At 41.5% G+C, this 71,376-nt stretch overlaps 4 protein-coding genes and 1 long non-coding RNA gene across 5 annotated transcripts in view; 4 read left to right on the top strand and 1 right to left on the bottom strand.

Annotated features, from left to right (window-relative positions):
• kif5aa (kinesin family member 5A, a) overlaps positions 1-9,301 on the top strand; it is a gene marked incomplete at its 5' end in the record, with an annotated part of 21,184 nt that extends 11,883 nt beyond the window's left edge. The window contains 17 exons of the mRNA XM_080469988.1: positions 173-241; positions 375-581; positions 1,205-1,351; positions 1,462-1,650; positions 1,957-2,074; positions 2,193-2,254; positions 2,365-2,474; positions 2,629-2,730; positions 2,907-2,967; positions 3,072-3,143; positions 3,630-3,734; positions 4,272-4,488; positions 4,665-4,842; positions 5,412-5,491; positions 5,698-5,737; positions 5,983-6,068; positions 6,720-9,301. Of these exons, the coding sequence (XP_080326114.1) occupies positions 173-241; positions 375-581; positions 1,205-1,351; positions 1,462-1,650; positions 1,957-2,074; positions 2,193-2,254; positions 2,365-2,474; positions 2,629-2,730; positions 2,907-2,967; positions 3,072-3,143; positions 3,630-3,734; positions 4,272-4,488; positions 4,665-4,842; positions 5,412-5,491; positions 5,698-5,737; positions 5,983-6,061 (1,836 nt within the window). The 3' untranslated portion in view covers positions 6,062-6,068; positions 6,720-9,301. The remainder of the gene's footprint in view (positions 1-172; positions 242-374; positions 582-1,204; positions 1,352-1,461; positions 1,651-1,956; positions 2,075-2,192; positions 2,255-2,364; positions 2,475-2,628; positions 2,731-2,906; positions 2,968-3,071; positions 3,144-3,629; positions 3,735-4,271; positions 4,489-4,664; positions 4,843-5,411; positions 5,492-5,697; positions 5,738-5,982; positions 6,069-6,719) is intronic.
• Positions 9,302-25,504: 16,203 nt separating this feature from the next.
• LOC308113631 (pleckstrin homology domain-containing family G member 4B-like) lies at positions 25,505-49,791 on the top strand (the record flags this gene model as incomplete). Its single annotated transcript, XM_080470025.1, has 22 exons — positions 25,505-25,869; positions 36,069-36,266; positions 36,377-38,627; positions 39,367-39,487; positions 39,576-39,669; positions 39,929-40,015; positions 40,460-40,576; positions 40,671-40,769; positions 40,991-41,142; positions 41,291-41,429; positions 42,342-42,464; positions 42,547-42,744; positions 43,763-44,452; positions 45,148-45,285; positions 45,440-45,621; positions 46,821-47,070; positions 47,189-47,278; positions 48,034-48,348; positions 48,436-48,606; positions 48,754-48,931; positions 49,014-49,130; positions 49,511-49,791. The coding sequence occupies exons 1-22, from the start codon at positions 25,867-25,869 to the stop codon at positions 49,789-49,791; spliced, it is 5,994 nt and encodes a 1,997-aa protein (XP_080326151.1). The 5' UTR covers positions 25,505-25,866.
• Positions 49,792-49,952: 161 nt separating this feature from the next.
• Positions 49,953-51,332, top strand: LOC308113745. Its single transcript, XR_013935572.1, has 3 exons — positions 49,953-50,068; positions 50,292-50,350; positions 51,101-51,332. It is a non-coding gene; the product is annotated as an uncharacterized lncRNA (long non-coding RNA).
• Positions 51,333-54,500: 3,168 nt separating this feature from the next.
• Positions 54,501-62,487, top strand: LOC308113852 (protein-glutamine gamma-glutamyltransferase 2-like). The gene is made up of 15 exons (XM_080470373.1): positions 54,501-54,649; positions 54,942-55,127; positions 55,540-55,773; positions 55,895-56,013; positions 56,124-56,252; positions 56,811-56,979; positions 57,537-57,669; positions 57,961-58,064; positions 58,833-58,921; positions 59,035-59,188; positions 59,263-59,351; positions 60,028-60,211; positions 60,484-60,644; positions 60,791-60,927; positions 61,087-62,487. The coding sequence occupies exons 1-15, from the start codon at positions 54,640-54,642 to the stop codon at positions 61,247-61,249; spliced, it is 2,061 nt and encodes a 686-aa protein (XP_080326499.1). The 5' UTR covers positions 54,501-54,639; the 3' UTR covers positions 61,250-62,487.
• Positions 62,488-62,921: 434 nt separating this feature from the next.
• Positions 62,922-70,566, bottom strand: rprd1b (regulation of nuclear pre-mRNA domain containing 1B). Its single transcript, XM_080469257.1, has 7 exons — positions 69,886-70,566; positions 69,060-69,189; positions 68,347-68,480; positions 67,387-67,505; positions 67,094-67,220; positions 66,437-66,612; positions 62,922-65,313 (listed from the first exon to the last, which is right to left on the bottom strand). Exons 1-7 carry the CDS (start codon positions 70,034-70,036, stop codon positions 65,164-65,166), a joined length of 987 nt encoding a protein of 328 aa, XP_080325383.1. The 5' UTR covers positions 70,037-70,566; the 3' UTR covers positions 62,922-65,163.
• Positions 70,567-71,376: the final 810 nt, after the last annotated feature.

Genomic DNA, 71,376 nt, shown 5'->3' with positions numbered 1-71,376 from the left:
TCATCTGTCCTCCTCATCCTACAAATGCATGCTCATTACGAATTTGGCACAATTTCAAAAAGAAAAAAAAAGATTTTCATTAGTATAATATCAATTGCTGAGGCATTGTTACAGTAAAGAAATAAACTAATAGCACCTGCCTCGTGTTGATGAGAGGATTGTGTTGATGCAGGATGATGAGATCAACCTGCAGTGTCAGCTGGTGGAGAAACTGAAGCAGCAGATGCTGGACCAGGATGAGGTGAGAACATGCAAGCTCACGCATTTAAAATACCTACCGGTTTCAATCTTGAAATGGGTTACCCAAAGCTCCTCAAGATGTTTCCATGTACCGACTTAACTCCTTCTCCTTTCACTTTTCTTCCCCACTGCAGCTGCTGGCATCGTCCAGGGGCGATGGCGACAAGGTCCAGGCTGAACTGGGCAGGCTCCAGGTGGAGAGTGACTGTGCCAAGGCCGAGGTCAAAGAGGTGCTGCAGGCTCTGGAGGAGCTGGCCATCAACTATGACCAGAAGAGCCAGGAGGTGGAGGAGAAAGGCCTGCAGAACCAGCTGCTGGCTGATCAGCTGGCTCAGAAAATGGTATCTAGAAGAGACGGACACAAAACACAATGAGAGCTGAGACTGGGGACAGGAGGGGGACTAAAGGGACATACAAACACCTGTTGGGAGCAGCATTTTAAATAAGGGGAAAATATATTTAAATCATAGCACATGACAGTTATGTTTGTTTTTCAAGTTGAAAAAAATAGGATGTACAATAATCTACTGTTAGCAGCACAGTTTAAATGAGTGGAAAATACACATAAATCATAGCAATGACAAAATTAGATCATCTGAAAGTTATCTAATAGCCTGATTTACCATTTTTTGTGTAATTCTCATAAATGAGGCATTTCATACAAAATTGTTTCAAACACTTCATTTGAATGGCCGTCAGAAAGCCAGTGCAGAAAAGAGCCAAATGAAAATGGTCATGACTCAGAGGTTATGCGAACCAGCAGGGTGTGATTTACAGAAAGGGATTGGAGCGACCTGCACTCTCCCTCGTCAGCAAATCCCACTTCTACTGAATTATTTTTAAGAGGGATCAAATCTGTAGAGGGGAAAAGCATCATTTTAGCCCTGATAGTTATCGGCTTTGAATTGGATATATATGTATATATATATAATTCAGTCTCTTACACATGTTCTCCCTCCTCCAGGCCAGTCTGATGGAGCTGGAGGCGGAGTTGTCCCGTATGCAGGAGGTGAGCAGTCAGCAGAGGAAACGCATCGCTGACGTCCTCAACGGGCTCATGAGGGACCTCAGTGAGTTCAGCACCATCGTGGGCAATGGAGAGATAAAGCTGGTGAGGAAGATTGACGGTGGATAACAGAGATGGACGTTCTCACTCTACCGCCTTCATACCGTTGAAAAACAGCAATAAAAGGCAGCTTTAATTTTTCCTCCAATCCTCAGCCTGTGGAGATCAGCGGCGCCATCGAGGAGGAGTTCACCGTGGCGCGCCTCTACATCAGCAAGATCAAGTCGGAGGTGAAGAGCATGGTGAAGAGATGCCGCCAGCTGGAGAACATGCAGGTGGAGTGCCACCGCAAGATGGAGGAGACCGGGAGGGAGCTGTCCTCCTGCCAGCTCCTCATCTCACAGGTAAAGCATGGAGGGAAAGGGAAAAAGGGGATGGAGTGTGTAAACAGCATTTTATTATGTTTGACCCCTTTACCTTTTCACTCTTTTGTACGGGTACACAGTGTTAGACTTGTATTAATCTCCATGTTCATTTTATCGCTGTTGATGTGCATCTGCATAGTTTGGACTGTAAAGGATGAGCAGGTGTTATTGGAAATAACCAATAAAGTGTGAGACAAAAAATAAACTCTGATATAGAAGAAATGTTAGATTATGGAATGATGGCATTGATGTATTCTCTTTGGGTTTAACTTTGTGTTCGTACAGCATGAAGCTAAGATCCGCTCCCTCACTGAGTACATGCAGAGTGTGGAGCAGAAGAAGAGGCTGCTGGAGGAGAGCCACGACTCCCTGAGCGAGGAGCTCGCCAAGCTGCAAGACCAGGGTACCATGCACAACACACATGTGCATACACGGAAGAAAAAACACACTATGATTACAAAATGCAGATATGTAATATGTTTTTTGCTCCTGACCGATTCACCGTGTTCCCCTTCTGCCAGATAACTCCATGATTGAGGAAAAGGAGGCCGAGAAAGGCGAGGCCGAGGATGGAAACGGGAAGGTAAGATGCACTCAAAAAACAAAATCAATGTCATCTTCTCATCTCAGAGTTTTTTTCTGTCTGTCAGCATCTTCTAAGAGAGACTATGCATGTGTTATTTTCACTTCCAGAAATCTCTCCGTCAGCAGGGAGAGTCTCACCGTGGTCTCCATCACAAGCAGCTGGCGCGCCTGCGGGATGAGATCAATGAGAAGCAGAGAGTCATTGACGAACTCACCGAGTACGTCAATCAAAATTTTGCTTCTGCACACAGATATAGACGATATAATTCATAGTTAAATCCTATGAACTTCACTACTGAATATGTTTCACTGTATTTCATTACGTGTTTCTTTTTCTCCCTTGAACTTCTTGCTGTCACTTCACTCCTCCAGCCGTAACTCCAAGATGGAGCTGGAGCTGGCTCAGGTCCGCGCCGACTTTGAGCGTCTGAAGAGCCAGGACAGCACCAAGAGCGAGCGCCTGGAGGAGCTCTCGTGAGTACCAGAGAGGAACAGCATTTCTCAGTAGACCGCCAGTCTTGCGCATGTAAAATTTCATGCAGAAACATCAAGCTCCGTTCTCCAAATGTCCACCAGAGGGCGCTCAGATCATCACACAGATGTGTCAACTGATGTTCTGTGTCAGTGACGTTTCGCCTGTTTCTGTTCAGATTTCTGCAGGAGCGCCACGAGCAGACCAAACAGGACTTGAAGGGTCTGGAGGAGACTGTCGTGAGTATATAAAAAAAAAAAAGAAGAAGAAAAAAACCCTTATATTTTCAGCTTCCTCCACCATTGTCTCACTGACATCCTCTCTGCATCTCTCTGTCCTCCAGGCCCGCGAACTCCAGACCCTCCACAACCTGCGCAAGCTGTTCGTTCAAGACCTCACGTCGCGGGTTAAAAAAGTAAGGCACTGACTCATCGATGCTCAAGGATTTTGGGAGTTTTCTGATCATGTTCAGAGGGCAGTAAACGATCTGTGACCTAGGAAATAAAATCACATCAAACCTCAACAGGAATAAAAATCCTTAATCCCCCTAATCCTCTTGACTTTGTCATATTATGGATGAAGAACTTAACTTTTTGGTTACAAATGGATGAAAACATCCAATGAAATCATAAAATATGCTTTCTCTGGTCATTTTTTTACCACATCACCCTGTGGCGGCTGTAGACTCCTGTGATCAGTGCGACTGAGTCTTGAACCTTTATTGAAAGAAAAATAACTATCAGTTGCTAGTAGCTTTTTGTTTCTTCCATAACTTCTATAATCCCTCACTCTCTGTTAGGTATGACATCAGTTCCCTGCTCCAATGCATTCGATTTTCCTCCTTGATGTCACTTTGAATTCTTCACTTCCTCACTGTTCCACCCTCTCGTTTTCTCTGCAGAGTTCCGAAATGGAACCTGATGATAGCGGGGGGTCTTGCACCCAGAAGCAGAAGATTTCCTTTCTTGAGAATAACTTGGACCAACTTACAAAGGTTCACAAACAGGTGAGATACACTCCTGAAACTTCAGCTGAAAGTACTTTTGGTAGTGTTAAGCCTAGATGTAGTCATTTGGGAAGACACTGTCCTTTGTACCTGCACCAACGACACACCTGTCAGAGTTTTTAATCCCTCAGAAGTCCTTCAAAACCACAGATTGTGACTCAAATAGTTGTTCACCTCCCAGTGTGAGTTTCATTGTGGCTGCAGGGGTTGAAGACAAACCTGTTTTCATTCATTTTCTTCTCTTTATTTACGATGCTTACAGACAAAATGCCACATTCCCCGATACCTGCTTCCATTCATCCTGCGAGTTGACCATGAACATGGTTGTTGATCCGATAAAATCATTTTTCTGTGGATGAGTAGAAATAAGTGAACAAACGTTTTGGTGACCTACTGTGCAGGCACATCTCTTATGATTGACCCCAGTGTGTGAGAAACCTAGTACTCGTGGGTAATGTGGGCATGAATATGTGTCTCCTTCTTTATCTTTGAGTGTGAAGTCTGGTTACAAGCTTTCCTCCGCTCTGCTCCCTCCAGCTGGTTCGTGACAATGCAGATTTGCGTTGTGAGCTTCCAAAGTTGGAGAAACGTCTTCGGTCTACTGCTGAGAGAGTTAAGGCCCTGGAGACTGCACTGAGGGATGCAAAGGAGGGCGCTATGATTGACCGCCGCCGCTACCAGCAGGAGGTCGACCGCATCAAAGATGCCATGAGGGCAAAGAATGCCTTGAGGCGCCCCCATGCAGCACAGATCGGTACGACTCTGAGATGTGTGCTACGTTTAAATATGGGATGGGAGACAAAAAACTGCAATTGCAAAAAACATGGAACATTTGATATTAAAACACCTTTTCTATTTATTTTACCATATTGACCTGCAGTAGCGATGTCAAGTTTTGCCCACCCTGACACCCTTATATCTTCCCAACAGCCAAACCGGTGAGACCGAAGCAGCTGCTGCCTGTTTGCTCTCCCACCAACCCGTTTTACAGCTACATCCGCGCCAGCGAACAGGCCAACACCTACAGCAACGCCCTCTTCCAGGGCAACGTGACACAGCAGACCTCCTCCAGCGCCAACTGCAACCCCAACTCTGTCCAGAGCAACACGTGAGTCCAAATCACTGATTCTCAACATCAGATGGTCTTTCCTGGTCTCTGACACAGAGCAGCATTCGGTATGCAGGGGCTTAGGTTCAAACTGTAAAATTACAGAATCGACATAAGAAATTGATCAGATATACACATATGTTTCCTGAAGATAATGTGGGGAGTGTCTAAAAGCACTCAAGTTCTGTTCTAACCATCTAAAAGATCAGTCTGGTTTGAGAGCCTGAATACATCCATTTTGTATTGTCTTAGTACTATGGTGTGTGACGCACATAATACAAATAATAACAGCCATTGTTCTGTTGTGTGTTTGCACTGAAACACACTGACCTCTAACCTGCTGACAGGAAGGAGCTCAGAGAGGAAGCATTAAAATTTTATTAGGCTGGAAAACCAGAGTTTTATCATTTAGGTCAAATTGAAACCAAAGACAGTGAAAATATTCAAATCTTCACTCAAACAACCTTTAGTTTTAATCACTTTATAAGATCTCATTAGTAATCTTCACCTGTGAGCTCATATACATAGCTGGAGTTCACTGTGTTCATGCTTTCTTTTATATTTCACAGAGTCTCCACAGCACTGGGGTATAGAGCAGGAAGATATAATGGAGACACTCTGGAGTCCTTCCCACTCAACATTGACAATGGTAAACACACATGCTTACACACAAACTTGTACACAAACTAATATTGACATATGAGTTTATGCGTTCGCCTCCACAGATATTTCAACATATATGACATTTTAGTTGCATATCAGTACCATATTTGAAAAAAAACTTACTAATATCTGAGAAGTATCAAAACTAATAGCGAATGCAGCAACATCAACATCTTATTTTATTTCCAACAGGGAACAGCATCAGTGAAACCAGAGACATCAATGACAACAGGTGAGCACTTTTTCACAGGAGAAAGTACACATTTCTGTTTCTTGCTGTTTTACCAACAAGTCTGCATTAAGTATCTAATAGTTATTTTATTCATATTTGAGCCACTATTTGCAAAAAAAACCAAACCTGTCAAGATGTCATTATTTTCATTGTGAGCAGTTATTGTTTGACTTGTTTAATCATTGATTGAGAGTGAGTAAATAAGAAATATATGGTTGACAGTGTTTATATTTGTGCATCAACAGGAGTGAAGTTCACTGTAGCAGCGAGGTTGATGAAACAAACCGGCACTACATCATTCAGCAGGAGACCGCTGCAAGTTAATACCATGGTAACTAAGACAGGAGTCCTCCAAAGACTCGTGCTCCACAGGGCAAGATTAACTAATATAACATAACCTGTGAATCCACTGTAATGTGAGTGGTCCACTTCAATTATTAGGAATTTCACTAACAACCTTAGCATCAGTAAGAACGACTGCAACTCCTAATACGACTACTAATACTACTGCTATTCCTCCTGCTGATAGATGTGCAGTTTTTTTTGTTTTTTTCAAAGAACAAGTCGATTGAAATTGTTTAACAGAGAAGAACATCTGTTAACATGCACTTTATTGCTCTCACCTCATATCCACATTGAATTACTCTGTTTCTGCAACAAATGTTTGAAGGAAATTTATATTTTTTCATATTTTATCAAGGATTTTGTGGTTAGCTCAGGCCCAGAAGATCTAAGGATTGTTTTCATTCTGAAGTTTGGTAATATCTACGTGCGACGGACTTTGTTGGTAGTATTGTTATTATTACGACTAATACTGCTATGATTATCATACTGCTACTACTATATCTAAATTCCTAATTCCAATACTCACCCAAGCTTGAAGGTAAATCTAAAAGTCTGATTTATTCCTGACTGCAGGCTCCTCCAGTCACATCATTTCTGTTTGTCTTAGTTCTGACTTCTTTGCCTGGTCTCTTTGCAGAAGATGACCAAACAGCGTACCGTCCAAGGACCCTCCCCTCCCCAACCCGCTCATTCTGTTTGCATGCAGCCCGTCTCCTCATCCCTCCACTGCATCAGCGATGACGATGAAGAGCCGTAGCCCTGTAGTCTTCAGATTAGATGAAGCTCTTTCCGCTCTTTCGGTGACCACTCTTTGCCCTCTCAGGTTCGGGGTCCAGTCCCGTCCAGTTTGGTCAGTGCTGCAGGTAAATTCAATTAGATTTTCTGTAAGTAAACAAGGTTCATTTAACCGCCTCATTGATTCCAAAGTCGATCGGATTTTGTGATATCACCAGATATCTCCGATGCTGATTACCTCCTGAGGTGGCTGAACTCGACCGGCACTGACCCCATTCCTGACCACTCAATACACACACACACACATTGTAAATAATAGTGCTGTATATTCCAGTAGAGGTTTCTGACCAGCAACTGTTTGTGTGAATGCACAGCCTTCCCCATCCGTCCCCTGCACACATCTTCTTAAGGGCATCATGTGGATGACATACTGGAGGCAGACATGACCTTTTTCTCTGTCGTAAATAGGAGTGCAGTGTGTAACACCATCTTGTAAGAGAAGACCCACACTCTGCGTGCATGTCGCTTAGTGGGTTAGCTTTCAAATCTTTGCATGTGTCATGATTCTAGTCAGGAGCTGGTATGCTGCGAGTGAAGTCTGACTGACTCTGACAGATGTCGGCAGGAGAGAGAGCTGGTTTCCCTTCATCCTGAACCTGGTCCCAGTTCTCTGGATTTTCTGTTTTGGAGAAAACTTTAGTGAGAGGATTTGTTTTTGTGATTTTAAATGCAATGAAAGAAAAACACCAAAAACATCCACTGGGTGTGAGAATGGTATTTGCAAGAATAGAGGGAAACCTAGTGTGTGCTCGCAGTCTGTTTAGAGGAGATCTTTTGTATTTGCTTTGATACTGTGATGTTGCAGCTGTATGATGCCATTGGGCATCGTAGTTAAAGCTGCCTGCATCTGTCTCGTGTGGCTCCTTCCCTGCATAGCACACACACCTTGTGAGTTTTCTTACCAAGCCTTAACAAGAACTGATTCCTCACTATCAAATTAACATGCTCTCTTTTGCATACATTTGTAATTACTACCTCTAGAGCAGCTTATTCTATACACCACCTATTGATAGTATACTGAGAAATGCTGACTAACAGCTCATAGTAGTTCCGACAGAGAGTTGCAGCTTCAGAACAACAACACATATAAGTAGATTGAATTAGTCCTAATAGAGTTGTAGTTATTTTCTCCTGCGAGTTCATGAATACCCATTTTCTTCTGCACATTACAGGGTCAGAGCTCAGCTGAACTGGTGCGTGTAACAATGAAACGGCAACAGTTTGAAACCACAGAGAGTGAATTTATAATCCCAGCCTGGGTCTTGTAATTTCAAGTTACACTGAGTTGCCAAATTGTACCTTTCCTTTTTTGTGATTCAGCGGTTCTGGAGGTTTTTCAGTGTAGTTTCTGCAGGTTTCACCAGCTAAGCAGCCACCAATCTGGGTCACTTTGTTGGAGGCTTGAAAAAGACGCTGTTATCCTTCTGTGACAAATCCTGACCAGCCAATCAGGAGAGAAGAAAGCAGAATGTCTTCGGTGGTTAGTGAATAAAAAGATGGTGAATCGCTGAATTAAAAAAGAGAAAATGTTTGTGGCAACACTAAATATAAAAAACACGTCATTTTAATTCAGATTTTAAAAATGTCTTACCATATATTACTCACCCTATGATAAAACCCTACATTTGTTATCCAAACATGTTTTTAATGTGTTGTAGTGGTAAACCGGACGTCCCCTCTGTGTAAATCAGTCCAATCAAAGCTGAAGTGTGCGACCCTTTTCACTCGTGTGATCCATAACAGCGTCGTTCATTCCAGCACCACTGGGCCTGATGCTCTAAATGGCATTAACAACATCTCAGGGCTTCACATTCACAATCATAGCAACCATGGACCACCGCCATTGTCGTCCTCCAAGACATGAAACTAGGTGATGGCTGATGAACAATCAGGTCGGTGTGTCCTCTTCACGGCTGAGCAAAGGAATGGAATGACAAATCTGACATTACAGAAGAAAAATGTAAATATATACAAAATCATCTGCATTCATGATATTTGAGATTAATTAAAATTTCCTCTGCGCCTGTTCAGACCCGGCTTTACATGTCCAAAGTGGCCCCTTTATCTGACATCCTGTTTTAAGTGTAATAAATCTAAATTAAAGGGGGGAGTTTGTACTATATTGTCACCTGCTGTTACATCGTCTGATTTCCACATATCTAAAGTACATGTGCTATATATTGTTAATCTTGTAAGTAAACTAGCGTGCAATGACATAGTAAGATGCAAAAAGAAAGGTGCACGCTGACTTTATTCAGAGAAATGTTTGTTTTATTTATTTCTGTATGCCTATATTGTAGCGTCAACATGATTATGTGGAGAATCACCGTACAGAACTTCTGTATATATAGACTCATCACTATGCTGTATTATTGTATGTGAACCACTGTGTTGTAGTTTAAAGCTCAATAAACTTGTAGAAAGAAGTTGGTAAGTTGTTTTCTTTCTTTTTTTTCATATAAGTCAATGACGTTTCAGGGAAAGTGAGATAAAAGAAGTGTGATGTGGAGAAGTGAGGTGGCTTCACACTCACAGATTAAATTACCACCATCTAGTGGATGGAAATTGCAGCACAGATACATCTTCCTAATTACATTGTTCAATTCATAAGCAATGACACATTATGGGTTTCATGATTTCATTAAAAATATTCGTCTAGCTATGTCAAATAATATCATCAAACAAATGTGAAAATATGACAATATTAGTATAAAGATAAGTGATGAGTAGCAAAGTTAAGTATGTTTGTTGCACCCATGAAAACTTCCCAGATGTTTTCTGCCAATGCCAAAACACTTTTCATTATTGGTTCTATTACCTTTTTGGACAAAACTCCTTTCCCCAAGATGACATATCTCAACCCCACAGAGCAGAGATCACAGAGATCATCAGAGATTTTTTTCAGAGATCACCTCCAGAATTTGCTGGTGGGGAGGATGAAACCACTTCCCTGCAGTTCTGACCTGGAATTTATTGAATTACCAATATGTTTCTTCAGATAACAATCATGCAAACAACAAACAAGAGTCAACAGCAAAGAAAAAGTGTTTTGCAAAGAAGATTTGTCAAGTTTTTCATGAGTGCAGCCTACATGTTCAGGCCTGCTGCTCATATTTTGACATTTTGTTCCTTATTTATAGTATTATTAGAGTAAAAATATGATGTAATGTTGATCTGTTGACAATCACATGAGGTGAATCATCTCTCTTTTGACTGACCGTCAATCTCCTCCAAGCTTTTTTGCATAAAAGAAACAAAGCTTCTTTCAACAACACAACAATTAAAATGAATTTATTCCACTCGCAGCGCTCATTCTCCCTGTAATGAGCAAACTGCTGTTGGTGAGTTGCATCTATGTTGAGCACTCACTGTTGTTGTTATAACCTCTGACCTAAACAGGAAATGAATTTTCTAACTGTGCTAAGAGGGGAACTTTGCCAATAAGGACAATAAAGAGCCAACAGTGAAGCCGGCGTCTCACAGCCAAACCACCCACACTGAAGATGTCAGAGAGATATAAAGTTAAAAATAAAGTTAAGTCAGAACCAAAAGGCCTTGTAATTGTACCTCCACATGGACTGTTAAATCAACCACACTAACTATTGCACTGTTGCCTGGATGCGCAGTAGTGGAAACTTGAACAGCAGCATGTTTGTCAGTGAGAGAAGCTGGCTCCACAGAGGAACTTCCCCTCAGCTATATAATAATAAGCTGCTCTTCATCGTTCCCACGAGAAAGGAAGCACTGATATAAACAGCAGTGGCATCTCAGGCATCTATGTGGGCTGTGTGTGTATGATGTGTAACAACACGATGGATTCAATAAAATTATCAGGCAGGAACTCAGCGAAACATTAATATCAATAAGAAAGAGAATATTCCTGCAAAAGATGGATGACTTAAAAATCAACAGGAAACAAATGGTGTATTTGTGTATTTACATCTAAATCAGTTTAACCAAACTAGTTCATTTTCTCTTCCTTTCCCGACATTTAAAAGCATCCAGGTTACAGATTACCAGGCAGAGACTTGAAAATGTAAACATGTAATGCATTTTAGAATTGATAGATGCATTTTTTTCTTAATTCAATATTCATTTTAGAGTCATCAATTAACCAAAAAGGCATGCTTTTGAACTGTTGAGCGTAAATAACCCAGAGAGAGAACATGCACACTGTCCACCTGGGATATCATCACTGTGAGGCAGAAACATACGTCTTGACATTTCTGTGAATTCAAAATAAAGCGTTGAGGCACGAGCTTATTTGATTGAACTCACATCTCTGTTAATTTGATGGTACATGTCGGTTTTATTTAAGATGACTGTTCTATTGGAGGTTTAAAAAGTTGTCAGTCCTATGTGGCTACACAATGCACGACATGCCACAGATGATCTGCTCTCCCGTGTTTGGGTCACTCTCTCAAAGTCACTGATTTCCGCTCACTTGATGCGCACCCCCGCTGCGCGCTCCCGCTGCTCGGTGGCTCAGGCGCTGGAGGCTTCGACGCACCGGGAGGACGCGGCGCTGCTGATCTGGACAACCGGAGCGGACAGGAGGACGTCCACACCTCCAGTTGGACTTACAGACAGGGACAGACGGAGACTGAAGCCTCCGGTATTTCTGTCTCTGTCTCTGTGTGTGTGTGAGTGACTGCGCGCCGCGCGCAGTCTGGACGAGAGGAGCCACGCGTCAGGTACAGATCCTCCTTACCTTTGACAGTGATGTGCTCACACCTAACAGTCTAGAAAGCCCACACTCACATCTTTTTGTGTGTTCAATTTAAACTTGAGAAAAGTTGTTTGAGTTTTTAAAATGCGTTGTGTTTGTATTTGTCCCAGTTGCCACTAATGGGGTTGTTGCGCTGAACCAACACTGGTTGCCCTTTGAGTCACACACATACAGAACGAAACCCGGGTTTGATTCCCAGGTCGACCCTGTGGCAGATCCATAACGTCAAGCAGGCTTTTTTAGCAGGGAAAGCTATGCATTACTTTGCACATAAGTTGACATTCAGGTTTATGGGTTGTTGTTTTTTTTTACAATGAGCTCAAGCTTCACACCTGCAGCTGCTCACTTCCCTACATCCAAGGAGTGCAGATCCTGCAACCCTGAATATCAAGCAAAAAGTCCATATCACTGCACGCCAGTCTCAAAATGCTCTCTGCTCTCTTCCAAATTTCAGTGGCACTACGGTTATGTCTTATTTCAAACACCCATCAGCACGTAGAGTTGCGTCTCACTTCTATCAAATCGATATGAAAAGGTTTAGTGAAGGCCTGCAGCTGTTCTTTGAATCAGAAGCCAAGGAAGCAGCGATAATCCTCCCAGATATTTGTTCTGTGGTGGTCAGTTACATAAACTGAAGACTGATGATGTGGTGACACACTCGCACACGCAGGACAGTGTGATTGAGTGTCAGACCAGTATCAAAATAAGGCACATTGAAGACTTGTCTCCTCTTTAAAGGGCTGATATTTGATCGTCACAGCTCATATGATTGTAGGTGGAGAGATTTGTTAACCAAATAAGAGATTTGTGGAAAAGCCATTGATCTTATACATTTATGAAAGCTGTTACTACTTTAAGCAAAGGTTGCATGGACGTATCTGTCATTTGTCCTTTAATTTGACAGACATGAGTCACATGTGCTCATGATTTCGTCTCACATGATCCAGCAAACTCAAAGCAAGATGTACAGATATAAGTCAGCATATTTTTTTCAGAAACAATGAGTTTGTAAATAAAAAGAGTAATTTATGAGGGTGAATCCATCCAGGTTCTATTTCATTCTGTACAACTTATGATCGCAAAGCGATGGATACAATCTGCACTATGAGACGTGTGTGTTGGCTTGGTACTCATGGAGATTTTAAAGAGCGTCTATCTCCTTTTTATAGTAATATTTACAGTTCTAATAGTGATTCCTGTCAAATCAAAGTTTGATTGCAAGTTTTTGATTTATTTAAATGTATTCTTCAAGTTATATCTAAACAATACAAGCAATATTTCAAAGACGATCACAATAAATTAGTAATAGTTTAAAATAACAATTTACTAGAATAAAAACAGATAATGCAATGACGTGAAGCTAAATCATTTCTTGTGACAGTTTATAAATGAGTTTTATTAGTGCAACAATCCGAATCTGTTGTTTTCATCATACATCCACTGAATTGATTAAAGAATACTTCTAAATCAACCTTCTTCTTTTAGGAGATAATAATACATATCAAAACATGTGTATTCATATTTATGGCCATTGGATTTTAAGATATTTATCTTATTCAAACTTTTTGGAAAATTCAGGTAGTCCTTTCTCATTATATTTGACATTATGGGCTCAGTGATGATCAAAAAAAACATCAGCTGCATTCCCGGGCGTCTCTCCCCGTGTTATTCTGATCCTAATGCTCAGCGTTCCTCCTGTGTGACCTGAGCGCTCCTGTAACCAGCTGTTACTGTCTGTCTGTGTGGCTGCATCCTCTCCGTTTGCTGTGTGAGCGAGGTTATAAATAAGAGGCTGGAGGCTTTCTGGCGTGTGTGTGTGTTGTTTGACCAGCTGCCGGTGGAGGTTTGTCTGTCTCCTCTGAGTGCAGGTGTACACTCTGGCCTCTAGATGCTGTTCTCGGGCCTGTTTGAGGGATTTCTAGCACAGCTGCCACTTAGCGCCGCTCTTTCTTCAAGGGTTTGTTGGTTTGTGTTGGGTCAGCGTGGCCTGTCTCCTGCATTTAATCCCTGAGTCTGTGTGCATATGTGAGCCGTGGTGTTTATCCATTAAAAACCTTCTAAATAAAGCCGTCAACAAGCTTTGGAAAAATGAATTATGAACACTGTGTGCTTTGACTTGTGATGCAAGTGATTTGATAACTTGTAGTTTGTCCCTTATTTCACAATATGTTTAGTATTTTGTCCAAATCTGTATTTCGAAGTATTCCTCAATGTCAATGAAAATTTGAGCGACTCTGTAGAGCGGAGAAAAGATTTAGGAACTGGTATTTTGTGGTTAGATGCTATTTTTGATCTTTGAGCCAGTGAGATAAATTATACCCCTCAGACTTGTGTGCACGCTCGTGTGTGACCGAACAGAGAGGAGCATGGGAAAGAGCAGGGCAGACCACCAGCAGTGGCAGTAACATACAGAGATTTAAATAGCGATAGCCTGAGATTAACACTATTTACTCTTTCGTGTTCATGGTTTAGGTTCAGTGGATGGTGACACCACAAATAGTAAGTTTCCTCCAGACAGCAACACAGGTTAAATATTTTTATGACACGCTGTCAGTTCATCAAGGACAAAGGAAAAATGAAGGAGCAAATACACATCAGGCATATATAAAAATCACTTACTTCACAACAACAACAAAAATGTCTCTTTGGTAAAAAAGTAAAGTCAAATTATATTTTTTTCTATTAGAGTGTAAAATTCTTCATTACTCCAATTTAACATAGAGAAAATTGGAGTAATTTTAGCAGCATGGAAAATCTGGGGTTGAAGGCGATGCCTTGCCAAGGATGATCTAAGAAAAAAAAGGAACCAGAAGAAGAAGACACTTTTTAAGATTTCAATAAAACACACTATTTTAGATATGAATGAGTTAAAGTCATCCTCCCACCACACTTTGAAAAGCCCCTGCTGGAATTCAGTGTTTTCCATTGAAGGAGTACTAAGTCATAGTTCTAAACTTAGAATGAACATTTTGGACAGTACTTGTGGTTTCACTTGTTGCCTGGTTGTTGGGCTTTCTGTGTGGAGTTTGCATGTTCTCTTTGTTCATGTGTGGGTTTTTTTCCAGATTGAGAATAATTCTAAAATTGCCCATAAGTGTGAATGTGAGTGTGTGGTGGATGGCTCAGTCTTCACCTATAGTCAGGTGAGAGTGCTTTGGCAGCCTGAGTTCAATGAAGTGGTGAAGAAGGTTAATGAATGGATTGATCTGTGCTGTTTTGCTGACATATTCTAGAATTAAAAACTAAAAGCAGCGACACAACCCGCTTTCTGCATTTTAACATCAAACAATGGGAAAATGCACATCTGCAACTTTGCTGCAGTTTTCTAGTGATTTGATCAGCAGCTTCTCTTCAGGCCTGCACAGACTTGACAGCTGAGGTCAGGCTTGTTTGTGAATCATTTGGGACACAACATCAGATGGAGCCCAAGGAGCTTGTACTGAATGAGTCAAAGACCTTGCCAACATGCCGCAACAGGGTTTGATTGATTTTTCTTACAGTAGCTGGTCAATAGTGTGTATTGATAACTTTGTCATTGGCACGATGGGACAGTGTTCAGTGTTTTACCAAAGCTGTGTATTACTTGTGTTGTTAGTCGTTATGCTCCTCGGTATAGCTTCTTTTTGCTCAATGACAACTCGATGTGTACATGTGGCCACTGTAGGCATCATGTTTCTGTCACACACACACACACACACACACACACACACACACACACACACACACACACACACACACACACACACACACACACACACACACACACACACACGAGAACAATAAGTTCCACAAAACCCAGCCAGCCTTCCAGTTCGTTGCCAGTGACCCAAACAGCTCGCAGTGATTTACGAGCATCGGGGTCGGCTCCAGACGAGGCTGTGAGGGTCGGTCACACAGTCAGTTAAAATAGACGCGTCTCCCCCGTTCTCCCCCGCCGGGTCGATTTGTCTCCCTCATCTCAGAGCTCACGCTGTGAAGCAAGTGTTGAATCACACAGCTTACTCCCCCTGAAGTAAGTGTGTGAGAAAAGTTTTTGTGCAGTTCGACTGTGGTGCAGAGTTATGATATTAGCATCCACCTGAGTGCCCAACAGTTTTGTAAGTCACATGTTTGTCGCGACTGCAGCAATGCGTTTCCTGCCAGGGCTGTCTGCACCTTTATAAAGTGGGTCAGTAGATCTCTCAGCTTTCGTGTCAATGATAGGTCAACGAGACTACAATATCCCATAGCTAGAAATATATTCAGGCTGTTTGGATAGATCTTGATTTTATGGGTGTGAAATTTAAAAAAAAACCTAAAAACTACATTGAGTGTATTTCTGTGTGTTTGTGACCGAGAAGCTCATGTTACAAGTGTGGGACATGCTTGAGAATCTTGTCTGTGATTGTTGTACTGCAGAAGTCCAGGGGGACACTGTAATGACTCGTGTAGGAGCAGGAAGCTCTATTTCTATACTTTCTTCTATCATAAACAGTCCGAAAGTTATGATTATGTGCCTGCTATACAACGTGAAGCTTTCAATCTCTTATTCCAAATACTTTGTAACTTTAATCTCACATGTTTTGACCTAATTCTTAAAATGGAAATTTTATTTTCAATTTTTTGACTTCAACATCAATCATGTATCTAAAACATTATCAGTTCGACATCAGGCTTCACTATTTGTATTTTCATAATTGTGTTTTTAATCTCAAAATCCAAGCTACAAACTATAAATCATCCTCCTTGTAATTACAGATGGTAGATATCTTATCTTGATTGATGCAGACATTTATTGAGCACGTGACCAGGGTTGGGAACTTTCTCTTTTTTCATGCTAACAATGGAAAATTGATGCTCTTCACATAATGCATGGTTAAATCCGTGCACTACACTCTGAAATAGGAGATGCTTTTTCCAAGTCTGTCCACATTATTGATGCATTTCACTTGTAATCATCAGGAATCAGGAAACTTTACTAAATCAAATATGAATGGAGGCGCTGTGCCTATACAGCTCACAATAGTGACAGTATGGTCATTTAAGTCCTATTCACCCAATTCAGAGTCAAATTAAAGATATAAATATATAAATGTATGTGATTTTGTCTATTGATTCTTTACAATAACTATTACACCAAATACACTGAAGAATTTTTTTTTGGGGTGAATAACACGTATGGCAGTGGTACTCGGTAATGTAGAGTCAATCATTAGGGTCAAACTGGAAATAACTAAATATTTGTGGTTGGTTTTATGTCACGTTGCAAAAGAGTGCTTTGTGTGATTGATATGTATCTTAAAGTCCTCAAACATAAAAACATCCTTGATCAACATGTTGTAAATTGTATAAATTGAGGGATCAGCCGTTTGTCGTTGCAGCAGCTCAGTGAGTTGTGCGGCAGAGAAACGGTTGTGTTTCTTCTAGTGTATTTCATCTTCCCGTATTCTTCCTGCACAGAGCTCAGAATGAAGGGATGCAGCAACAGTCAGGAATTAAAAACCCTCTGTTAGTTTATCATCCAGTACTTTTCCTTTTTTGTCTTTCATTCTAACGACTCACTAACTTGCATCAGGCAGTCATCTTGTGTCAAACTATTTCCTCTAATTGCTCATTGGTGTCAAACATGGGGCCCGCAGGCCAACACCGGCCTGCAGAATGAAGTGTAGAAATACTAATGTAGATATAAACTGATGTTCCTAATTTTCCCATTGGGAATCACACTTTCAGAGGTCATAACACAAGACTGAGACTAAACATTGAACAGCAGATGGCAGCAAGACCCAGCTGAGGAATGAGTGACTTCTACCCAGCATCCTTTTTGGTAACGAAATAACATTAGTAGTTGACTCATACTGTGGGTGTGTTTATGAAAACATGTTGAATTTTATATTTACCATAAATAATTTTCACATTATTTCTCATTATTGTTATCAAACAAAACCATGAAGAAACCCTGAAATTCAGATGACATCACACCTTAAGATGGTTTCATTGGTTTGATGAAAGTAATTTACAACTGTAGCAGATTTTTCAAGGTTTAAATAGTTTGAACAGCTTAAAGAAATAGACCATACCTAACGTGTGAAGGGAGCATCAGTTATGCCAGTAATGCTGGTTGATTTAGTAGCTGAGTGAAATCTGTATCCTCGCCTGTCTGTTTAAATAAGGACCTGGAAAATGGGTTTGTGCCACATGCTGCCAGATGAGGAGTTTGTGAAATAAGTGTTGGAAGCATAGAAGAAGGCCAATTGGTCATAAAACTGTCAGTCTTTTCAACCTTCTATGGAGCCCCCCCCCCCCCCCACACACACTCGTGCTGCCTGCAGGAAATGCATCTTCAGTTATGTTAACTGCTTTACAGAATGGTAATGAGGTGCTAGCTCCCTAAACCAGAGCTCCAGACCAGGCATACTTCGAAGTGCTGAGGATACTGGAGGCAAAAATAGAAGGCCAAAGCTTGAGGTGCATTTGTTTCCATCTCGGACCGGGATTAGCAGCTTCTAAACACTCCATTCCATTAAGGCTATTGTAGCAACACACACACACACACACACACACACACACACACACACACACACACACACACACACACACACACACACACACACACACACACACACACACACACACACACAGAGAACCTTTTTAAAAATGCTCTCATACAGTAAAGGTGGAGTTACATTGTTACATTCAGAGCTACATGCTTGTTTTATGTGTCTGTTCTTTTGTGTCTGTAGCTGCCTATTGCACAGACTTTCACAGTGAGGATAAAATAAAAGATGACTACAGATAAACAACCAAATACCACCTTTTTATGTCAGAGGATCGAGCCATCCTCTCTTTACCCTTACATAGCAAAGAGACTGACATATTCACAACTTTGGCCTATTTAGAATCGCCAATTAACCTACAATGAATGTTTTTTGGCTGTGGGAGAAAACGTGCCACGAAGAAACCCATGCACACACCGGTTAAACATGCAAACGCCACACAAGAAATAAGCCTTGAATATCTGAGTGACCCGTGCAAGAGTCACCGTAATGTCATCCAAATGAATGTATGTACAACTGAGTTTCAGGCTTGACCTTTATTTTGATACACGATCAAGGTCACATGTTAAAGTTCTCATTAATGTCAGGTAAATACAGATTATCTGAGATACTCAGTTTAAACTAATTAGGAAATTGTTGATACAGCGAAGGTCTCCTTAAAGCTGCTTGAAGTAAAAGGCTTTAATATGATGTCTGTGACGTTCAAGTGATTTTGAAGGCATAATAAAAAAGTGAGTGAAATGTTCTCTAGTCTTTGTGGTGCTCTCAGGTGATCAGGCCTTCCATGATCCTAGTGTCGCAGTAGAGAAAGCCTGATCCCACATCATGCAAGATTTTCCTCTGGCAGGGTGGACCTGACTCCAGTTGTTGGATCGCAGCAGGCGAGTCGTAGATTGACCTTATAATCAATTCTTGCTGAGACGAGAAGCCAGGAAAGTTAATGAATGATGAGTTTGACGTGTTGGTATTTTTGCACTTTGTGCTCCTGCCATCACTTTTTCTGCATATATTGTAGTTTCTGGCGGCTCTTGCGTAGACTCTTGCGGACTAGTTTTTCTCCGCCGAGTGAAATATGTCGTACAAAAGACAAGAACAACATAAAAAAAAAACATCTACACGTAAAAGATGAAAAGGAAAAATGTGAGGCTTTTGACGGAGGTCGAGGAGCCATGTGGATGAAAATGAACCAGATGACACTGACGATGAAGCACATCAGAGCAGCAACACATTTCCTGTCCGTGGTCCCATTTTAAAGAAGCGTTTGAAGTTTTTAGCTTGAAGAAAACAAGAGAGTGGTGGAAATGTCATCTAAAGGGCAACAGTTCACTCTTTGAATAAATGTCAGAGCCTGTACTGTTTCTTTTGTCTTATTACTGATGGTATTGTGTTAGTTACCGAAAATTTGTATTTGATTTAATTACATCTCTGAAAGTAATGGATTTTATAACTGTTTATGGGAAATCAAGTCTAACCTGATGTGTTATAACATATACATAACATATAGTGTTATTGTAGTGTTGCAGTGGCACGTGAGCAGAGCTGCCTTCACTGTGTGAGTCAGTCAAACACACATATATTATTTTGTTTAAGTTCAACTATCATTATAGAAGTTTGGTATTTTCTACAGCAAGCCCACCATTGCATGCAATGGGATTCATGCATACCTTTGCATGACACCTGTATTTGAAAAAAATCTGATTAGTGAACAAATGACTGTGAGAAGAAGCAGCAAGAAAGAAAATGAGCTCATAAAAAGTTGTTGTAACTGCAATATTAGTTTCATTGCAGCGGTCAGTTGGTGGTGTGGAACAGCCAGCTGTTGTTAAATGAACATTCAAGACATAATGCGATGTACAAAGATGAATCAATACGTAAACAGTGAGTCTGTATTTATACTTCACTGAGGAGTGTGTGTACTTTTACTACAAAGTGTTTCTACCTGTTTATAGGCTGGTTTTTAAAATATTCAAATAACAAGAAGAAATTAACATCATTTGCTGAACTTCATCACAGCACTGTTTTCATCGTTTACACCTCAAAATGAAACACAGTTTATTTGCCATTTACCAAATTTAGTTTTGGTAATTTTCAGGCTGTTCCAGATCTGATAGAAAATTTAATTGAAATAGAAACACAGTGTGGTCACAGAGCAGCTTATCATGAGAGAAGCACATATACACGTATTTCCTTTTGATGCCATCATTATTCCCCTGATTTAAAGATTTAAAAACACGCTCCCTCACCCAGCTGGTACTGCACATCAGTGAGGCGGCTGCTGTCATCAACTGGTGTGACCAGTCACTGAGGACACAGAGATTTTTCTTGTGTGTTTATTCTGTTACTGGACATTTATTTTTAACCTGCAGAGCGGGTGTGTGCAGATTGTGATTCACAGTGACGACCTGACAAAGAAGCACGGGGCAGGGCCAGAGATTTAGGATTAAGTAAAATATCGTGTGTATAATGTGCATGCAGCATGGGCTGAGTAAGAAAGGGATTTTGAGAGAGAGGGAGAGGGAGGGAGGAGGAGAGAGAGGGAGTGGGGGAGAAAAGGACAAGGGCGGCAAGGCCTTGGATTCAACCAGTTGAATCAACAGCTTCTCTCCTCTGGCGAGGACACGCTCGCTCTGCTCAAGCCTAATACCACAGACATGCTGTCACACACGCGCAAACACACAGATTTTTCTCCTTCCTTGCGCCTCCCCTCCTCCTCCTCCTCCTCCTCCTCCTCCTCCTCCTCCTCCTCCTCCTCCTCCTCCTCCTCCTCCTCTTCCTCCATCATCATACTGTTTTCCTCACATTCTCCCCCTCTCTCTCTCTCTCTTTATGTCCCTTTGAGACTTTTGCACATTTGCCTTGTCACCCGGTAGATTCGGTGCATTAGGAGAGCCTGGAGGAGGACCAGAGAGAGGCGGAGAGCGCGAGGCTGCTGGGGAATAACATGAGGACAACAATGATAGCTCCAGCATATGACAACAAAAACAAAACAACAGCAAAATACTCATGGGTTTCCTCGGGCTTGTTCTCAGCTGCTGATGTGGAGAGGCAGAGGGCATAAGCCTCTCACAGACGTTAGAATGAACCAATCCTGTCGCAGGGGAAGATGCAGCTGACGTTTTCTTATCTTCTTTTGGGTGCATTGCATTACTCCTCAAATATGGAGAGTGCACATCCATGCATACTTGCATACATACATAAGTGCATGCACACATAAAGATATATAAGAGGGCTGTTTTCTTAGTTTCCATTAACTTGTGAGGATATGACAGCAGTCTGAGCTTAGACAAGGATTTGCTGTCATTTATTTTGTAAAACTACTGCTTTGTTGCAATTTGGCCTTCCTTCAAGCCTTCAGGCTCTGGGAATTTGTATTTTCCTGTTGTTCGATGCTGTATTACCTTAAAACTTATAAATCCACCAACATGTTGAATTATTAATTATTATTTTTCATTTGAGCTGTAGTGTCAGTTCTGAACACACTGCTATTTATAAACATGTTGATTTAGGAATATTAACATATTACTAATATATTAACAGCTGTTTTCTACAAAGGCCAACTGTTGTATTTACAATATGAAAAAAACATATACAGTGAAGATCTTTAAAAAAAACTGCACTGATAATTCAAATTGCTAAATATAAATATGAAACTCTGTCTCTAAGCTCTAAGCTGCAAACAATATGTTCCTTTTCTCGAGCTGTCGTTCTCTATTGACTCCATATTTTTCTGTTTTCTTTTTTTAAGACCTTCTGATTCAAAATTATGCTCTGCTGTTACTGCATTTTGAATTTTTGCAGCAGAGTTGTTAAAAAGCCGGCCACATGATGTTGGTGAAAATTTTGTTGCAGTGTTTATAATGCATGCCAATTGTAATCAGTTAATCCTCTCAAAATGTTTATTTACCTTTTTCAATGCAGGTTGATACAATTCAAAAATATTCAAAGAGCAAACATGATATTAAGATAAAACCATCAAGGAAAAGAAGAACAAGAAAATACAAGAAAACGATAAAAGAAGCACAAAATTAACAGACTAAACAAACTACATAGGGGAAGGTAAAATAATATATAAAAAAAACAAATGTGCAAAAAAAGATTTTAATGGGGCGAAAGGCTGTTGAGCGAATGATAGAGTCAAGTGCGACACACTGGAAACCAAACTGAATAGATAATCAATGATATATTTTGGGAGAAGAGGTCAAGCTGTGGACAGCAGGCAGGTTGTGGCCTTTGGATGAAGTGAATTGAGCCAAGTGTTGAAAAAGCGTTGGAGGAATGTGCTGGCCGGTCACAGAGCGAGAGTGAGACCTCACTGTCACTCGGTCTCTTTCCGTCACTCTTTGTCTCCACTTTGACACGAGCAGGTCAAACGTATGGGCAGGGGGATATTCCTGCTGCTGTTTGACAGCAGCTGCCGTCTGTATGGCGTTTCACGCGGTCGCGCTGCCTCTTCCAACAGTTTTCCTTCCCCTCTCACGTCTTCACCTTCTTTTCTGTCTCTTCTCTGGTTTCCTCCCGACGCACCGAGATATCCTAAAACGAGGTTCTGGGTCGTCGTCTTTCAGCTGAACAGCTTCTCCTGAAGTTGTATTTGTTTCACACTCAGGTAGTTTCTATGACTATGGCCTGACATTTCGAGGGCATTCATAAATCCTAAAACTTCAATTAGGTTTGCTCACGTCCATGCCTGTCCACCGTCACTGTCACAGTCGGTTGTTTACTTTATCTGTCTTTACCGGAGAGCAGATCCTCCTTCATGTGCTCTCACTGCCTGATCCCCGCTCTGAGTTTGTGACATTGTGATAGTGAGAGCGAGTCCCGTATTGGTTTTGCTGCCATAGTGACAACACTGAAATAGAGTCATTGAAACTGTGCCGACCTGGTGACTTCTGTGAAGCCACCTGATTTTAGAGCTGAGCAGGATGAAGAAATGGCAACAAATACAATCATTTGTAATGTTGGCTTGGAAATATAACCCCATTCCCTAGAAGAAGATTTATAAAATAACTGAGTATATATAATACTCTTCCAGTCTGAAGTTTAAAGTACTGCATTTCAAACTGAAGCATTTTGTAACGACAGAACCTTCAAGATAAAAAAAAAGAAAGAAAGAAAACAAAATCAATTTTTAAGAATGGAAAATATGAAAAACCATCAATCAGACAAAGAAATTATAAAAGTGAGTTTTACCAAAATATTTAAACGACGAAAACGTACATCACCTCTGAGATCCTTGAATCAGGTGGTCTGCAGCCGAGCAGCGTGTACACTGGGGTTTTTGAAACGGTTGAAAGGAGGCTTCAGAGTTTTTGACTTGCAAGAGGACGAGTTCTCCACTGAAGCTTTTTGGAGGCCCCCAGGAAGTCCTGCCCCGAGCTACAGACACTGACTCTTAATATGTGGAAGCTGAGCTGTAATCATTTCTCAATGTACGTGGCGACAGTGTTCTGGTTAGACCGTCGTCTTTGTGTGTGATCGCTGATGACTGAATGAAGAGAATTACATTGCTCTAACCAGAATTATATAAAAGCATGAAAGCCATTTTCAAAGTCAGACGGTGAAGAAAAGAGAGCACAACTTTGGTGATTGCAAAAAAAATGTATGTTATAATATCTATTTGTACCAAAACCTACATTAATTGTGTAATTAAATGTGTTCCTGGCTTTGGATTGACTGAATTTGAGATGTGCCTTGTGACTAATAACTCTGTTGACGAAAGAACAACACTATACAAGACTAGTTTCCTTGTCTAAAAATAGAAAATATTAGAAGTTTTATTGTATTCAGGCTGAACATATTCCATCAAGACTTTATCTTCAACAGAGTTAAATGGAAGCAGATCACTGCCTTGAATATCTGTGTTACCTCCTCAGACTGGGCGAGATCACAGCGTCTCTGGGTAAATGATGTCAGATTGACCCGATCTGTGCGAGCAGCAGCTGCTGTTCTGTGTTGGTTCATATCAAAATGTTTGAGTTGAATGTGGTGGTTCATCGCTGCAGTGGCGGGATCACACGACAGTTATTTTTCTCATACATTATACATGCTACTTTATTTTCATTTTCTAAACGAAAGTACTGCCAAACCTGTTTATTTTGCAATGGGGCATTTCCGCAACCTCCCATCAAGCTGTTTTAAAAAGTAGAGCCTTCGTGAGCACTAACAATGAGTTGTGTGATGACTCTGTAGCACCACCTAGTGGCTGCATGACAGTTAGTCGGTCTAATAGGTAAATACAACAAATTGGTTTAACTTATTCAACGCCACCATAAAGGATGTGTGATTCTGTGAGTTGGTTCTGTGTGAAGTATTCGAGAGCAGTGTGTACCCTAGCCATTGTTCACTGGGAGAAACTCTCCCACCTCATAACGAGATTTTCCCTGGTTGGATTCTGGACTCTGGTTTCTTCCCATCGATCAAAGAAATGCGTCTCTGAACTGCTGATAATTGTATTTTCCCTGTCAGTGACTGGTGACCTGCCCAGGTTGTAACCTGCCTCCCACCCAATGTCAGCAGAGATCCATCAGTCCCCCTACGCCCCTGTGTTAGATACATCAGGTGTAGATGGATGGATGGCTGGAGTAAAATGGAATTAAAAATATAGGTCGATCAATGTGGGCTTTCCAGTGGAAGCCATTGATTCATGAGAGAGAAGTCAGCTTTTCTTGCAGCCCATCATTCAAGATCCAGACGAAAGCAGCACTGCAGTCAGTGAGCTCATCGCTTTGTGAGCTAATCCAATACAGAATGTTTCATGAATCGGCTATTTCAGTTTGTTTGATTGTGTGGTTATTACCCCCACATGTTAGACCTTTTTACAAGACTTTAAATATATTTAATTTACAGAAAGCTGTAGACAAAAACTCATCATAAACATCATGAAGCTTACTTCAACGCTGCTCTTCACCAAAATCAAATAGTAATAAACATCATTTAACCCAAAGATACGGTGCTTTTGACCACATCATCTACTATAAGTTCCTAAATCGTTAGTGATATGAAAAATTCCCCTGGCAGTAAATCAGAGCTCATTTTCCCTGTTGGCAGTCAGACTTAATTATGACTGTAGTGTGTGTGTGTGTGTGTGTGTGTGTGTGTGTGTGTGTGTGTGTGTGTGTGTGTGTGTGTGTGTGTGTGTGTGTGTGTGTGTGTGTGTGTGTGTGTGTGTGTGTGTGTGTGTGTGTGTGTGTGTGCGTGCTTGAGAGTCTGTTTCTGTTGCGTAATAAGATGTCATGGAGGACAATTCAAGAATTTGTGCTCGCAACATGGAATTACTGTGAGGATTGCCCATTCCCGCCTCTCTCTCTCTCTCTCTCTCTCTCTCTCTCTCTCTCTCTCCCCCCCTCTCTCTCTCCCTCCCTCCTCAGACAAACATAGCACTCAGCACTGGAGGTGCTGCGAGAGTCTGAGAGCAAACATACAGAGACGGAGAGAAAGAGCAGAGAGAGTGCTGGGTGGATCGGAGGCAGAGAGAAATCAGGGCAACTGGCAGCAGAGTGGGAGCAGACCAGCTGAAGACTTAATGAATGCTCATCCAGCTGGCTCGAGGTTCTCCTCACTCACTCAGCTGTGAAGGAGCGTGCGCGCAGAATGGATTTCATGTTGGTCCAGCAGCCAGTGACCTGGAGCGGGAGCTGCTGCTCTGTGGACGGTTCCCACTCCGTGTGGATTATTTCACAAAACGCTGCTGTTGTAATGAGAAGTGAAGACATCACCCAGAAAGGAAGATGGTAATGTGGCAGTCTGCTCTGTTTACAGTCTCATATTCATCCGTTTGCTTGTTTAGTTCTGTTTGCGATAGCTTCCAGCCTCCACTCAGATTTTAACATCAGAATGTGATGTAATAAGGTAACACTGAGTCCCAAACAGCATCTTCTGCTCTCTGAATGTGGTTTTTCTATGTGAGTTGTTCACACCAGGTGATTTCATAATGAGACAAGACGTCTGATGTTCTGTAGAGTTTTGGCTTCGTCATGTGATGTTTCCTGCATTAACCTACTTTGACAACAATGACAGATCAGAAGGTCACTTCTCTTTTCAGTCTTTACCCCTTTAAAGCGCTTTGGTGAGGTTGAAGGTTACTTCATTTAGATCTCAAAAGTAAAAGAGGCCAATTATTCACAGTGATACCTGGTAACAGTTCACGAGTTCTACCTTAAATGATATCTTACCAGAGAATATTACAAAAGCGCAGTGGTGCTCTAACTTGAAGGTGAGAAATGATTTGCCAAAGCAAAGGGGCAAAACTTAACAGTACATGTGTGATTACGAAATGTATGAAGCAGAAAATACCTTTTCATACATTTTGATACCACCTGTCTGATAAACTTTTTAGTACTTTAATTCTGTTTCTTAGTTTTTTGTGATTTATTGAGCAAAAACATTAAACGACGCTTGTTCCTCATTCTTAAATTGAACAGTTTGCTGATCTCCTCAGTTTTTGATTCTGTTTGCGATCTCAGTATCTCTGAATACATAAATGTACTCAACTAATTAAAGAAAAATAATTTAAAAAAAATAGTGAGGAATCTTTTGATGTATTATTTACCTTTCCTTCTTTGATATCTGAAATCAAATAACTGCGATTCCTGTCACTGTCGGGAGGCATGACAGTTCCAGTCACTTTTTTAAATAGTACCACAGAGTCATGTATTTATTATGTCCTGACAAGTAACCCTTTATGTCATAACATGCATGTACTCTGTGCGCAGCATAGCTCCCATTGCTCATACTGCCGCTCTGCCGGAGTGTTTTGACTCAAGGTGAAGGTCTCAGGTTTCCCAGCATTGAGGCGGATTTCACAAACCAGCCACTGTATCTTCGTCCTTCCCGGACCCCCCCTGCCTACCGGCATGTATGATGGGAGTCGTGCAGGAACCAGAAGGAAACTTCTTCTTGTGGTCAATATCGGCGAACTCCCAGTTTGCATTGACGCCATTTGGTGTGCGAGTTGTGGACCTTCACATCCTGCAGAGGGAACTTGTGAATGAGTGTATTTTCTTTGAGCTGCTACACAGAGGCGGGTTGCAGAGAAGGTACGCCCTGTTTGCACATAAAGGTGTTTTTGTTTTTGGCTCTGACGTTGTGCGGGGCCCTGAATTTTAAAATGCCCGCCCAGCTCTTCTGTAGGTTTGATTTGGCAGGGGTCAGGATGTATGGACGAGCATGTGTGCGTACCACCCTGATGTTTCCCGCCCTCTTCGCGGCATATTTGCCGTGTCGTTGAAACCAGAGTCTATTAACCCGACTATTCCTGTTTTGGGAGTGACCTCAATGTTTGGGTATTTGTTCCTGTGTCGACCAGGTTACACAGAGCATCTTTTTTCTCTCGGCAGAAAGACATCTTGTCCCGTCCCGCTGATTCAATGGAAAATCCACAACAGGCAGTCCAGCAGCTCTGTTTGCAATACTACAAATCAACTCTCTGCTTCTTACTCGCTCAGCCCTGCCGTGCGCTTTTAGAACGTTTCCTGAGCATATTAAAGGTTTTCAGTTAATTTGAGCACACATGTCGACTGAGCTGCAATGAGTCGAAGGCAGCTGTTCAAAGTGTTTAAGTCTGATGAGTTTGAACAACTGCAAAAGGTTCATTTTTACTTCCACTGATCGTTTTTCTGCCTATTTTTAAGTCGCGGAGCAGCAGCGATTCTCTAAAAGTCTTTTGCAGTCGAGCTTCACCTCACATGAATAAACTAAACATACTAATTAATGTAATTTGATCTGTGTGTGTGTTCGTGTGTAATATTAGGCGTCAGAGTGGCACCTTTGAAAGGTTTGATGACTTGTTCATCAATGTTAGGCCTGATTAGGCATCTGATCTGTGTTTTCTTCTGTATCTTAGTGATCGTTTCTCCTTGTTTGTTATGAAACCTGCGGGTGTGCGTTACATTAAGCACAGCTGTGGGCTAATTACAGATGAGTCGAGCGTGTCAGTGAAAGCTAAGACACACTTTGATATAATAACACACAGCACGTCAGACACGTCAGCTCGCTCATGATGACTTTAAAGAAGCGCTTAACGTCTTGGCTCATTCATAATTCCCTGACGTGTTTTTCACGACTTAAACACTGGCCTTCGCCGCCTCCTGACTGCTACTTTACGGCCACTTTCAAACCGTCCTGCTGATCGAGGCCATCATGATTGGTGTTTGCCTTCCGCCGGCTCCGATCTGCTGATCCGCGTGAAGCGACTAAATATAATGTCTGGCCATCTCGGTGCCTCGGTGGTCATGTACAGTACTTCTTCTCAGGTGGTATTTATGCGTTACCACGGGGTAGTTTGGCTTGTGCCCGGGCCCTGGTGTCACCGGGTGTTTTTGAGGTGGAGAAACACAATATGCCACCCTCAGAAGAAAAAGAGATTAAGAGAAAAAATAAAAAATTCTGACTCGTTGTGCAAATGGTCCGAAGGTGCAATTTAAGGGATAAAGGATACAACACAGTATTTATTAAGGAAATCCATGTACTCTATAAAAGTAGAGCTGTCCCGACAAAAATAGGAATTTGGTACCTTCTCACTGACTAATCTGTTTTCTTGCTGCAGATTTTTTGAGGCGTAAATAACTTAGACTGATGTATTATTTATGCAAAAACAAGAGATGTTTTTGTGCAGCCAAAACAGAAAAGCTCTTACTCATGTTGTTGGTTTAGGAGCAGTTATCCAGGAGAGATATACACAAAAAACATCCTATTATAGAATTGAATGAATTAAAGCCTTTGATTTAGTTGGATTTAGTCAGACCTCTCTTAGTGACAGTGAAGGAAAAGATATACAAACGTAATTAGAGAGTTCAATTTCAATAGCCGAGCACAAGACAAGATGGTGATACAGTGATGGTGATTGTTTTATATTAGATATCGCAGATATTCTTCAAGGAAGTTTGAATAAATGTGGGACGTTTGAAGAAACATTTCACATATTATGAATACTTTTGAGATCTTTCCCCCATTTGGTAAATTATGCTCCAAACCGCCAACAGGAGACTATTCATGACTGCAATTTTCACACAGGCTCAGTGTGAGACTTTGTCACTGCACAGCTTCTATAATAGAGCCCAACTGCTTATCGCACAGTTGAATTTTGCTAAAATCGTTGAGATTCTTCTTTCTGCCGGGGTTATGTGTTATAATGTTGTCATGTCACTTTGAAGCATAGCATTATGAAACCGATATAACTGAGGTAGGCTTCCACCCATTTATCTACTTTTAAGGTCGTGAAAGAGCTGTAAAAATGGCTGAACAATAAAAAAATTAAAAAAATTCACTCCTTCGTTTTAATTATTCAATAATTGTTCATGAAATGGTGTTGATTACTAAAATAAAATTAAATACCATACTCAGACATGTTATCGTCCTTCCGATGACAATTTACTTTCACTTCTTGTAAAAACAAATAATTATATATTATCTGTCATTTTTCAATGTAATCAAGTCCATAACATAATAACTCACCAATGGTGTAATAAGATATTTGATCCATTATTGTGATAATATTTTGCCAATAAAGTCACAAGTTATTACATGATTGAAAAAGCATTAAAACAACATACATTCATTGAGGATTCAAACTCAGCAATACTCTCAATCATGGGTGTAAAAAATGTTTTTCTATTCTCTTACATTATTAGCTTTGATACATTCAGAATGACCAACATTATGGCATTATTGGTTTTTGCACTCTTCACATGTGTACTTTTCCCTCCTCACGGTCACTAAACTTGCTCACTCCTTAAACTACTATCAGGACAATTTTGGGTTCCAGTGAAATTATTTTAATATGGAAAATAATAGTTTGTTTTTTAGAATAAAGTCCATACAGGTTTCAGCCTCTTCTTTTTTTCAGAAAATAATATCATTTCTGACTGAAAACTCTCATATATTGAATCATGATCTGTATCACTGCAAATGATTAAACCAACAATCAAACAATCAAATTATGACAATGCAGCCTGTATGTAGCAGTCATTGACCTTTATGCCTTCTAATTCTATTCAAACTGTTTAGAATTTGTTATTATTGCAGAGATCTTTATTTTAGAGCCTTTTATATGTCTGCTTCTATCCTTGCTCTAATTCAGTGAAGTGATGCTGGTGTGCAATTTGGTTCCTCTGGTACTGGTGTTGTGGTTTGTCGGCCTGGAAATAAAGCTGAAAAGGAAAGTCTGCACTCGAGCTTTGTTCACTTTGGTATTTTGGTATTTTTACTGTCATAACTAAGGATGTAAACAAAACGCTCCGGACGCAGCTGTTGTGACGTATATTCTGCAACGTGACTTCCACGACAGCGCTGCGTGATGGACTAAAATGAATGCATGAGCATTGAGTTGTGTGTTTTGTGCTGTGAAGTTACCAACAGCTTAAAAGAAAAGAATGATTCGCAAAGATGGAAATAATCTGTTAAAAGGATTCGGGGCTACTGAATCTATACCTCTAATTATGGATTTCCACTTTTCAAATTTGCTATTGTTCATTGTTTGCATTACTCTGTGTTACCATGGTGTGACAAATCAAATCTTTGACTTTCATTCCAAGGCCTATAAAAGACTTTTTAGCCAGAGCTTGACCGCAGTCTCACAAATCTTCCCCGAATCTGTGTTAAATATCACTGGTATTAGGCATGACGATAGCGAAGAGACTCATTCTGAGGGAGTGGAAGTGACCCTCTGACCTGCTTTTTCATAAGTGGATTGTTGAATTGTTGTCAGACAATAGGGTAGAAAGACTCAGACTTTGGCTCTTGAAAATATTATCTTGTAATCTGGGATCCTTTATTCATCTTCCTGAATAAAGTAATATGCCAGATAATATTTACTGATGCTCTCTTACCCAGACCCACAGTATTTAACTCTTCCACTTACTTATGTTTTGTTTAAACCACCATGTCTTCAGTCTGTTTGTTTTTTGGTTTATTGTTCCTGTTGCTTATTGTTCCTATTTGTTTTTTTTAACAAAGTGGCAAAAATCTTGATCCAGGTGGGGGTCCTCACCTGCTGACAAATTGATGGCTAGATTAGGGAGTGTGCACATACTTATATGGTCAATAAATTCTCACTTGTTTTGCTTGACTGTCCCAAAAACTGTTGCACAACATTTACAACATTTATCTGTTGCAAAGGCCAAAAAATTCAGATTTTATTTGGCAAACGTGTGACTGTTCACCGTCTGTCATGCAACACTCAACTTTCGTGTGATTTTCTTGCGACAATCATCCACATACTCAAAGTGCCACTTCTGATATTCTAAGTCAAAATGGCACCAAATCGTGTATTTTCTCTCATTTTTGTGTCTCCAGCAAGTCATTCGTTGTCCCAGCCAAGTGAGACACAATTATTCCAGAGTGACACCACAGTCATGACAGTTTTATTGAATTTCCTGTTGATTCTTTTGAAATTAATAGTAAATTGACAATTTTCATATAATACATGATTCAATTGTAATGCTGAATATTGAGATAATTGTTGTCATGTCATGAGAACTTTCCTGAGGAAGGCATTAAACACTTAAAACTTGTATTGTTCCAACACATACTCATTTGAAGGGAGTCGTATTTAGGATGCCTTTGATGCAAATAACATATAATATAGTTTCAGTAGTAGTATTTAGCAGTCTTTTAAAGAACTCAAGTCAGAAATCTTTCCAAATTAGTGATTTTCTTAATATTAGAAAAAGGGAAATATGTGTGATTTTGGTCATCGTAGTGCTTCTTGACATATTTTATTATATGTAAATGGTACATCAGGGTATTTTACTATTAAAGTCTTTAAGTATCCTTAAGATCCACTCTGGGGTTTATTATTTATGATGTATTATAAACACACTTTAAACGGTTAAGAAAAGTTTGTCCCCATTTTGTATTTCCTGCTGTAGTGATCCAATTAACTTCAGAGGACATTGTTAATTCTGTCATTTTCAGCTGTGGATTAAACTTGCAGCTTTGTGTGAGCTCAGGTTGAACACAAATGTTTAAACTGTCTTGGACAGAAACAATCTTTAGATAATTATCAAGTTTACATGTTTACATGGCAGTGATGTTAAAACATCATTAGAACATTATAGATTTTCTACAGCAAGTCACGGGTCAGATATAAGACTGTCCTTTTGTCGCTGATGCATTTCATTTGGTCAAATCTTATTTCCACTCTCCTCGACCTTGAGTCCAATCTGACTCAGCAGCTAAAAATGACCCAACATCATTTAAGGATGTTCCGGCTGGTTAAGAATCACATTAAAGGGGCTTTCCTGCTCCCTCAGCTTCGTCCTCTGCAGGGTCAAAAGCAGGAGGATTGTGTCCTCTGTACACCCCAAAACACACATCCAGCATTTGAAGTAGGGAAAAAAAAAAGTGGATTGAAGGATTGGAATCATTGCCAGAAACTGTGAAGGTTTGTGCTGACGGCTCTGTTTGAGTTGTACTTTAATCAATTCGTCATTTACTGCATGATTAACTGAGCTGTAAGATATGAAAAAAAGAGCTGTCAACTGATTTAATCTTTACTTTCAAACTGTTCAGTAGAGTCAAAGAAGAAATGTGCTGAGACTGACAGTGTGATGACAGATCACTTACATAATCACAGCTACATCCACTCAACGATAGTCAACATTTTCCAATGTCAAGTTTTAAACAAAGTTACTGAAAGGGTAGTTTTACTCACATTATTATTTTTGCATAAGCCGTGATGGTGACTTTGGACAAGAAGTGACATAAATCCACGTCTCTCCCCCAGCTCCTCGTCTCAGTGTCGGCTACAGGAAAACTATTTAAAATAGTTTGTGTAATCCAGCAGGGAATCCTCTCTGAATAAATGAAAAAACTGCAGACATAAACACAGGAAATTGATTTTTAAAGGTTGCATCAGACACTTGAAGTTTGGCCCACTTAGAGCCCCACTAGAGTCTCTTGTGTTTCACATATTTCTCAGGCTTTTTGCTTAGATAATATTACAAAAGCCGAATATTTGTGGACATATTTCAGCACTTCAGCACAGTAAAGGTTTTCTAAATTATGAAAAGTAAAGACATGCAATCACTGTAAAAACTAGAGCTAATGAATTTTTTCCACAGCTTCCTAAAACAATCAGCCCTGATTATATGAATTACCAAATATTTTAAAAAAGAATTTAGAGCAATTATTAATTATAAAAGCTACTGTTATCATTAGAATTCATAAAACAGATAAAAGATCAAGATATTGGTGGAGATAAAGCTCGTGGAGCCATGTTGAGATGGATGGAGGTGAAGTTGCCAGACGAGAGAGGAAGAAGCCTTCCGGGAGAATATTGAGATGTGCTGAAGGAGGGGATGGAGCCGTAGAGGAGGCCGGGAAAAGGCTCAGGAAGCAGAGTTCAGATAAATAAGTCTTCACATATCTTCTCCTATAGGATGCATCAAAGCAGCTCATCCTGTGATCCCAGTATCTTCCCTTGCTTGAAATAAACCAGACCAAAAAAATCTCCAACAGAAACTATCATTACCATACCTTCAGATATACTCTTATGTGCAACCGGATTCTGTTGAGTCCCCACACATGTTTTATTTTTCATTGTTGAATATTTTTGACTTGTCCGGACAGGAACCTGCTTGACATCAGGAATGTTCGGGGACTATTTTAGTTTCATAATGATACCGGACAGAGATATTCAAACTGTCCTCAGCTCCCGCTCTGGGATACCTTATCCACGGTAATGTGAGTGTCCTCATTTATTTCAGTGGCTGACTGAGAAAGAGCTGGGTGTTTATATAGAGCCATGTGAATTCACAGTAACTGTATGCTGACCTGGGCACAGCGACTGGCCCATACGGGCCCAGACAAACACGTAAACACACCAATGACAAAACACACACTTCGCCAACCATTTGGAAGTGCTGCGTCTCCTTTTTTTAGCCGTCGTACAGTAACTGGTTATGTGCTCGCACTGCTGACTCATCTTACCGGCAGTGTGAATACACCCTGAGTTATATTTTACTGGTGTTTTATAGGTGAATGCTCTTGAGCCCCTGGACTCACACTTGCTGCCAGTGAGTCCAAGCCAACACCACAGTTAAGTTTTCTTCTTAAGGTCGTTTTTTGTCATTTTTAAGGTGCTGTTTGTCCAAAAACCAGAGGCCTAAATATTTACATGCCTCACCGCTTACATCAAAATCCTTCTGCTGATTTTATGTAGAATTGAATGAAGCTCAGGATTAAATATTCTAATATTCATGCCTCCTTAGCCTGCAATCTGTCCTCCTCCTGCCTTCATGTTCTCATCTGACAGCCACCACCAGCACCTCTCAATCTGTCTTATTTCATCATGATGGTTATTGTTGTGCTTTCTCCCAGCGAGGTGTTGTAGAAGTGACCAAAAAGCTGTGAGTCAGAGAATTGTTTTTGGAACTGTGGAGGCTGTGGATTGGCCGGGACGCCAGCAGTTTTCGATGATGATGTAAGGGGATGAGATGGAAAGAATACATGACCTGGAAAAAAAGAGAATATGCAGCATCATGCATATAGGAAACAACAAACCTATGATGCACTAAAGGAATTAAAGTAAATTTCAATGCGGTTGGACAGTGTGAATCCTACTCGTGCTTTTCCCTTCAGTCAGAGGATGCACAACAGATAGGGAGCAGAGTCTGAACAGACTTTAATCATCACACTCTGTTTCCATCCGTTACATCCCGTATTGTTTTGCCACTACAGCTTGAAACCCCTGAGTTGTGTAAAATGCCATCCATCCATCTTCTATAACGCTTAATCCAACTGAGGGTCACCATGTAGGTACTGGGGCCGATCGCAGCTGACTTAGGGTGCACCCTGCACAGGTCACTTGTCCGTCACAGGGCAAACACAGAGAGACACATAGTCCACTTTTCTCAGCTTTAAATAGTGATTTCAAATAGGAGTAACTGCTCACCTTCCCAAAAGTAACAAAACCCAACATGTAGCATGACTAACATTCATAACTAACCCATTCTGTTTGCTTTTACAGTAAATCTTGCGCACTTTACGGCACTGAACACATACCTGGGGGGGGAAAATGCAGGAACGTTCGTGGTATGTGTCGACGTTCACACATCACCTTCCAGAAGCCATATATCTCCCTACAGAGCCTCAGTCATGCATGTATATACATTAACCCCCGAGGTCTGCTGCTGTGGCCTTTGCGGGGCTAAATAAAGCAGGGCCTAAAAGTGGGTAGCGGGCCACGAGTTCGGGTCAAAGGGAATGTGAAACCATAAACCAGGAGGCTATCCAGCCTTGGGAGCAGCCATCACACTGTGTTTACTTGGATGTTTGTTGTCCGGCCGGCTGCCGGTACAGTTCAGGTTGTGCCGAGAGTGTTTGTGTTTGTGTAGCTTTTCTCCGGCAGGTCACAAGGTGGAGGATGAGGACTTTGTAATTTACTGCGTGTCACCAGTCAGATGAAAGTGACTCCAGGTTTCTTTTTATTCAGCATGACAATTGCAGGTTGTTAAAGTGACGGTGTTTACTGCTGAGACAAAATTAAGCTGGCATTGGGTGTGTGATGGGGTATAAAGGCACCAGTCCATCCTCTGGCAAACGCAGATATACATGCAGTTACACATGCAGTTACACATATACACACTTTTAGCGTTGCACTATGGGAGGAATGTTGTATAAAACCACTACTACACTACACTGCCACTTATGACTAATCAATAAAAAAAAAAAAAAAAAAAACCTTACCGCACAGATTAAGTTATAGTGGAGAGAATCATTGCAGGTCTAGCACTGATGCACAAAAAATGTCCAATTCGAAAGTCTATTTAGCTTGAAGATCACAGATGTGAGTGATATGAATCATGTTAATGTGAATGCCTGAAAGACGGTGGGAATTGCGTCAAGTTGGTAAAACATTTTGAATGTGCCTTCCATTTGCTGACTGATCAAAGCTTTTCTTCAGCCTCTTCTTCCTTCTTTGTGCTTTCAGAACCTTGATTCCCTGGAGGGCTCCATCCAGAACCTGCTGTCGGTACTGTACCCGCCCTTTGAGGCCACTGCTCCTACTCTCCTCAGCCAGCTCTTCCACATCATTGAGAGTCGATTCAGGGGAGATGCCCTGCGCTGCTTGCTTGACTTTCTGGTCCCGGCCAAGCACATCTTAGACACCGTGCAGCAGGCTGCATGTGTAAGGCATATTTTTTACAGAGACATATTGTTTTTTTGTAAATTCATTCTAATTGCTAACTCCAGTTGAAGATCTCCACAACATACTGTCTTTTACCTTGTCCCTTTCAGGCTCAGTACTCCGATGCACTTTTCCTCTGCGAGGGCTGGCCTCTGTGTTTACGGGACCAAGTTGTCGTGCACCTCGCTCCCATCAACCCCCTGCTGCTGCAGCCTGGTGACTTTTACCTCCAGGTGGCACCGTTCTGCGACCAGTCGGCCCGCATCGTGGTGTGCAGCCTCCTGGAGGAAGAGGGGTTTAATACGGGAGTAGTCGAGGAGACTCCAGTCCCTGAAACCTCGTACCCATGCATATTCAGCTGTGACTGGCTAGATGAGTTCAACCACGGCCGCCAGGGAACGGGCCTCAGCCAGTGTCTGCTCGCCACTGAGCAAGGTGTGGTGAGGTTGCCATGGGAACGGGTGGCCTTGCCTGATTTTGTGGAGGTGCCACAGAGTGCTGGGAGTAGTATGGCCTCTGCTCCTCCTCCATATCTTCCTCTACCATCTCCTCCTCCACCATGTTTTTCAGATTTTTCTGACCTTTCTATATCTGACACATCATTTCCTCCACCTCCTCCTCCTCTTTGTTCTTCTTCTTCTTCGTTAAATGAATCTGAGGTAAAACAATATCCCGTAACTATTAAAAAATCAGGTGTGCCATCTTCTTCACAGCCCTCTGCCTTCTCAGTGCAGACCAGAATATGTCCAGCAAAGCATGGCATTGCAGTGTCGCTTTGCCTGGTGGACTCAAGCGCTGCCTCATCAGCCGGGCTGGTGAAAGCAAAAGAGATTGAAGCTGAGCCTAAGCCTGCAGGCTGGGTTTCCCTGAATACGTGGAACAGCCGGTTTACTGGGACAGATTCCAGTACAGCCACAAAAACAGCTTTAGATCAATCCAGAGGGAAAAGTAGGGTTTCCATTGTTTCTGAAAATACAGAGCGAGAGAAACAAAAGGAGTTAAACCAGCAGGGCACAGACAGAAAGGGGATAGAAACCCAAGGTGTTGCAGAAGGAGAATATATTGATGTACTGCAGGCTACAATGCTCTTTGGTCGAGTTCAGCAGCTTGCAGAAGGACAACATAAATCAGAAATCCAACTGAACGCACAAACAGAAGCAGAGACACAAAGGTATCCACAACTACAGAAGATGAACTCGTACAGGCAAACACAAAGAGAACCAGTCTCACATTTCCAACCATGTGCACAACCTCAAGCACACGTGGAGTCGTCCACAAACCCACAAAGTCATTTTAGATCTGCTCCATCATCACGGCCCAGCATGTCTGCAGAGCCGGGTCCTCAATCCACTCTCCACCATTCCCAGCCACATCACCCTCCACCTGACCCTTATGAAGCCTCGCAGTGTGTCCGCACTGTGCGTTTCTCTGAGAAACCTTGCACACCGTGCATGAGAAGGAGACAGGGCGGGAAGGTCAGCAGAGCTCAAGAGCTGAGATGTCGATACAGAGACTCGTACCAGGCTGCTATACAGAACCCTGTCGCCTTTGGACAGGGGAATCAGAGGGGGAATATGCAGGCTCTGTTGGAGGAAGATGGAGATTTCTCCCACCATGAAGACAAACCCGGGCCAGCAGACACTGAAACAGCAGATCCTTGGTGTAATGCTCAAGATGTGTGGTGCAAAAAACAGTTTTCCTCCTCTGCCAGTGAAGCCATTTGTGAGGAGTCGGGAGAAAGGCGTGCTGTTCCATATTGGAAACCAGGAAATACAAATACTGCTCCCTGTATGGATTACAAGGCAACACATGCTGTACGGTTTGGTGAGCTACTAGATCACACAGCTGAAAGGACCATTGTGCCATTCAGTGAACCACAGGATGCACGCTCTGCCAAATCTCATGACAGTTTACACAATGTGAATGGACCAGACTCTGCGGCAGAAACAAGGGTAAACACTACTGAACCTTTGCCAAGTTCAAATGGTCCCAAACAGTCCGATGTCTCCACCAAACATTGTGGATTACCATTCAGTTCAAGTGAAGCCTCTGGGAAGCAAATGACTCTTAAGACTGATCGAAGGCTACATAACACAACAAGTTCCATGAGGACAAATCCAAATTCTCTTGCAGCATCTCAAAACACATCAGATAGTAGAAGATGCTCGTCTCTCTCCACAGCGGTGGTGGACACCTCAGAGAAGTGTGAACTGGTCATTGTAGAAGGTCAAAATGTCAGGAGAAGAGAAAAAGTGAACCCCCGTGCAGAGGTTCCTCAGCTACATGTCGTCAAATGTAAAAACAGCACAGCCTTCAGACTGGTTTCACCCAAGATTAACAGAAAGAAGATACTTATTCCAGGTAAAGGGGTGTCATTTGCTTTATTTCTTTAAGATGTGTTTTTACCAGATCATCATCCACTGTGTTTTAACTATATGAAACCAACTGTCCACAGAAGCTGCTCAGCCTACCGGTGCTCCTGCAACAGGCAGAAATGGCCTTCAAATGGAGAAACTGTCACAGACAGACACTCCTTCATTAGAGGGGAAACACAAGTTCTTCCAGGCGGCATCTGCACGCCCGAGGCCTGACCACCTCCACCTGGGATCGCCTGACCCCGGAGCACACCCTGTCTATCTGGGACTCGCCTCTCTCACTGGTAGTTCAGCTTGAGACACAGTGTGTGAGTGTGTGTGTGTGTGCATGCATGTGTGGGTGTGTGTGTGTGTACATCTATATACATATCATCTGGAATGAATTTACACCAAAAAAAATGTAGTTCAACCAAATTGATAAAAAAAAAAAAACAAGGACATTTTGCTTATTTTAAATTTATCTCAATCATTTATTTGTTAATCAAAATAACTTACACTTACAGTGAAGTCCACACCCTTTAATGCTTTGTGTTTAATTTTATATTTTGTTTGGCTCCTGTTGACCTTTGCTTGTATGGTTTGATTCACTGGAGCATTGGCAACTGTTCCTCAAAATGTTTCTTTTATTTAAAAATTCTCAAAAATCGTTTGGATCATTTTAGGGAATCCCCACAAGTAAGCCGGATTTCAGTTGCTGACCTCTTTCCCTTTCTCAAACCCTCCAGGCTGCAGAGACAGGATGAGCAGGGCAATAGTTGAACTCTATGGAGACCACCAGGGATGGAGATCAGCTGTAACGAGCCAGGAGATCTTCCAGATGCTGCTTTACTTCCACTCAATCACTAGGTAAGAAAAATGTCTAACTTAAAAGCTTGAAAAGAACTATGTTTAGAAGCATTCAGGTTTTAAGAGTCATATTTTGTGCTGTTTCCAGAAAAGAAGTCAGAGAAGCTGGTTTGACGCTTATTTTTGATGCTAGAAAGATGCATCCTCAGCCGCAGCTCTACAAGGCATTAATGACTCTTCAGGTAAGGAACCCACAATCCTCTGCAACAACAGTTTATCTAATCTGATTTTGATTTTCATTATTCAGCGATTTCTGAACTCTTGAAAATGAATTGTATATTGAGATGTATTGAGATAAAAATATTCTTGGATTAATCTGATGTATTTTACATTTTCTAAAGAAGTAGGAGGTGTTAATTATGGTTCAAACTGCACAGATTTGGTTCATATTTCACAAGATTCACGACTTCTGTTTTACGAAACGTTCTTTACTGTGTGCAGGAGCTGTGTCCTCAGGCTGTAAACAGTTTGTTGCTGCTGGTGGACAAAGACGGCAACAACCGACCAGAAAAATGTCCTGGGATACAGGTCAGATGTTCCTCTGAGTGTTAAAACGTACTACAGATATAAAAACACATGATGTGTTTGGTAAGTAATCAGAGGCGTGTAGATGTCTCATTAAACTGCTCGACATTGTTTTTGTGCCGACCTCAATGATCCCGAAACACTGAATTGCAATGACAGAGTGAAATCTTTGCCATCTGCTCGATTTATCAATTGCAGTTTTTACCTTGAGCCACAAAAAAATCTCAACATTACATGTAGGAGGCACTGGCATTTTATTACCAAGACCACTGGCGTAAAAAGATGGTTTAATGCTTTAAACCTGCTTTAAGATGCAACAGGACCTCTAAAATTTAAACAGGAAGACAACTTAAGAGTAAAGTAATCCTGCGGTGTTTAATAAAAGCAGTTAGTAGATGATGTCGCGATAAAGATCCCTAAAGTCTGCCTTTATTCCCCCTGAGGCAGACTGAGGTAGTGGCATCGATGAAGGTTTTACTGAAGCTGGTGGATGTGAGTCAGCTGAGCTCCCGTCTGGATGGCACCCTGTCCAGCACCTACTGTGACTGGATGGAGCTGCATCAGGTGCCCCATTCATGAAATTCCTTTTTATTTCTGTCTATGCATCTTTGTAATCTGCTCATGAAGTGAAAATGTTCACCTTCTCTTTATCTTCTAGAAACTGTTCCCCTTCGTGTATGATCTCCATGAAACTTCTGGCCTGCTTCTGAGAGCGATCAATAAGTTGGAGGAGCCTCAGAGGACAGACTCTGTGCAGGTACCTGAACGCCGCCCTGCTGAAGATTTCTCATTGCGGTACTTTGAGCATCATGTTAATCCCATGTTATGTAACCCTGCCTGCCCTGATGCTGCACTGTGTGATGTGTTCTTGTGAAGAAAATAGTTTTTAGTCAAAGTGTCAGTGAAGGAAAACAGCAAGCGCGCGCTAAAATGAGTTTGTTCATCATTTCTTTAAAGTGATATCTGTTTGCCTAACAGGCTGTGCAGCAGTGCATGATGGACCAGAGGACTCTGATGAAGGATGTTCTGGAGGATTGCCGATTGGTCAGCCTGCAGAGAGAGGGCGGGGCCATCCTGGCTCGCCTGAGGAAGGAGAGTGACCTCAAATACCCTCACTGTGAAGACCTCAGGTTAACATACAAAGAAAATCCTCTTAAATAGTCAGGGAATTGTAAAGCCAGATGCAAAAATCCTTCGAGGAGCCGAAGCACAAGGCGGAGAAATGTACATGATTTCATGAGTTAGTTTTGTGTTGTTTTGTCTCTCTCATGCACACAGTGATGCGGTGGACTCTGTGACCAGTCTGTACAACCAAGTGGAAGAGCAGGCCCACGTGCTCGTGCAAAGGTCCAACATGGCGCTGGAGCACCTGGAGTTCCTGCTACAGCTCCGAGAGATGGAGGGACACTTCACACAGGTACGTTATAATAACTGCAAGACTGCCATTTGATTCAATGACTTTGTGTGACCATTGTGATCAGTTGTAAGTTTGTCTGTCGGTTAAGTATTTGTCTGTTATGTCATACTGAATGACGTAAATTAGAACTAAAGTAAACATTGCCATCTTGTATAAGCAACTGAGCTTATAACAAGAAACTGAACGGTCTTTTAAAATTCAGTGTACTATAATACTGATTTTTAAAAATAAGAAATGTTTGTAGACCAGTTTCTAAGGCTGTAAATACCACCAATTTACAATTAAAGGGCAACTGACCCAGTCTGTGGAGCAAGTTATAATTTAACTCCTGTAGAAAACAGCAGCTGAGTAGACACTTCAATTTGGGAATAAAAGTTCATGATGTTGCGCTTCAGCTCAGATAAGATCAAACACACAGTGCTGTGTGCTTCTCCCATTTAAATTAGAGCAAATTTAACAGGCTTCATGGACGCGAAGAAACTGAAAGTATATTTAAAAGTGCATATATGTTTTGTATTGTTTTAATTCTTTCTGCTCAGTTTTTGTGTAACTTCATCCAGGTTGATAATGTTACTGCAGGCAACCCTGTGTGGCCTGGATCTTCTCTTTTATCACTTGAATAATTTTTCTGGCAACACACACACTAACTATTTAGAGGACAGTGTTAATTCAAACTTTATAAATTTAGCTTACATTTTCTATTATTTGAAAATCAAAGTACATATTACTAAAAATGATCTATTAATCAACAGATTAAAAGAATTCATAAGGAACTGATCACACAGATCTTAATATGGACATCTTTAGTTTTTAAAAGGTACACAAAAAAAAAGTACACAAAACTTTGTGAAATAAGATTTTTCTGCTAATCAAAACAGTAAATTTTATCATTTTTCCCTTTCCTGTGTCAAGATCCAGCAGTGGTTCAACGTGGAAGGAGAGCGCCACCTGCTGGAGGCTGGGTCAGTGGAGGACTCGGGGGACAGGATGGAGCAAGTCCTCAGCAGCTTCACTGGTTTCCTAATTGAAGCTAATGTGAGTCTCAGTTTGTATCTTTCTGTATTAGTATGTCCCTGTCTGTCCAGCTGTGAACATCTCTTTTTCCATCCTCGTCCAGGACCGGAGGCACCACGCCATGTCGTTGGTATCAGAGGCCGAGCGGCTCCAGCAGAGCGGCTTCTCCTACACAGAGACGGAGGCGTTCGGTGCTCTGATCTGCAGCTTTAAGGCGGGCATGGAGGACTTCCTGTGCAGGGCGGAGACGTGCGGCAGGGAGCTGCAGATCATGGTCAATGTGTGCGACTTTTGTGAGCAGGTCGGTCCTAAACCAGTGCCATCACTTTTCTGTTATTAGTTTTATGATGTTGGGCCATGGTTCCTACTTTTGAGGCACAAAACACACAAATTCCTATTTGTTTTTTGGTAAAATATGTAATTTCACACCGCAAACAATCCACACTAATGTACCAATGGTTGGCTTTAATTCATTGTATCTATTTAATGTGTGTTATTCTTAAAGTGTTTTTTTTTCTCTTACAAACAACAACAATTTAAAAAAAATTGATTGAACAGAAATGTTATTTATTAATGCAATGTATTGACTTTGCAACGTTATCATAAAGTAATGAATGTCACATTTGAAACTGCTTTATTTACTTATTACAGACAAATGTTAAACCACACCCCCCGTTCTCAAAACATTGCTTTAATAATTGCAGACATAAAGTATAACCTTTCGGTGTTCACAACCTGTAAGAGACCTGTAACTGCCTTGGTGAGGAAGAGAAATCATAGGAGACGAATGTTGTTTTGAATACTCTGAGGTTGTCACAATGAGATTTGAAATCAGAAAAATACTGAAAAACTTGAATTGAATTAAAGCAGGTTTAGGAGGCTGCTATTTGCTCGTATTTGCTCCTACACTTAGATGTTATATCACTATAATGTTTTGACACATGAGAGGTGAGAGAGGGCCTGCAGTGTTTTTATAAAGTGATACAAGGAGGGTTCCAGATCAGAAGAGGTTAATAGCTACTGATTGAGAGCAAAGAATAGGAAACTTTTAATTCATGTTTTTCAAACTAAATTCCCACGGTACTTCGTTTGTCCAAAAACATGGATTTGAGCTTGACTGGTTACTATAAAATTGCCCATAGATGTGAATGTGAGTGCGTATGATTGTCTGTTTCTCTGGTTTTTCTCCCCCTGTGTGAGTCTGGTGACCTCTGCCTTCATTCATAGTCATAGTTTATGCTTGTGCACTTGAGGAGAATATAAAAGAAAATGTACTTCTGTTCTTCATCACAGTAAATGAAAATATCTTTTACTAACAGGCGACAGCGCTGGCCGGTGAATGTGTTGAATACTTGGAGCAGACCCACAGCAGAGTCCACTCGGCGCGAGACCAAATTGCCCTGCAGGTCAATCAAACAAACGGTCAGCCAACACACCACAGCCCGGACCCCGACGATGCGTCTCTCTGCCAGCCTGACACCCATGCAGCGCAGGGCTCAGGTCCAACCGCCGCCAGGGCTTCACCACCCTGCACTGACAGCTCTGTTATCCAGGCTTTCCAAGACCGCTTCCTCCACTTCAGCCCGGAGAGGTTCCAGGAGATGAAGGCTCAGGCCAGCGCGCTGCGAGGGTCTCGGGGGATGAGAGTCTGGAACGTTGCCTGGTTGAAATGTCAGGAGGCCCGTCAGCAGCTCCAGGAGAAGATGCAGGATGTGGAAGAGGTTGATCCTCAAACACCGGATTCCAGCAGCTGGTGTGAAGGTCATTTTGTGGACGTGGCGAGCACTAATATTCAGACACGATCCCCCGGTGGCCAGAGCTTGGTGGTGCAGTCGACCCCAGGGCCTCGGCACCCGCAGTGGGAGGGCATCGTGTCAGGAGATGTGGACTTGGGGAAACGGAGGCCAATTCTGGGCAGCAACAGCCCAAATTCAACAACAGTAGCGTGCTGCAACATCATCATCAAACCTGAAGATCACAGCGAGGCCGAGACGAGTCCGGGGTCAAAGGTCCCTCCACAGTCACCTCAGAGGTAAAGTTGGCCTATTCACAAGATTTAAGTAAGATTAATTTCCAGTGATTACCAAATTGTTCTGTCATTTCTGTTTGAGATGTTATGAAATACACAAGATATCAAGGTGATTGGTCGAACAATCTGATCTGATTATCAATTTGATACGGTTTGTTTTTTCTTTGAATATGCTTGGTTTTTGTTGTTTGCACTCTTCTTATCTGTCCCAGATTTACCCACGTTAGGTTATTGAGATATTTTAAATTCAATAAAAATGAGCGAACATGATGTAAGAAATAGTACATGCTTTTATTTCATTTTGAAATAAATAATCTAACTGAAATGTTAACTTCTTGTAAAGAAATGAAAGATTTACACACAGTGTAGAGTTTATGATGAAATGTTTACTGGTCGAATAAAACTGCAGACTTTGTACTAGGAGACAGATTACTCTATTCACACTTTAAAATATCCTGACCACATAAAATACACAGAAAGAATAAATAACTTGACTGACACAAAGCGAGAATGCTCTCCTTTCAAAATCACTCTTTTCATTTATTCAATATGATAATATTGATAAAAATGAAGTTCAACTTATGAGCGATCCTCAAAAACAATCCTAGTTTTTCAAATCCACACGGGTTTTGTGTCTCATCACTGATGTCTTCCAACTCATTTATCCTGCCACAGATCTGCACGCCGGACAGAAAGAGAATCCCGGAGAAGGATGACGAGCAGAGCGAGGAGCGAGAGAGACGCCGCCGCTCTTTCTCAGTCCCACACTGTGGGCTGTCAGTGGTTTCCATGGGGGCGAGGCCTCATGACGAGGTCGGTGAGCCAGGACTCGTGCACGGCGGCGGCGGCGGCGGCAGCAGCGGCAGTGGCAGCAGCAACAGCAGGCTCATCCACTCCTCCGGAGCAGCGGGTTCGATCCCCGTCGTCATGCTCCCACCACGGTCAGCCGTCCTGTCGAATCCTCCAGGAGGCTCAGAAGTTTCAGCTCTCCCGCCACGGGAGCTTCTGCTCAGACGACTCCTGTCTGAGCGACCGCGGCGCCGCTGGGGGTCATGGGAGTTTATGCTGCAAACACTCCAGCCTGCCCGTCGGACGATACGAGGATGCATTTTGTTTGGGAAGTCCTCAGGAGAGCACCAGCAATGCCCTGTAAGCTCACTGGTTGTGCCAAAAAAAGGTTTTGATCTTTCAGATATTTGCTTTGCAAAGTAACAATTTGTATCATGCCGTTAACTTTACTAATCCTGTGAATTTTTCATACACCTTTTTTTGTTTTAAAGCTGTCAGTGAAGAGCTGCAGGTACTGTCCCTGCTCCTTTCCTCTTTTCTTTCACTATTTAGAAAGCTTTAACAAACAGACTTACGGTGCAGCAGATTACACAAGAAATTGTAAGACAAGCATCAGAGCGAGCTCACATATTCGTCAGATCGATGTTTAGACTGACTTTTACTCATTTATCAATAATCCACCAGTTTTGTCAGATTAGGTTTATGAAGTGGAGCCTATCCTGAGCAAAACTGTCCAAAAGGCAGCGTTACACATCAAGAGACACAAGATCACATATTCACATTTACTACACCGACAGAGTGCGTGGAGGTCTGAAGACGAGCAAGCAAACACCTTCCAGAAAAAGTCTTGAATCAAAATGCAAACATGAGTTTACATGCTTGTGTGCCTGTTAATGTTAAGAGGGTCTTGGAAGTGTTTGTGGATTTGATATTCGTGGACAACAGGTTCTATACAAATGCAGTTATAGAAGATGATGATCTGGACATAGAAATGAACTTTTAAGACATTTTCAATTGCACAGTAACTCTCCAAAGATGATTGTGAGTTTCACTTTTTCATGATCTTTTTATTTTATTTCCTTAATATGATACAAATCAGCCCAATGATGAAAGTCATTTTGCAAAATATGTAATATACCTTTGTTAAAAATGGTGGAAATCATCAGCTATTTTGTAGTTTCAGTTAAACAGCATGAACCAAGGAGTTTCCACATATTACACCTTGGAAGATATTTTAACTGATCTGCTGCTCTCGTGTGGTACAAACAGCAATTATATAATTGTAGAAGAGTTTTGACAAACTGGAGGGAGGAAGCGTCTTCATTTAATTGTGAATAGTGGACAGAGTAAATGGTTTATGTTTCTGCTCAACTCCGAAAGGAAATAGAGGCTTGTGATGCTTCGTGCAGCAGAACAGAAACAAAGGTAAAACCATAGTGGTGGTGTTGCTGTAGAGAGGTGACAGATGCTGCCAGTATTGTTGGTGTAGCCAAGGTAGAAACGTTTGTGTAGAAAGGAGTGTGTGAGCGGAGACATTGACGGGGACTTGTTGTCACCAGGAGGCTGCAGCGTGTCATGGAGGAGCTGGTGTTCACAGAGAGGGAGTACGTTCGCTCCCTGGGTTACATCCTGACCCACTACCTCCCCCTGCTGGACAGACTAGACATCCCTCAGGACCTCAGGGGCAAGAGAGGGGTCATCTTCGGTAACCTGGAGAAGCTTTACGACTTCCACAGCCACTATTTCCTGCCCGAGCTGGAGGCCTGCCAGAGGGAGCCCGCCATGGTGGCTCGCTGCTTCCTCAGACACGTCAGTCGTAACTCTACACCCGCGATCAGTACATTGCTCATATATTATTTATATATACAGTTTCAAATTTAATACACCATACATTTTCCAGTGTGTTTTGACTTGGTTCTTTCCACAGAGTGACAGCTTTGGCCTGTACGCTTTGTACAGCAAAAACAAACCTCAGTCAGACGCCCTGATCCTGCACCGGCGCCACGACATCTTCAAGGTGAGTTTGATTTAATCTTTTTCTCCTTTTGAGAGTTATTATACAGATACTCTAATGCTTAAAGGTTGTGATGACACTGTACAAACACTGCAGATTTTCATTTGATAAACCACCTCAAAATCATGACTTAAATAGAGTAGACACACTCTGAATATATCAGAATTAAAAAAGCATTAAAATGTGTATTAAGAATGCATATCAACATTTATTGAAATAAAACCAGATTGAAAGTAGTGTCAGAAGATAGTGATCGAGATAAAAATACTTTTTTCAAATAAAACCAAGCTTAAGAGGAATATTATATACAACTAAGGACAAACTACTGGGACAAAGACAGAGAGAGAAAACTAATAAAATCAACTATAATGAGATTTGAAGTGAAATTCAGAGTTGGATGCTTGCTGCTCCAGTTCCTCATTCCAAGACCCTCTATAATTCATATTGTGTGTAGCGGGCAAAAATACAATTTCGGACTTTTTCAATAAATTACTGTAACCTTTGCATCAATAACATACACTTCAACATAATCTGCACATTTAGTTTCCAATTTCATTGATGGGAGTTTCTAGTTGCACTTTACACCACATGGATTTATCTATTTTAAAATCAAGCTGTTGACAGTAATTATTCCACACTGTAACAGTTGCCTCAAATGCATGTTTGTAATCTGAGTACCTGGAGAAAGCCCACATGTGCACTGGAGAAACACCAAGTAAGTTCAAATGAAAACGTTTTATTGTTGTTTTCCCTGACAGAGAAAGCAGCAGGAGCTCGGGGACATGATGGACCTCTCCTCCTACCTGCTGAGGCCCATCCAGAGGATCAGCAAGTACAGCCTCCTGCTGCAGGACATGTTGGGTCTGGCCGGCTCCTACAGGCCCAAAGACGTGATCCAGGACGCGCTGTTCACATCCAGCGTGTGCGCGCAGAGCGTCTGTGGCCCGTCCTCATACATGCCTGGTGAAAGGGAGCGAGAGAGAGCTGAGATCCAGGCGGCTGCAGACCTGGTTCGCTTTCAGATGCGCCACGGAAATGACTTGCTCACCATGGATGCCATCCAGGACTGTGATGTGAGGAGTCGACTTCACACACACATGAATCCATGTTGTGAAAAATTAGGCTTTTCTAACTTTCTGTGACTCCCTCTTCCCTGTCAGGTGAATTTAAAAGAGCAGGGTCAGCTGATCCGTCAGGACGAATTCACCGTTTTCTTCAGGAAGAAGAAATGTGTCCGCCGCGTCTTCCTCTTTGAAGATTTGATTCTTTTCAGCAAAACCAAGAAGACGGACGTTGGAAATGATGTTTACGTCTACAAGCAGTCGTTCAAGGTGGGCCAGTGTCCTTCGTTATTGACCTTTCTTGGACAATGTTGTATATGTAGAACGGCCACAGACCCTCGAGTAGGCCGAGTTTTACATCAAAAACAAAGTCAAATAACAGTTTTTCTAATCCCCGTATTATTTCTTCACTTTCAGACGAGTGACATCGGGATGACCCACAACTCCGGCTTGAGCGCTTTGTGTTTTGAGATTTGGTTCCGCAGGAGGAAAAGTGAGGACACCTACACCCTGAAGGCCTCCAGCATGGAGGTGAAGAAGGCCTGGACCACAGACCTGGAGAGGATCCTGTGGGATCAGGCCACTCACAGCAGAGGTCATAACAGCAACATTTTTTATCAATCCATAGATTTCTCTTCCCACGCGTTTTAATAACATCCTGCAATTATCTGTCCCAGAGCTGCGGATGCAGGAGAGGGTGTTCATGGGGATGGGCCGCAAACCTTTCATGGACCTTCAGCACAGTGAAGCTGCGATTTGTGACAGAGCCATCAGCTGTGTCCTGCCTGGGAGAAGTAAGGAGCTTCTTTAACTCATTCTCATCTCATCTTCATGTAATCCACAAATATTAATGTGTCATGGCGCCACTTCAACTCCCTGGATTTGCAAACATGTACGCTTCATATACAGTGCCATAACAGCAATAAGTAAATCTCACATAAATATTAATGCAACTTTACAATTAACAATTTCAACATTTGTATTTCAATGATACTTTTGCCTAAACGGAGTTGGCTAACAAAGTAACAGAACTAACATGTCTTCATAAACCAACAGTGCTCATTGCTCACTAACGCAGACCATCATCTTCTCTCTGATGACGTATGTGTGTCGTCAGTCCCTGTGGCCTGTTGTTCACACAGGGGCCTAGAATTCCCCCGGCCTCACTCCATAGGCTCGGGCAGCACGGCCTCCACCACCCTCAGCCAGTCGTCTTCCTCGTCTGGCCGCGGCTCGCTGCCCCCTGCAGGGTATCCCGGGAACCAGACCCAGGGTGTGGACGCCAACCTGGCCGTGTGCTCGTCCCCGGAGGCCGTGGCCGACAACGAGATCAACGCTCTGCACCTCCATCAGCATCATCTCCATCGCAACTGTGAACCGTGGAAATCTCACCACGCCCTGAGTGAGTTACAGGACGTCTTTACGTCTGTGCGTTCTTGCAATTATCAGACTTGATAGCAGTGAAATGTGTCGTGTCTCTGACGCAGTGGACAGCAGCGAGTCCTCTGGGGAGTGCACAAACCTCTTCAGCAGCTCCGAGCGCAGCTGCCTGTCGGCCATCAGCGGAGAGGTGGTGGACGACTCGTCCTACATATCCCAGAGTTCACAGCCCCGCACGTCGCTGTGCCGCACGCCCAGCCTGAGGAATAACGGCTCGCCAACAGTGGCCAAAAAGAAGCCAGGTGTCGTCTCCAAACCTCCACATCCAGCTCATGCTCTGGTGCAGGTGAAGGTAGAATAACGTCACCTGGTTACTCACTGTATGAGCTGAAGGTGGCGCTCTCACTCACGTGTGGTCTTCGTTTAAGGAAGGTTTTGCTTTCATAAGATGTAAATGTTTTACTACTATGCAGGTTTGAGGTTTTAAGTCAAGGAGAACAAAAAGACAAACAAGAAAATAACAGCGTGCATGAGGGTAATAGATATTATATAAGTACTGGTGTTTTGCCTTTCAGGGTGATGAAATTATAATCGGAAAATCAACAGAAGTTTAACCACCAAGCCCCAGAAGAAGGTAACGATCGCACACAGATACATTCCAACCCTTGAAAAACGGCTAAATTGTTTAATTGCCATAATATTTTACTGAATAACTTTTTTTTATAAGCAATTGTTGTCTCACATGTAGAAAATATTTAAAAACAAACCTCTGATTTTACTTCACACAGAAGATAAAGCCCGTTATCACTGCACAACTTTGCAAACTTTACACTTAAGAATCCACTGTTTCTCATCAGGTGTATTTCACTTTTGGTTTTAAAATGTCAGTTCATGGACAATGTTATTGGGACATCTCTTTTCAAAATAATGTAATATGCATTAGTCATGTAATAGTAGAATACTAAATAATGAGATATCAGAACAGCATTTTGATCAGATACTAACAGTAAGATTGTAGCATCAGTACATTACATTACATTTCAGTACATTAGTTCACCCACACCAGAGGTCCATTAGCCTTTAGGAAATAAAGGCTAAAGTAGTAACAATCTCTGAAACCAAAAAACCTTTTGTAGATGTGTTGTTTGTTTTTTCATTCCAAATAATGTGCATGTTTTGCTGCTCCGGGCAAATTTTATTTGGTGGAAAATTGACCAAAACAGCTCTTTAGGTCATAAAGGTTACACCTCCTGAATCCATCCTTCAGGCCAGTTTTGACCCTCAGGCTGTATGTTTCACACCACAGTACAAACAGTCTCCTAATCCTCTTTATTTTATTTTTTATACCAGTTACTCTTCTAAAACATTTTAACTATTGTTGCAGATTGAAAGTGGACACAAGCTGCTGGAGTCCGCTCCAGTCGCCCTGGACACCTAACAGTCATCTGTGAGGAGAAACGTCTCTCGTAGCTGCACAGTCATGAAGCAGGAACATTTTCTGGTCACAGGATGTTGTTTTTGTTTTTTTACCCCTACTGATCTGTGGAAGGCCTTGAGGTTTGGTGTGGCTATATCCTACTTCAGCTGTTCAGAACGTGACTCCGATGATCATGAGACTGCCTCGTGCAGCGGGAAGAGGATGCTGCTGCATGTGTGCTCTTTCTGTTACACGCATCATGATGTGACTGGTGTCGGCTCACTTCAATTCAGCATTGTTTCAATGCACAAACACAGAATATGTACATTTGTCCACAATGTGTCTTTCATTGATTTTGGTTCATTATTTCCCTTCACACCCTCTGAACTTGTTTTATGCAGCCAGAATGAGCTGCTGTTTTTTTCCATATTTACACATTAAAAACTTTTATTACATATTTTTAAGTGTAATGTATAATGCAGCTGCCTGTGAAGCTCTCAAATATTCCACAACGTGGTTTAAGTGTTCAGTGAATTAAATCTTTTTCATTTGATTGTCTTCTCTGACGACAGACCACATCACTACAGACACCCCTGCTAGACTTTTCAGACTTTTCATTCACAGCATTTACATTGGATCCATATAACAAATAAAATGCTTTGTTTTCATGCTAATTAGATGCTTGGTTTGAAATTCCAGTTAAATCTATATTTTTTATAAAAGCAGCTTTTGGTATTGCAGTAAAAGTTACTCAAATAAACTCGATTACACTCAAATGAATTTGAGTTAAGTTTACGAAAATGTTTTTTTTTCTAGATGAAATAGTAGTTATAATCCCCACTGATGCTGTTTATCAGATGTTTTTGTCAAAATCAACCTGAAAAAAGGTATTCAACCTCCCCCCCCCCCCCCCCAGAAGCTGCAGGGCTGCTCCACACTTTGAAAACCACTCCTATATAAAGTTATAAAGACCAGTCAGCTGTAACACACAGCGAATAAGACTTTTGCTTCCTGTGCAGCTTCTACAGTGATTGTACGCAAACATAAAAGGAATCAATGTTTTATGAGAAGGGAAAAACACGCAGGAACCACAGATGAAGACCACACCAGTTCAAGCAAATCATCACTCGTGCTGTTTACCTTTATTATTATTCTCTCGCCGGGACAAACTACATTGTCTCCACAGCAAATGAACACAGTGAAGTCCAGTTGAAGGAAGGAGCTATTCGCTGGCCTGGAGCCCAGGAAAAACAAGTTAATGGCCATAAATGGAGAAGATTGTCGCTTCTGGCCTACACTGATATATAGATGAATCTAGATATCTCACACACAAAAAGTATTTCTTTGGTGACATATTTACTTCAGCTGTTTTTATAAGCTTTACTTTAAATTAGTTTATTTTCATTTTCCTGCATTGAATATGAAGGACAGACCACTAGCCTGCGTGCTCCCACACCTCGGTTTTATTTACTAAGTTGTGTTTAATGCAGAGAAACAAGGTCCTAGAAAACTTGCCAGTCTGCAGTGAAGCAACAAACTACAGCGTGTCAACAGATAAGATGACAAAAACCACTCGCCGTCGTTCAGGGTCCACTAAAGGTTTCATATGGATCAATATACCAGCTTCACTTTTATTTAAAGTGACCATCACACATTAGTAATTTTCTAATTGTTTGAATGTTGTTGGTTCTTTTGTATTGTTTTGTTTTCTTGGATTTCACTGATCTGTGTTTTGGAGCCTTTGTGATTTTATTTGGTTATCTTTGCAAATTGTACAGTAGCAAAGTCATGGTGGGAAAATCTTTGGCCAGATTATTGACTTCTTTCTTTTAAAGCCACTGTGGTCAATCCATGTTCTTACTGTTTTGTATTATTTTCTTGACTGGTTACTTTCTCTTTTTAGCTGTTTTTATTAAGGCTGATATTTGATTTGTGAGGTTGGTGCAGATGTTTGGTTTGTCTGAACTTGGAAGGATGGTATAGCAGTAATTTGAGGATGTGAACCCAGACTGATGTTCCTCTTCCTCACTCCACAGAAACAATCCTCCAGACTCACATCTGGAGACACTTGCAAAAGCTCTCATGTGTCTGTCTGCCAACACATCCCCATTTTCCTTTGTTTTGTTGTTCTTTATTTCATCTTTCCGTTGTGCTCCTCTACCTATAGCTGAATGCATGTCAGTATTTTCTCTTTAGCCTACAGATTAAATCTTTTCTAATTTCCTCGGCTAACCAGGCTGGTGGGAAACATCCACATAGTGAGGTTGACAAACTGTAACTAAAATACTCATCATGCTTTCTCTTCTTATAAACCGAAAGGAATGAAGATTGTATGCTGAAATGGTGTTCATGTTGACATGAAGTAATATATAACATAAATAATTTATGAAATAAAATGTGTTTGTTTGGATTTCTTCTGACTACGGAGCAGAGTTTTGTTCGACAGTAGGTGTTAATATCATTGTTGGGGGTTGGACCGTAAACAAAAATATCTCAACAGCAATTTCTGGGCATGTGTCGGTGAATAAATCCTTCAGAAGGCTGCTGCAGACTGGATGCATATGGTTTCATAGCTTAAATGTTTTAGAAGTGAAGGAGGATGAGAACCCCCAGTCCAAAGAGCTTCAACCAACTTCAACTGTGTCACCATGTTGAATCTTTTGATTGAATCCTGAACTTAATGCTTTTTACACTGTAGGACATCACCGTTAACAGGTGACATTCAGGGCCAATAAATAATAATGTGGGTAAGTCCTTTTATATAGTCTGAAAATGTCAAAACTAAGACAATCTCTGTTAAATTTGTAATAAATTTATTTTGGGTAAGTCCTTTTATATAGTTTGAAATTGTTAAAACTGTTTCAGTCATGGTTTTTTGCTAAAACCCACACATTTTTTGATTTCAATTAATCTAGTACATTTTTAATAAATTAAATTCCCCACATGAAATTTATTTTTTTTTCTTCAAAAGTAATTTCACACTCCCCTAGTTTTTAGATTTCTGCAGTAATTAAAGTATAAATCAACATTAGATCGACAGATAGATGTTATGGAATAGAATTTTTGCGTAAGTTGTTGACAAAATGCTTCTCACTTATTCGTAGTTGTTGTTTGTGACTGATTTGTGCACCATCAGCAGGACCGATCACTGATGTCTTGATTTGCTGGAAGTTCACTTTGAGGCAGACATTTCACATCAACTCTTCAAATGCGGAATGAGAAGGAAGCGGTGTGTCGTAAGTCCGTGTGTGTGTGTGTGTGTGTGTGTGTGTGCGTGTGTGTGTGTGTGTGTGTGTGTGTGTGTGTGTGTGTGTGTGTGTGTGTCCGTCCTTCCTGACTAAAAACAGAATTAGTGATGTGAGGACGAGACAGATGGGGGCGTCCCGATCCGGTTTCACATGCTACAAATATCTCTCCTCGCGCTGTGAAGGTTCTATCAGGAGCGCAGGCTGCAGCGCGCGGACACTTTCCATTCTGAAGTCAAGGAGAACAACTTCTCTGCAGACATGAGTCGAGGTAAGAAGGTTGAAACTACAGCAGAGGTTCACAGTTTGATTGACAGGCAGAGTTCTGAGAGGAACGTGAAGAGCAGGAATGGTGGATGACACCGGATATCTCAGATCTGGAACATTAAGTATCACTGAACCTTGTTGACTCCTGATCATCTGATAATGATTTATGATTCTTAATAACACATTTTAACAAAGAGTCTGGATAACTTGTCATATAAATATGTCTATTTTAACTTGACCTTTATGGCTTTTTTCAAAGTAGTGTGCCAAGATGTTGTGTGTGTCTGTGCACACAGTGTTGGACATCGAGAGCTGTGATCTGAACCTGAAGGTCAACCACAGCAGACATCACACAGACCTCTTTGGAGAAGAGCGTTTGATTGTCAGGAGGGGACAGCCCTTCAGCGTTAATTTACACCTGTCACCTGGAAGCAAGGAGTTCAGTCTGGGTGAAACAAGCCTCAAGTTCATCGTTGAAACTGGTACACCTCCTCCTGTCCTACTCTGTGATGTATGTTTGTGAAAGAAGGGGGAAAATGAATATAGAGACTAAATACATAGCTGGTTGACTGTGGAGTGGTTATTACTCTCACCTTCTCAGTTAGAGGCCAGGCTTGGGGAATCTCTGTGTACGTTTGCATGTTCTTCCTTTGCGCATACGTTTTTTTTCTCCAGCTTTCCTCTCACAGCTCTTTAGGGTAAATTATGTCTCTGAATTGCCCGTTTCTGTCCATCCTGGACCGGACTCGTCAGTAATAGTCAGTGGGATTCACTCTATAGTGGATGATGTGGTATAATAATCACTGCAAACATTTATGTGTAAATGCAATAATAAATGTATTTTATTGTATTTGTATTTGAACGTACTGTACTTGTTTATTTCTGTCTCTGCAGGTCCATTCCCCAGAAGTGAATCAGGTACTCAGGCTTCTTTCAGTCTCAGCGACTCCATAGACGACTCTGAGTGGAGTGCGTCTGTCACAGAGGATCCCTCTGGAAACACAGTATCTGTGTCTATCAATTCTTCTCCCAATGCCCCCATTGGGGTGTATTCCCTGACTTTGGACCAGGAGGGACAAAAGACCAGCTTAGGACAGTTCATCTTGCTTTTTAATGCTTGGTGCTCCCGTAAGTGCAGTGTCTTATTATGGCATATTTGTTATTACATTTAAGGTTAAATAGGCATATGTTTCTCTTTGTGCTATTGCTATAAACTGGCCTGATAGTTTTTTTCCGCTCTGACAAACAGGAGATGCTGTTCACATGCGCAGTGAGACAAAGAGACAGGAGTATGTTTTATCACAACATGGACAGGTCTACAGAGGAACTTTTAAACGGATCAAAGGGACACCCTGGAACTTCGGACAGGTACACTAAATCTAATATCAGGGTTCAAATAAAATAGTGAATTCCTTCAAATAAGTGAAAATACAAGCGATTGCTATATTGTGAGTCACTAATATCCTGTTTGTTTTCAGTTTGAAGAAGGAATATTAGATATCTGTCTGAAGATCCTGGATGAAAACCCCAAATTTGTGTCTGATGCTCTCGAGGACTGCTCTGCCAGGAGAAACCCCATCTATGTGACCCGGGTGCTGAGTGCCATGGTAAGTGTCTCTGTCCAGCCTGGGAATAGTAGACCAACTCTGTGCCGGCTCTTTTATATTCAGCGTGTGTGATCATTCTGCTCCACTGAAAATGTTCTCTGCTTCCCAAGTACCTTTTGTCATATAAAGTAGGTCAGTCCAAAGTAGGAAGAACAGTTAATTGGGAAACAAATAAAACGTTGTCTGTCAGAATGTCATTCCCACGTCAAAATAATCCGGAGTAATCCAGAGCTATTAATGCAGAGTGTTCCTTAGTATCTGTCAATATTCCATAAAGCAGTGATATTTTCAGGCAGTTTGAGAACCAACTCTAGATTTAGAATGTACAGAGTGTTGAAGATGTTCTCACAAAGCTCTATATATGTAAATCCGGAGTTCCAAAGTGCCAGTGTGGCTTCTGACATACCTGCATAGTCTTGTGATTTGTATCTGAAATCTAGAACAGAAAAAAGAGAAGATGTTCATGATGGCGCTCATCGTAACCGTTCATTTATTTTCTTTTTCATCGCTCCCTACACCAGACCCTCAACTCATTTTCTCTTCTCTGCTGTGCCACAGATCAACAGCAATGACGACCGGGGGGTGCTGGTTGGAGAGTGGGGGGAGTTTTCAGGAGGGGTTCATCCCGGAGTGTGGATCGGGAGCGGGGACATCCTGCACCAGTGGGCCGAGAGCGGGCCCGTCCGCTACGGCCAGTGTTGGGTCTTTGCCGCTGTGGCATGCACAGGTTGGAGCACATAAAGAGCAATATGTTCAGTGTTTCCCACAGGATTTGATGAGAACATTAAGATCAATTGGATGGAGCGTAAAGACGTTTGAGTTCCTTAAGAATCTAGATTGGAGGACTTGCAATCGGCGTTTCACTGGATTGGACTCCCACTGCTGACAGTCACCCCCTTGGGTCCATGAGCAAGTCCCTCGACGCCCGAACTGCTCAGGTTGCATGAGGAAAAGTGTGCGGTGTGAAATGATCATCATAACATTATCCACATGCTCTATTACATCATAGTGCATTAAACAGTATGAGAACAGTGTCTTGAACCAACACTTTAGAATGACCCGTTCCTGGCACACCTCACTGATTCCCCCAGGTTATATCCTGTAACACTCCAGCAGCACCAGGCTTTCAAATGAAAATCTAAAATTAGAGTTTTAGAGTTTAATCTTGAGGCTTCACTCCGTTTGTTTGATGTCTTTATTGTTTATCTCTGATGCCAGACGCTATCTGGAGGATGTGCTTTAATAAGTGGGTGTGATGTGGGGTGGCTCTCGTCCCTCCTCCAGTGTCCCGGGCCCTGGGTATCCCGTGTCGAGTGGTTACTAACTTTGGATCTGCTCATGACTCTGACGCCAACCTGTTGATAGAAAACCTGTACGATGAGGACGGTGACAGGTTATCAGGCGGCGATTCAATCTGGTGAGATGCGTTTATAACCGGTCCCGTTACGATGTATAATTTCTACATGGGCAGTACACAGTTTCACCAAATAGTATACTGTAAATCTCATTGTGAAAAAAACAGTATTGCCATTCATTTTAAACTCTCCTTCCTCAACACATCATCACATTAGTCTTCCTTGTATTTTCATTGTGGTGACATGAAGACCAGCAGATGATCTGACCTGTCATCACGGTTAGGATTTGCAGGGAGATGACCATTGCAGCACTTTTAGTTTGAATGCGAGGGTTCACGTTGATTTGTTTCCAGGAACTTCCATGTTTGGGTGGATAGTTGGATGAGCCGTCCAGACTTGGGGACGGAGTTCGATGGGTGGCAAACCAGTGACCCGACCCCACAGGAGACCAGTGAAGGTAAAGAGGACACGAGGAAAAGGGCCTAACGTCACATTTCTTTAATGTTCTTACATGTAAAAACCGAGTGTTCAACGCGAGTACCGAGATTTGAAGCTCTCTCAGCATCTGGTACAAGATCTGAATATAGCTTTTATGTATGAAGAAGAGTCAACTGATGAATGTTTCAAAGTTTTTATTGTGAAATAAAGCCACATACAAGCATCAGAATGGCTTTTAAGTAAAAATAATTATAAGAAAGAAAATCTTCTCTGCTTATAAAGTTCAGGTTTTTTGTTTTTTAAATATCAAGTAGCTACAGTCTTTATGGTTTGACTCTGCTGAAGCTATTAGAGAAACCCCCTTTGCTGTGACAAAAACTGATACTGTATATTGCCGATACTGGGTTGCATGCAGACTCTGGGTATTTGACCATTGTGGTCAGTAACAGTTGGCAGCAGTCACAGGTTTGGGAAATGCTTCTTTTCAGACTTGTGACTGCTTGGTATGTTCACATGGCAAAAGTCACATGAAGATAGTTCTCCTTGACTCAGTTTTGCTTTTACTTTTACACCTGGTTCAAAAACAAATGTCCTCTATGGCTGCTGTTGTCTTACAGTCAAATATGACTACACGCTCGTATTTTGGGCTGAATTGCCATAGTCAATATTATTTCAGGTTTTACAATGAAGCACTGTTTTTCTCTTCTGTTTTTTTGTACATAGCGTATTATCTTTGTGTACCAATGAGCAGACATCAATTTGTTCTCTGTGTGTTTGATGCCGTTAGGCGTTTTCTGTTGTGGACCGGCGTCACTGAAGGCCATCAGGGAAGGCGAGATGACCAAGAAATATGACGCACCCTTTATTTTTGCTGAGGTGAGCTTTAGCTTATTGTAACAGAACCCAAAAAAATGTGCAGAATTGCTGCATATTGGCATTAAGTGTTATTCTCTCTGTAGCCTGTAATATCTTTGTCTGGATGCGTCTAGGTCAATGCAGATGTTGTGGATTTAGTCAGTCTGTCAAGCGGAGAATTTGTGAAGTTCAGTGGATCAACCAAGTCTGTTGGACGTTTTATCAGCACCAAAGCCGTGGGCTCAGACGACAGACGGGACATCACACACCAGTACAAGTATCCAGAAGGTGATGCTCGGAAACGCGTCTCATACTTTTAATCAAATTTCATTTGATGTAAGACTCATTCTCATGGTCTTTAGGCTCTAAGGATGAGAGGCGTGTGTACGAGAAGGCCCAACACCACAACAAGCTCCAGCAGCGAGGAGAAGAACCGGGACTTCATCTCAAGGTTTTATTTATGGGTTTTTCTTTAATAAAATATTTTGTTAACATAACGTCAGAGCTCTAAACCTGTCCAGGGAGTTGAAACCATCAGAAACTAAAACACAACAATTAGCAGATAGGCTACATATACAGTAAGTAACACAGACACTGTGGGAGAAACAGGAAGTTGAACAGTCACAAGTTAAAATGTCTTATAGTCATACATTACAAATGTGGTTTATATTGTGTAATACACAGCGCAGGCTTAATTTTTTTGATCAGCTGTTAAGCTGATAATTTTCTACTTAATGATAAAAAGTTGATTAATGGGGCGGTGGTGGTCAGAAGCTTGTAACTGGACGGTTTCTGGCTCACATCCCACAGTGGATGGATCACTGCTGTAGTTTTCCTTTGGAAGGACCATCCTCTTAAAAGTTGTACTGAGGGTTTTGTCCTACTATGAACCCAATCAAACAATAACAGTGATGAATTAAATATGAATTAATGGTTCAATCTGATCCACTGTGGTGACCCAGGAGACGAGCACCTGAGACACAAACTAAAGAGTCACTCAGTAGCCTCAAAAGTGTAAAATATTTCCGATTTCAAAAGAATACATATAAGGACAAACTGCATACAGTATCATACACGTTTGAAAAGTTCCCTCTAAGGAATTTAAGGAGTTTAAATTTTAATTCCAGGTCAAGCTGTCGGACAACATGATCGTGGGCTCAAACTTTGAGGTGTTCGCCGTCCTGTCTAACAACTACATGGAGGCGAGGACCTGCAACTTGCTCTTCTTTGCCAGAGCGGTGGGCTACAACGGAAAACAAGGAGAGAGCTGCGGGTTCGCCACAGAGAAAGTGGAGGTGTCCTCTGGAGAAGGTTAGCTGTAAATTGACCCTGCTATTTTACATCCTGTTGTCACTGTGACACAGGCTCTGCATCATATATTGAATTAATATATATTTACAGTTTGTTCATGAAAATATACTATTGAAAAGTTCAATGTTCACTAGTTGTTTCTACACTCATGTACACATTCACACACTTTTGGGTATTGTGTGTGAAAGTTACGGTGTCCGGTTAAAACAAGAGTAAAAACATCAACAGTGCATGTTCACACTAACACTATCTGGCTATATGTGTTTGTCCAGAAAAGCGTCTCGCTCTTAAGCTGGAGTATGACGCCTACGGGGCCGTGATCACCTCGGACAGGCTGATCCTGGTGTCGGCCATCGCCATCGACAAGCAGACCGTTGATTTCCATAAAGCAGAGAAGACTATTGTGCTGGACGAGCCAGAACTAAAGATGACGGTAAGGATCCACAGGCAGGTGAAGGAAACATAACGATGACTTTTGGCTGTTTTTGACATTTATTAACATTAATTCGGCATCTCTGTGTGCCAAATGCTGTGGGTTTATTATCTTATACAGTAATGATGATTTGTGCTCCTCTGCAGCTGGTGGGAGAAGCCACAGTGAAGCAGCCTGTGAAGGCAGAGCTGACTCTGCTGAACCCTTTACCAGAGCCGCTGCAGGACTGCAGCTTCACCATAGAGGGGATCGGCCTCACTGACGGCAAACCCATAACAGAGAAGTATGTTCACCAACCGTTGAGTACAAATGTCTTTCTACTGTTTACAGATTACCACAGCAAAAGTACCCTAGTGAGCAGTAATGTGTGTGCAGCGATGGACTGAGCAGCAGCAGACATTGGGTTGGTGTTGCTAATCGTTCATTTGACGTATGTTTGCAGGATTGGAGTGGTGGGCCCCAACCAAGAAGCCACAGCCAGTGTTGAGTTCTGTCCCACCAGCGCTGGCTCCAGCGTGCTGCTGGCTAACTTTGATAGCAACAAATTGAAGAATATTAAGAGCTTCATCAATGTGGTTGTGAAACAAACAACCAGTTTAGATTAAGGAGACCAACAGCTTGTGTATTGTTGTTGGGGCTTCACTGTGTAACACAGTGTTACGACTATTGTGACCCGCAGGATTGATGACTGTTTCTTCTATCCGCTCGTTGTGCTACACATATTATACAGCCCACAATTTAATGTTTGGGAAGGTTTTTTTTAAGCCCGGTTGTGCACAACACCTCAATTCCAGTGGAAAATAAATTGCTCTATAAGAATGAGACACTTACTTAAACTATCTAGATTTTAACATCAAACTTTCATGAGTTTGTATTTATTTAGATTTCAGAGACTTAACAGTGAACACTGGCAACACTGTCATAGCTGTAAGTAATGTCCTTTGTTTATAGGGAAGATTGGTTTACTTTTCACAAACGGTGAAAAAAAATTAAAGTTTTTAAATTGTGATGTCATGTATTTATTTATTTTGCTCTATCAGATTCCAGCATCACTCGTACTCCCCTCTGGTACGTCTGATAAAAGAGGCTGAGGTCTGAGGGGAGCAGAACATTAAGACCACTTAGTGCAATTTATTTCAGATCAGTGGTGAAGAAGCCACACACAATAATCACAATTTGGATAAACCAGAGAAATGATGATCTAGAAAAAAAATAAAACACATAGATCCTGAAAAATTTCTTCTAAATCAAGTTTGAACCACATACAAGTTTCTGATAATAAAAGAATCTGAAATCCTACATCACACAACATTTGACAAATTATGATTTGGAAAAGCTGGCTCAATGCTGTGTTTACACAAGAACATTCTGCCTGAAACGTTATTATTTTTTTGTTTCAAAAACGTTACATATTCAGACTTTATTTTGGGAACATTCACCACACACACAACAATAGCACCCGTGTTAAAAAAACAACAACATTTTCACGCTTCTAAAATGCTGCCTCGTATGGATGATCGGCCAAACCAGGCCTGTTTATGTGAACCGACGTTCTCGTGTGGACGGCCCACAAAGTTCTGTAGTTTGTGTCCTGGGTCACTTGAGTTCACAATAGTACATGGTATTGTGTTAGTGCAGTCAATATTACTTGTTCACAATCTGAGAGAAAGTAGAACGATGGCTCCTCCACCCAAATTGTGTAAAACAAACACCACCACCCACCCCCCCCAAACCCCCATCACTCTTAATGTCAAATACTGTTCTGTGCCATATACACCCATTATTCATTTATTCTGTGCAATAAAAACATCAATCAATACCAATACTACTCTTGAAATAATGCAAATGATGTCATGGTCACCATCTTCATTATACAATTTTGCTATTATTTTGTTTACATATTTATTGTTCTTATTTTTTTATTTGATACTTTTCTATTTACAGTCCACCTGCTGCTGCAACGATGTAAATTTCCCCATTGTGGGACACATAAAGGATCATCTTATCTTAAGCCGTGAAAAGCTCAAGCTCCAAGATAATCCTAGTCCATATTCAGTGGGTTTAATCTGATGTGAGCTCTGTGAGGGTCGGCTGAAATACACTCTCTTGACGAGTCCCTAAAGAATTACACTTACCTTCTCCAAACCGTGGACATGCGTACACTCCGACCTTCAAATAACTCTACATTTAGAAGAATAAACTGTGGATTGAGCAGCAGAGTGTTTGGGGAAATGTCTTTCCAGTAGCTAATCTTTAGGCAAAAGACCCACATTTGTTCAAATGGTTCCAGTTTATTGGCATCCACTGATCCACTTCCATTACAGAAAAACAACCTGACGACTGGCAGAGCTCCGGTAGTACAGCATGACTCTACAGAGAGGATTACGTACAGTAGCACACAACCAACGGGTAAGAAAATATCTAAATAATGTCAACAGTGAAGCACATCTGGGTTGAGTAGATCCGGTATACAGCAGTCGTATTGAACATTTCTGCATTTACCTTTTAACCGAGGACGAATCCAGTGAGTCAAAACTCCTCCATTTTGACATGTGGCATCCAGAGTGTTAGACTACAGCCACAGCGTTGACAAACACTCTTACGAGTCTTCGTATTTGCAGGTTTGTGTTCGAGGCAGCCAGGAGACACTGGTAAGAGTTACTTAGAAAAAAAACAACTGTTCTCAACATGCATGTCTCACCTGAGAGATTTGCATCTGCAGTTACAAACACTTTCATCCTCTTGTATCACAACAACAGCCGGACCCATCTTGTGCTTCTGAGACCTTTAAAAAAAATAAGTGTGACCTTTTATCGTAACACTTGGTGATAATAAAAAAACTGCTTTCCCGTTTTGCGTGAGGACAATTGAAACTTTGCTTAGTTCACAACATTTGTCTGATTTGGTCTTTCACAGAAAAAATGTGAAAAAGAAATTCCAGACAAATGTGCTGAAGAGGGACTACAGAAGTCATTTAATTTCATATCTAAGTCGACTAAAAGGATTTGTCATGTGATTTCTCATTCATGAAGAAAGACTGAGATGAAAATGTTTGCCAGAGTGAATCTGTTCTGTATTTAATTGCTTGAAATCGGCACACACAGGTGGAATTGTTAAATATGCAACCAGTCATTCCTGATCCATTTAACTATTGTGAATTTTAATATGAGGAAAAACCATGAACTTTCTGCCCATTTCACAAATGTAATTAATGCAACCTATCGTGATTTTTTTCTTTAAGTTGCCATGACAAATAATATAAAGGTTTGTCGTGGTTTAGTTGTGCCGGTATTGCTTGTTAAAAAGACTCCAATATGACTTTAGTTTGCCAATGTTTTCCCTTTTAGAAAATACTTTATTTGAACTTGTGGCATTTCAGATATTCCACTCCAACAAATACAGACGGGGGACGTGCATTTGAAATCAAACCTTCAAACTCCCTGGATTTGTTGGGCAAAACTGAAATGTTTTCCTCTCACACTTCAATAAACATAAACAACAATCGTTACATCTGTCCAAATGAAAGCATGAAAACAAAAACTCTGAGGTGTTCACTTTCAGTCTAACAATGTGAAAAACGTTGGCCGACGGGACACAAAAACAAAAACTATTAAAACATCTGCCATGATGATACTGTCTCGTGGAGCAGACTCTATCAACCACCCGAAAGGACCCAGTGTGACATTTTCTCTAAGGACGCACACACACACACTCACACACACATCAAAAGCACCTATCTGACTATGATTCAACTAAATGAAACCAACTAAAAGCAAGAAATAAAACAACTGAACGGTACATCCTCCTCACAGTGTAGTCACGACCTGTCAGAACACAAGGCGGAGCATGTTTGCTCACTCAATCCAACATTGTACAAAGCTCTGCAAAAGGTTTCAGGTGTGAAGAAAAACAGAAAATTACCAGGGTAAACGTGGGTCATTCCAAATGCTGACTCAGATTCCCCCTCTTGTTGCTGAAATTGACTTTTGTTATTGAAACAATCAGCAGATTTTCCAAGGCAATCTCCCAACACCTGCTGAAAACTTTTGCACAGCGACGTACCGCACGTGAGACGCGTCGTTCTGAGAGCTGACATTTCTGTCAAAGCGCTGCCTCTTCACCCCGCCCCTTTCAGCTGAATCACCGACATTTCCAGTATTTAAAACGAAATAAAAACCATCAGGTAAACGAACTCTTTCCAAGCTGGTGAAGTGGAATCTTTGATGCAATAAAGCAAGTGCATGGGAAGAAAGTCCGGGCGAACAGAGTCTCCCTTCATGTCTGCGAAGCGTTTTGACGTGAATAAACCTTCCTCCTCATGTTCCTCCGTCTCTTCCCCCCGCCTCACTTCCTGCAGGTCTGAGTCGGGAGGCGGGATTGCACCGACACTGGGAGGGCTGTCCACACGCGTCCTCTGCCTGAAGATTACAGCTGGGAGTATTTTTCGTGATTCAAACGTGGGGCTGAGCTTGGCTGGGGAGAGGTGTGAGGGGCAGGAGCCTGTCCGGACAGACGTTTCTCAGTCGGTGGAGAAGAGATCTCCAGCTGAGGGCAGCGGGGCCAGACCCCCGGTCACGTTGGGGAGGAGGGAGAGGTCAGGGAGGCTCTGGATGTGGGACTTCAGCTCTTTCCTCACGTGGGTCACCCTCGCCAGTTTCTGCTTGTATTCCTGCAGGAAGGAGAGGATACCAGTTACACTCAGGGACACTTGACTGAAAACCCCAAAGACCATGATTATAAAATGTCTGCACGCGGGGAATGGAATTCTCCCTTAACCTTTTCAAACTTGGATTGCGGAAATGCTTTAAGCTATCGGGATGGAAACATTTTGATGTCAAAGGACTGTTCCTATAATAAAGCTTCTTGCAATCTGGGAGCCATTTCTCACCTTTCTAGATGACGTGGAGGATGATTGAAAACTCATTTGACAATTTCATAATTCATTTTTTTGCCCATATGTTAATTCTTTTTACAAAAAAAAAAAATGTCTGCACACAAATTCCCACACAGAATACAGAATTTCAGATATAAACTATGACCGCTATCATAAGTAAAAACTTTCATTATATGTTCATTGTTTGTGTGACCTTTTCTGCAGAGACACAATCTTCATGCGCAAAATTACAAAGCATTAACTGCAAAAACAATAAACTCACCTAAAGTGTAGAGACTCAATATTAATTTTTATTGTCGAGTGATAAACTTTGAAAAAAAGAGATTTTTGTCTCAGTTCCTATGTTGCCGTTTCTGCAAACCTAAAGATAAATATCAGAGCAGTCTGCGAGGAGTGACCTTGTACAGAGGAAAAAAGCTACAAAAAAAGTCACCAGCTAAATTAAATAAATTAAAAGTAAGTGTTATTCCTAATTTTTGCTCGAGGAAGAAGAGCAAAACATAAGACTGACCCTCAGGGCTGCACTGGACATGGCTGCTAAAACACAGCAGTGAAACTTTAGTAATTAAATTCCGACTAGAAGGTTGAGGTGATCACTTCTCCGTACTGGTCTGACGTTTATTTTTCACGGTTGCTTATTTAGCTCCATTGTTTGATGAATGTAATTTTTGGAAAAGTGGGGAGCGAGCTGAACAGGATTTATTCCTGATTTTGATCAGAGCTCATCTATGATCCATATTCTCATCTTCCTTGTGTGCCTTTTAAATTCATGTTCAGGGCCAAGGTGGAAAAGTTGTTGTCATTTGTACTCTCTGTACTCTCCCCGGACTATCCCGAGAGTGAAAACACTCAAAATTATTTCACAAGTTTCACGCTCCTGGTGTGCATAGTGATTTACCTCCAGCTTCTTCTCCCTCTCCGTGAGCGCCTCCTTCTGGCTGCCGATGTATTCGGTCAGCATTCGAGCCAGCTGCCTGCGGTCCTCCAGCTCTGCAGCCAGTCGCCCGTTGTACTCAGCCAGCAGCAAACAGGCCTCGTCTACTGTTTTCGACAGCTTGTCCGCCGCCTCCTTGTCTAGATTGGAGTCGTAGTGGATTGTTAATGTCACAGCAAAGTTCAAGCTGAGCTTGTTTCTGCTCCAAAGAGGCTTTACATGGAATCCACTGCAAATGAAGATTCTTGATTTGATACTTTCAATGGATTTTAAGCACGTTTCAACTTTATTTCACAATATATTGCAAGGTTTATCCAATAAGCACCATACAGACATCCTCACAAAGTGCTTAACAATCAAGATATTAAAATCATCTGAAATGCAAAATCAATTTTGCTTAAGACAGCAGAACCACAAATACGTCATAAGAATCCAAGCAACATGTTGAGGCTGTATGATTGAAGTAATTCAGCAATGCATGTGGGTGTCCTGTGTACAGCTTCATGTGTCAAAACAAGTATATTCAGATGAATTCAATCTTATGGTCAGGAACTAAAGAGAATATAAAGTTCTTTATATATCGTTTTGGACCCCAGTAGAATCTTATACTCTTTGACTCACCAGTGATTTTCTCCAGCAGGGAAACATCTTGGACTTCCTGCGGCAGAGAGGCGATCTTCTGACGGACCGCTGCGTCACCTGATGCAGCGTTCTCTAAGTCCTGCAGGGCTTTGACCAGCTCCTCCGTCTGAAGCGTGTCAGAGTGTGTGACGGGGGAAACAAGCAGACAGTTAGGGGAACAAATGAAGGACGATAAAAACGGAGTGAAATGTGGGAGAGAGGACAGGAAGACTGACTGACTGAAGGCAGGAATTGAATAAAAAAAACTAAAGGTGAAATTTTGTCATCTTTACCAGCTGAGTCGCCGCAGCATCTGCGTTCCGAGGAGAAGTGTGGCTTCTGTAATCATCGTCTTCATCATCTTCATCCTCCTGGATCTTCTGATAGCTTCGTTTCACAGGCCTCTTTTCTTCTGTCAAGTCAGGTTTAGAAAAAACAAATATCACTAAATGATGGTAACAGTATTATAAATGCTGTCAAAAATAAAGCGTTAATTTAATTAATTGATTTGAAATGTTTAACTGGTTAAAAAAAATTAACGTAATTAACGCAGTTTTGTTTACATTCGGGGTGAAAATCTCTTTAGGTTGTACAAGTATCCTTCAATATGATCCTCAGCACCATTATGACTTCTAGAGATGAGCTCTGAGATCCCTTTAATATTGTTAGTCTGTATATTTATCATACTGCATTATATTCCTTACACACACACACACACACACACACACACACACACACATATATATATAGTATGACAATGATCAAATAATTGTAATTTATTCATGTGTTGTTAAAAGACAGATAATTGATTATAATATAACAGTTTAAATCTAGTAAGTCAATTACAATGTGAAAGCTAAAACTTTGATTATTGTTCATTTATGTAGGATGATGGGCTTTGACAAATCAAACACACTATCTGCATTTTGTTTAATTTATTGTGTTTTTTGCAAGATAACTTTTGTTTGATGGATAACCAACATCATTTTCAGCAGTCAAGTAACTATTGACCCTTAGAAGTGTAATCCTCACAGGTATGTAATAGAGAAAATAGAAAAAAAATGTTGATAGTAATCAATCAATCAAAATGAGATTAATGACACTCTGAGCTCCTGCATCCTGCAGCATTCCCTCAAATCATGTATTTTCTCTATTGGTGTTCCTATCAGTTCAGCCTTTACGGATTAAAATGCATGAAACACTGAATGAAGCAGACATTTACGTGGATGTGTGACGGTACACGGAGGTCTGACCTGAAGGTCTCGGACTGTTTGAGTCTTCTATGGCAAGTTTGAGCTGCTGAATGAAGTCGGCTCTGTAGAGGCTCCTCTCCTTCCAGATGTTCAGAAGTCTCTCCATGGGCCTTTTACAGCCATCGTCTGCTTCCCTGCCAAGCACAACACAAGAGGTCAGCACAAAAACACACGCCCACAAACATACAAAAGAAAAAAAAGAAGAAGAAAGATACTTCTACTTAAGTCCCCTCAACAACATTTTGATAAAGGATAGAAATGTGTATAAACACCTTAAATAATTAAATATTTTCTGTGGAGCATACATCTACCTAAATTCACTTTAACTTTCTAGTAGGGGCATCCCACTCGTGCAAATGTTCAGTTGGTATACAAACTTTTATGGCTCACAATAAAAACGTGACACCCATTTATAATATCACCACACCAGAAAGGAAACAGGACAAAACACAGTCTTTTCTCGTTGTAGAAGTAGTTTCTCGACAGGACTACAGGTATATTAAGAGCTTATTGAAAATCTGAGAATATATATTTGTGAACATCTCTCATAAAATAATGAGGCATTCCTTTTCTGCTGAAATTTCTGTGCCTCAGTACATGTTTGAACCCAAAGAATACTTTCCTTTATTGACTGTGGACCAATATATTCCACTAATACAACATTCTGACAGTTAATATAGCACTCCAAGGGCACACAACAAAATGCAATATACCTGGCAACATGGGAGCAAGCATCGACGAGCACAGACTCAAAGTCTTTGGCAAACTCTGGGCCTTTCTTCTTGCTGTTCTGGATAACATCGTTGGCCAGGTAAAGGAAGGTCAGCTTCCGGCTGCTTTTGGCTGAAACAAACATCGAACAAATCGTACTTTCATATATTTGGAAGAAATCCCAAGAGTCACATGTCCTGAGTTTTAATCTTGTGTCAAGAATAATCTGTGCTTGATCGCTGGCCTGTAAGCATCATCAATCACGTTTGTTTTCTTATCACATCCATTAGACTCTTTTTAAGTCTTTATGTAAAATAACACCTTTGATGACTTATCTTGCTGATTGGTGTTTACAAGTTCTGCATCCAAAACAATTGCATGTAAAATTTTGAACAGTGTATTCTCCACAGCTTTTTCTTGTCATTTCTTGTTTGTATGGAAACAAGATTACTTTACAATAATGTTTCTAACAATACATGTTATGAAGCATTTATTAAACAAGTCTCAGTATCTAAGCGCTTCACGTTTTTTCACACCCATTTTTGAAGCAATTCAAAGTACACAAGACAGAAAAGACGCATAAAACCTACCGAGGTATGATAGAATTGACAGTATTAATAATCTCAGTGATATCCAATGACTAACCTTGACTTTAAACTCCTGTATTACACACACTGGCCTGAAAACAACAAGTTAATGTCTGCACGTCTATTTTAAACGAAGCAGTCCAATGAAAGAGCGCACACCTCCAATGAGACATGCATGCTTGACGACTCACACACACACACACACACACACACTCGCGCGCGCGCTGCACTTCGCGCTCACCTTTCTTCAGCTCTCTGTGCCACACTTTGACAATGAGTGGCGAGTGTTTTCGGTGGTGGATGATCCACAGAGACAGAGTCTGGACGCTCTGCTGCGAGCTGCTCAGCTCGGACAGCTTCTTTTCCAGGGCCGATTCGGAGAAGGAAGACATGCCGCTGAGAGAGTCCCTCACACCCGCTTCAAAAAGCAACTCAGCTCCGAGCTACTTTGGAGAAACTCGCGGTGTCATCAAAACTGGAGTTGAGAGGCTAACTTGCAGCCTTGCAGCCTCCCGCGGTTCACTCCAGAAGGCGATAGTTCAGACGTCGTGTAATCCCTCCGAGGAACCACCGACCGACCCTGTGGGCGGTGAGTTTTTAACCCAGCAGTTGTTTCCTCTGCTCGGTTTGTTTACAGGCGCGGCTAACGTTAGCAGCTAACGCTAGCACCGCGCTAAGCAGCCATCTGCAGGGCAGCGAGCCCGCCACTGAACACACTTTAAACGCACCAAACCTCCGTTATATCCGTGCTGAAGTTCTCCCTGCGCACCGCCACAGGAACCCAACCCGCGGGGGACTGAGGGTGAAACTCACACTTTGCTTTTGTCGTTTAAAAACTCATCAAAATGATTTGTACCGAAAAATGGCAGCTTACACTTTCACCCCGACGCGTGCGTCGCGTGGTGACGACGTAACCCGCGTCGGGTATCTTCTACGTCATCACGTAGAAATGACCTCGGTCACTTCACTAATGACAAAGCGCTAATTGCTGTTTTTTCCATGTATGCTATATTTTGTTGTGTTTTTTTGATTGTACATTCGTGTCATTGGATAATTTGCTCTTTAAATATATATATTATATATATAATTCTTTTTAATGTATTTATATATTCTCTCTATATATACAATATTTATTATATATTATAATATTGTTATTTTCATATATTTTGTGCAATGTTGAGTAACTGTGCTAACTAATTTCCTCATGTGTAGGCAGACCTAAGCGTCTGGAGCAAGGCACTTCAGGTACTCAAGCCCTAATGAGGACATCAGTCACACAGATAGTTAAAAGAATAAATTTAAGAATGCCCCTTTTCTTTAGGCCTATTTGATTTCATCATTTCACACAGAGACTGAAGGCAATTTGCAGGGAGCGTTGCTGATCTATGTATCTGCCCTGAAGTATATATATTTTTACCTGCAGTGTTACTGTATGATGTCTGACTGTCTACCACAACCTTTGGAATAAATGGACCAGCTCAACAACTTTAACTTTTGTCAGACATGAAAATAGTTGCTGCTGTATCTTGCTATCCTTCTGCATGTTGACGTTTATCTCAGATGTTTTGTCTTCGGTTCATAAATTGTTTTCTTTTGAGAATAGGTGTTTCGTTGAGTTCTGCACGGCTGCTGAAAATTGTTGTACTACTGGACTTAGTGGGGAAATGTTGGTTGTGTATCTGTAGAATCGCCAAACAAAAAAGTAATGAGGGATCGCTTCAGCTCTTTTTTC

This window comes from Lipophrys pholis (assembly GCF_963383615.2).
Source record: "Lipophrys pholis genome assembly, chromosome: 8".
Lineage (NCBI taxonomy): Eukaryota > Metazoa > Chordata > Actinopteri > Blenniiformes > Blenniidae > Lipophrys > Lipophrys pholis.
This window is presented reverse-complemented; position numbering and strand designations above follow the sequence as displayed.

What these genes read in the sequence shown, in the direction of transcription:
- LOC308113852 (XM_080470373.1), top strand. An exon ending in TCAGGCGGCGATTCAATCTG is followed by an intron (nt 57,670 to 57,960) that starts GTGAGATGCGTT and finishes ATTTGTTTCCAG; the next exon opens with GAACTTCCATGTTTGGGTGG. An exon ending in AGCCAGAACTAAAGATGACG is followed by an intron (nt 60,645 to 60,790) that starts GTAAGGATCCAC and finishes GCTCCTCTGCAG; the next exon opens with CTGGTGGGAGAAGCCACAGT.
- rprd1b (XM_080469257.1), bottom strand. Translation starts at nt 70,036, where the DNA reads ATGTCTTCCTTCTCCGAATCGGCCCTGGAAAAGAAGCTGTCCGAGCTG. An exon ending in ATGCTGCGGCGACTCAGCTG is followed by an intron (nt 67,221 to 67,386) that starts GTAAAGATGACA and finishes GACACGCTTCAG; the next exon opens with ACGGAGGAGCTGGTCAAAGC. An exon ending in AGAGGGAGAAGAAGCTGGAG is followed by an intron (nt 65,314 to 66,436) that starts GTAAATCACTAT and finishes TCCTTCCTGCAG; the next exon opens with GAATACAAGCAGAAACTGGC.